At 40.7% G+C, this 72089-nt stretch overlaps 1 protein-coding gene across 1 annotated transcript; it reads right to left on the minus strand.

The window, feature by feature from the left end:
• Positions 1 to 7751: 7751 nt before the first annotated feature.
• Positions 7752 to 51726, minus strand: lancl2 (LanC lantibiotic synthetase component C-like 2 (bacterial)). The gene is made up of 9 exons (XM_071544422.1): positions 51562 to 51726; positions 42565 to 42682; positions 41996 to 42203; positions 39332 to 39479; positions 28951 to 29097; positions 20774 to 20956; positions 12229 to 12405; positions 9904 to 9976; positions 7752 to 7942 (listed from the first exon to the last, which is right to left on the minus strand). Exons 1-9 carry the CDS (start codon positions 51724 to 51726, stop codon positions 7866 to 7868), a joined length of 1296 nt encoding a protein of 431 aa, XP_071400523.1. The 3' UTR covers positions 7752 to 7865.
• Positions 51727 to 72089: the final 20363 nt, after the last annotated feature.

The raw sequence follows: 72089 nt of genomic DNA on the forward strand, positions 1-72089 counted from the left end.
CCCTTCAGCTTGTCCGGGGCCCCAAACACTTTGCAGCATCTCATGGACCGCATTGTACGCCCACACGTTGCGTACGCTGCTGCCTACTTGAATGACATCATCACCCACAGTACCAGCTGGGAGCAGCATATGCGGTGGGTGGGAGCGGTTCTTGAGTCGCTGAGATAGGCAGGGCTCACAGCCAACCCGAAGAAGTGCGCAGTTGGATCGAGGGAGGTATGGTGTCTGGGGTACCTCAAGACTCAAGTCCAAAAACAAGGTGAGACGCTTCTTGGGGCTGGCTGGCTATTATCGCCAGTTCATTCCGGGCTATTCGGAGCAGATCTGTTTCTCGACCAACCTCACCTGAAAGGTAGCGATGGGAGAAATGAGGCTTTTTGAAGCTTTGAACCAATTGAACCAAAACGCTCGAAAAACCGCACACTGGCGACATCTGCTGGTTAAATGCGTGTAAATGCAATGGGAAGACCCAAAACGACACCTATAATGATTTAACGATTTGGAAGTTACTTGCATATATTTTCATTTAAGAGTGGTCTAAAATATCCTGAAATAAACAGACCTGATGTTATGTAGACTATGGACACCTTGATATGGTTGTATTTTTTGGGCTATGACAGCAGTATCTTATATACAATATTTATGTTCTATTTGTAGACTTTATAGACATATATAAGAAGGCATTTATATGCTTATATCTTAATTTGTGTATGAAATACTGTAAACTTCATTTGTGTATGAAATAAACATTTGTGTATAAAAGTAGTGCATGGAATAGAAAATTCCAAGTGTTATCAGGATTTTTGTTATTGAAGAAAACAATTTGTAGTTGTCTGTAACCTTGGTCTCTTTCTTCCTCCATCCATTTCTCCAAATCAACTAAATCTCTCTGAATATCAGTGAAAATGACTCTTGTCTCTCTCCTACATGAAAACTCACAACATTTGGACATTTTTATTTGTTTTTATTGTAAATATTAGTGGGAAGGCACGTCAGGTGATCTGCAGGAAACCTGGAATAATTGACTGCAGACCAGCCAAATCTCGTTTGAGAGGGTAAAAAAGTCTCTTTCATGCCTAAATCATGCCTGATCAGTAAAATCAGTAATCTTAAAATCAATTCTAAAACTACACTACTTCCTGCCTCAAGGAGAAAAGTTGCAGACTGCAGCTTTACAAAAACAGCTGGGCACGATGACACTATCAAAAAATGTGATGGGGATTATTCTCTGTACAGAGAATCACTCTTTATTCATCTTTAGTGTTGCAACCTTCCAGTTAAAATTGTTTTTTTATCTTCTAAGTAGACTGTGCATGTAGGCTCTAACCCTATAAACACCAAGAAATCCAAGTTGATTTTCACATTCGCTTGTGGGGAGCACTCCAATGCTAAGATAAGATGAAACTTTTTTAATTTATTATTTTATTTTTTATCTCTGTGGTGAAATTGGTTTGTTAAAGCAGTAAAATAGAACTCATCGTAACTCCAGCACCGCCTTGCAATAAGACTACTAATAAGCTACCAAATACACTTGCTCACTCTCTCTTGTATTGCCTATGCTGCTCAGACTGCTGATCACTGCTGCTCACCACACCAACGTTTCATCATCCCCACCTCCACCCAGCATCCACCTGTAGGCTCTCGATGTGTTTCATTAGTTGTTTCAACCTGGTTGTTTAAGGTGCGTTCCATTACTCTGATAACTCAAGTGAAATTTCTGAGCTGGACCCTTCAAGGGCCGAGGGAGCGAGTCAGCAACGATGTAGACTTCACAAGCGCATCTTTCCCAGGATGCATTGTGATCGTCCGTCATTTCCGGTGCACATACAGGTGATATATATAAATGTAAGTAAACAAACAATATTTAGAGGATTTAGACATATTTATGAAATTAACTCATCTGCAATATTTTATTACTCATTGTTCTGTTTAATTGTTATTATTTATTCTTATTATTCACTATTATGCCTGCTTAAGGGCAAGTGTGTTCCATTTCAAATATTCGGCTCCCCCTCAGACTCCGCCCCCCTGCTGTGCAAGTGGCCACTCGCGTTACGTATGGTGCTACATATTACCAAGTGCCGAGGGGAAGTGAAGGAGGGCTGGTTAAATCACTAATGAAACGCAGCTTCTGATTCTTGGTAAGTTCCCTATTGTCACTCCCTGCTCATTTGCCTAGCTTAGGTGTATGCTCACAGGGAGTGACAGGATCAGAACCAAGACGCCATACTGAACTCTGTATCTATATTTGCATTCATTCTCAATAATCTGTTTACATGAGTGGTCTGACTGGACTAACTATTTCAACACTAGAACATTAAGTTGAAATGTATGAAAGCAAAAAATCATCTACAGCACAGCATTATGAGAGTGGGCAAAATAACAGTAGCAGAACATACTGAGGTATGGAAAAAAGGAAAAATTTATACAATATTAAAGGTCCCACATTCTCCACTTTCCAGTGTTTTATTTTCTGTCTTGAGGTCCATTCAAAGCTGTGTGTGTGGTGTCATGTACCAAAAACACTCTCAATCCATTTTTACACGTTCATTTTCCAGCATCTCTCTGAGCCTTACCAAGAACAGGCTGTTTCTGTCGCTGTGTCTTTAAGGCTCATTAATATTAACGACATCTCTGTTCTGATTGGCTAACCGTTTCCAGAGTGAAACGTGAGACACCGCAGCTAGGCGGCTACAGGTAGGGAAAACTCTCCGGTAATAAACAATGACAACCGCTCAACCGCTTTGAAAAAAACACTTTGTTAGTCTATTATTTCTTACAAAAATGATAATGAGCGAACCTTTGTGACGCCACAAAGTTACATTTAGAGGCTCGCTTTTTTAATATGGATTGTGTGGATTTAGTTGCTGCGTTTTGAAAAGTCTCAGCCGACAAGAAAAGGGACAAGGAATAACTAGCAACACTAAGTAATGTGGCAACACAACAACGTGACTAACAAACTAACAATTCTAATGCCCCCCGGGGCATGCTGGGAGGCTTCTCCCCGCCCCTATTCCCCGGGACGCTACAGTACCAAAGAGAGAAAATATACCAAGGGGGTTATATAGTATATCCCTTCTGACATCAAAAACATTTTCCTGACATTTATTAACACAGTTTGATATATTAATCCAGATTTCTGTTCTTCTGTTGACTCATCAGTAAGTATTAGTGCCCTGGATGACTAAAGGACTTTAAAAGAACATAGGACCAAACGCAATGGAAGCCGGTATGTGTGAAAAGGCACAAAGTGGGCGTAATTAAAGCTTATATAACATTCACACAATGGTCTGTATTGTGATTTTGTTTTACAAAGAAAGACACTTCATCCTGTTAAAGCCCCTGACTAACAGCCATTACAAAAGTGACTGCTGTTGTTTTTAGTTTATCTACAATTCAGCGATTTGATTGCAATTTCAAACAACTGACTTGATTAAGAAGTAAGATGGTACACTGGTTACTTCTCTCTAAACATCCTTTGAACTGAAGGGTTCAGTTTAGCTTAGTTTACCTAAGCTCACTGGATGCATCACCAAAAAGTGTCAGGAAAATAGTCTAAACTTAGTTATCTTTTTTTAATGAGCTAAGAATTAATAACCCATATGGAAAATTACACGTTTAGGTTTGGGATGTTTTGACTGGATTGCATTCATTTCTAATTGCTTTGTGTAGAGAGGAACATCCTGCACAGTCACCTTTGATATTTAATTATAGGCCACACCAATTTGCGTCGTACTGTTATCATGATTTGTGCTCCTGGGTGAGCGCATTAATTAAAAATTTGTCGGTAGTGCCCCTGGGTGGTCTAACAATCCAAGGTAATCAGTTTCTAGACAATAAAATTACCTGGAAAAGGACAGGACATTGGAGCAATAGTGGGAATGACAATGAATTAAACATGTGAACGGTTTCAAGTCATAACAAGATCCTGTTCGTCTGATATGACGTGCACATGGCATAAATCCCTGAGAAAATATGCATTTGCGTATGAAGAAACCAACCAAACACGAAAAGTTGTTCTATTCATTCTTTATTTCCAACAATATCAAACCTTGCATGAAATTGTCGCTTGACTTTTGTAAGCACTGGCTAGCCAAGAAGCAGCTAAAAGAATTGGTCGAGACATTTTAACACTGCTGCTCTGTCGCTGAAGCCTGGGAGTTTGGGGGAGGAAAAAAAACGACCAAAAAAAATACACATTCAATACACCGACGAGGACGAAGGTCAAAACACTTTTCCACGAATGTCCACAGAGTCCTCGCTGCTGTGGACCGGGACACAAATCACCACCGAAGAACTCCGGACCAGAAAACGAAAGACACCGTTTCATCTGACTGAGTCGAATGACCACATTGGCTTAACTCGTAACACGCACTGAGAGACAAACACACACATATTCCCAAGGCTATTATTACATGTGACATTATCCTCATGCAATGACAACCGTGACAAGATCCCCAACAAGAGAGTAAGATATTTACGCGCATTCATGTGCTGTCGGGATTATCGGAAATACGGCTTTCCCGTCGGGAAGTACCGCTTGAACGCCCCGCCCAAGTCGGCCACTGACGGGGACTGCGATCGGGGTTTCTACATGGTGCACAAAATGGCCGAGTTGTGAAGTAGCTGCCTTCACCAACAAGGCTGACAACAACGTCACTCTGTTGTTGTTGATGGTAGAAACTATTCATCTACCAAAATTTAAGTTTAATGTAACTAGTATCTAATAGTCGGGTCTCAGGCACGCAGCTGTCAGAAGTAAACCAAACAATACATATTACGCAATATGTTTTCGAATTTTTGGTTTTATTTAGGGATGGGTCATTATTTTCGAATTTTCGAACAGTCATTAAATTATAAAAAATCAAATAGTTTATGCGACTATCGTCTTGTCTTAAAAAGTATATTTTCATAGCTTGCTAGTAGTAAATAGCTATGGCTTGATTAGCCCCGAACCGGTCCTTCTCTTGTTTTAATGTTAAAACGAGAGAAGGACCGGGGGGTGATCTTCGAAGAATGGTCGAACAGTTCCCAGTGAATATCGAATAGTACTTCTGTTTGAAATGCCCATCCCTAGTTTTATTTTCCCAACCAAAAAACACATGAATGTGCCTAGGTCGGGTGTCCGACTTCACAACGTGTAGAAACGTACATCCGACGCGCACATGAATGCGACATTAGTAGGTAAGGATAGGAAGAGAAGTGAGGGTAGCTAGCTAGGTAAAATAGGAGGAAGGGAAATCGGTCAAATAAAGCAAGATTAGGAGACGGTGTGGTAGGGAAGTTATGGCAATGGGTTTTTCAAGGCTGAAACCAATATCTTTGGACTGAAGATGCCGAAAGCTGGTATTTGGTACCGATATTCAATATCTTTAAATTTGACCATGTTCATGCCAAAAATTACCAAAAATGTACAGGTTTTCCGTGTTTCGCCAAGAATTCTATTCTTGGCAGGGTGGAAAAGCCTCTGAAACAGCATCATGGGACAGTAAAACGTGTGTCAGCACACCTAGCTATGGGGATATTTTTTTTGTAATATTTTTCCCCACTTGTAACAGAGTGGGGAAAAAGTTTTGATACTTCAATTAGCCGATGCGTGCTGCTAGATGCAAGCTAACAAGCTAGCTTGACTAGTTTCAGCGGAAATGCTAACAATGCAAACAAGCCGTTTTCAGGTAGCTGAGGGACAAATGTAGAGACATTTTTCAGCACATTGAAGGTTTGCTCTCACATGAATAAAACTTATTTCAATTCATCGGGCACTTGTGACATTATGGGATCATTTCTTCTGCCTTTCCATTTCAGTTAGTGAAAAAATAGCTTGGAAATTTGCCAGCACCCCTACTTTAAAACAATGGGTACACATAGTGGCACTAGGTGGAGTGCTTCCATGTGTTGGTATGTCCATAAGGACATTTTTTGGGGACATTGTTCATAGATTTTCCGTGTTTTCCGTGTTTCGCCGAGAATTCTATTCTTGGCTGGGTGGAAAAGCCTCTGAAACAGCATCATGGGACAGTAAAACGTGTGTCAGCACACCTAGCTATGGGGATATTTTTTTTGTAATATTTTTCCCCACTTGTCACACAGTGGGGAAAAAGCTTTGGTACTTCAATTAGCCAATGCGTGCTGCTAGATGCAAGCTAACAAGTGGTTTCAACGGAAATGCTAACAATGCAAACAAGCCGTTTTCAGGTAGAGGGACAAATGTGGAATTTTTTTCAGCACATTGAAGGTTTGCTCTCATATTATGAATCAAACTTATTTCAATTTATTGGGCACTTGTGACATTATGGGATAAAATTTGCCAGCACCCCCACTTCTCGCCACTAGGTGGAGTGCTTCTACGCGTTTGGTTTGTCCTTAAGGACTTTTGGGTACAGTGTTCATAGACCTCTATTTATTTTGGATGCTCATTCAGTTTCATTCACCTGTGGCAGTTACCATACTGGTCATTACATGTTGCCATCTCTGTGGCTAAAATCATGTACAGGCCAAAGCAGGTTGCCTTGGGTCTCCTTGATTTTTGTCATCTGTGTGATGTCAACTTAGCATAGATGCTGGGAATTATTAGAAATTATGAATATACACGTGGGTTTGATACTTTAAGTTGTTATATGGGTCAGCTTCACAGACAAAACAGACCAGCTTGAAACTAGCACTAAGCTAGGTCTGAACAATTAATCAAAATTTTATCGAAATCGCAACATGGCCTACTGCAATTTTCAAATATTTGTTAAAGGCGAAATGTGTGTCAAAATACCATTTTAAATGAAATATTGTGGTGCTGCAGAGATGTCCTGGCCTACACATCATATTCTACAGACTTAAGAAAACATCTTTGTTTGGTACAGATCCCCGCAAAAATCACACCATAATCGTTTTAATACGTTTTTCAATGAAAATGAGAATAATGATGTTAAAATTATCATTCCCTCTAATATCGCAAATCATATCGCAATTGCAATATCTGTCAAAATAATCGCAATTAAATATTTTTTCAAAATGGTTCAGCCCTACACTAAGCTAGTTTTCACCTGTTTATTAACTGAGGTAATAATAGAGAAGCACTTTCCCACTGTGTGACAAATGCCTGGAGAATTGAAATAATATATTTTCTATTTAACAGCACACCAGAAAACACAGGAAGAGGAAATCACTACATTGACAGGATATGAGGCACCAAGAGCCGATTACGACGAGCATGCAGAGGCGTGGAGATACCAAAACGGCTTTAGCTCACTTCAAACACACACACACACACGCACACACTCACTCACACCCACCCTCTTTCTTGGCCTAGGTGCTACAGTATTAAAGGCTGAGGGCTTGGGGGTGTGTTCTTCTTTTTCTGCGTCAATGCCGGCTGGAAACAGTTGGGGAATCCAGAAGCGTCATAGTCTTCCCGTAATGAGCCCCACTGCAGAAGAAACAACTGTCCGTCTTCAATGATGAAAAATATCAAATCAACATCATGTTCTTGGATCCACTTTCCGCCTGATTGGTCCGTTTCTTTTATTTTCACTGGATCAACAACTTTCAGGCTGTAGTTTTGTCCCCCAAAAAAATCTTAGGTCAATTTTCCCTTTTTCTTTTGGTATACGTCTTTGTTCAATCCCAAGAACAAATCAACTGTTCGCTCCATCAAACAAACAACCGGATCATTAAAACTCAGTTCCAACCTGGCTTTCTCTTTTCAGTCTCAATCAGTCACTGCTCACTTTGGCCAAGGTTGGAAATCTATAACGCAAATACATCACTGTCCAGCATTCCGCCAACCGCCTTTCAATTTCCTTCCACCATTTCGTCCACCTTTGACTCTTCGGCATTCCTCAGTCTCCGGGGGGGGGGGGGGGGGGGGCAGGTCAAAGTTCAAAGGCGGGGAAACGGGACGCCTCGGGGTTCGCCAGCTCTGACAGGTAGTGGATGGCCCCCGCCATACCTGAGAGGAGAAACACATCCGTTACTGCTGGCTAGAAAAAGACAGAGAATAGGGATGGCAGGGTTCCTACGCAGGTCTGGAAAGTCTGGAAAAGTATTAAAAGTGAATTTGATCATTTCCAGGTCTTGAATAGTTTGGGAATTTGAAAAAAAGTCTGGAAAAGTATGGAAAATGTTGCGGTTCAGGTCCGATACAAACATAATTCTAGCTTTAATGTTGTTGTAGAGCCACTTTGAGTCCACAGTTTTTGTTGATGTGAAGAATAATGTTCAGACAGAGGGACGCTCTTATTACCCAGCCGCTGTCAGCATGCATTATATCAAATACCCACCAAAATCAAATCCGGTCAAGAACATAGGGTCTGGGAAAAATATGGAATTTTAAAATGGAAAGCGTGTAGGAACCCTGCCAATCATCTCACATATTCTGATATTTGTCGCTGTGAAGAACAATCTTCATCTATACAGTGATATGACCTAGTTAGCAAATCATATTGAACACCAGACAAAATCTTCAAAACAAATCAAGGTCTGGGAAAAAGTAGGGGATTTTGTAATTGAAAATGTGTAGGAACCCTGGGATGGGAATTTCTGATGATTTCACCAACTATCAACTGAAAGTTCTGTGCCAGATGAACCAACAATAGAGAGACACCACACACACAGACATAAATAGCTGGGTTTACATCCAAGTTTTTTTGTCGATACAGAAATGATGTGTTAAAGAGCAATGGAAATGCATTTGTGGAATAATGATGTAGCAGCCTGCTGAATGGTTCGAGTGTTCCAAAAGGAGTGTCTTAAAACTCCAATGGGGTGGGACCTGTTCCAAAAAAAAAGGCTGTAAAGTGAGTTTTGCAAGCCAGAAATCTCAGCATCTGACCAAGTAATCGCTGAGTAATTGGTATTGATCAACAAACTCCTTCAGTCCCCTTTAGATATATTCATTTTGTGCAATGCAGCAGTACAAATCTTACTTATTTCGCCTTTAAAATTCGCTTGACAGTTGAATGGAAACATACACTGCCTGTCAAACGTTTGGGGACCACCACATTTTTCTTTATTTTTTACTATTTTCCACATTTTAGAATACTAGTAAAGACATCAAAACTATGAAATAACACAAATGGAATTATGCAGTGACCAGAAAAGTGTTAAACAAATCAAAACTATCTTATATTTTAGATTCTTTTAAGTCCCTTTGCCTTGATGGAAAGGCAAAGGCTTTGGAAAGAAATTCATACATAGGATCAACTTCACTATATATATTTGTCTAAGAAACATATTTCAAGCATTTAAGCAGAAGCCTTTTGATCAAAATGGAGTTAAGATGATGAAGAATTATGGAATTCCCAGTAAGTTAAGTATGAAATAGGGGAAGTAAAGTGGTACTGTCTGGTGCTGTATGTATGAATTTCAACCGGTAGGCAGTAATACACGTTTAAGTTAAAATTGGAAATGCAAGAGTCTATGTGGGTCCGCTGAGTAACCAAAGAAATGTTAGAGAAGGTAAGAAGTACTCCGATCAGTACTTCTTACCAAACTATTTAGCTTTCATTTATCTGGAGAAACAAAACAAAAACAGGTACTTTGCATCTACATATGTCAGCTGAAAGTTTAAGTGCTGTGATTACACCAGCGAACGTTCTGCCGCTTCTGCCTGGTCGATGGCTTCTTTCTACTGAACGGAGCGCCGCCGCTGTGTTTTGTTGCCGGCGTTGTCTTTAATTCTTCCATTACAGCTAAGTGAAAGGCCACTCCAATTTAGTCCAGATGAAATTACACGCGGGCCCGCTATGTAATTGGCCTTTGATGGGGGAACGGGCGAGGAGCGTCAGACTTCATTTTCACAACAAAAATTACAGGCCTGCTATTACATCGATTGGAACAGATGGGACGGAGGGAAAATGTCAAGGCGGTTTTGCGGTCCATCTGCTGGAAAGTTGAACGAGTATTTGGTACCTTCAAACAGGGAGTAGGGTCTGTCCGGGATGCGGCAGCCGTGGGTCCCGTAGTCCAAACACCACTCGGCAAACTGGAGGAAGGTAATAACAAGAACAACAGCTTCATTTGTATAGCAGCTTTTATGTGAGATTCATCTTTATGTGCTTGATGAGCAAAGTAAAAGAAATCGTACATCAAATAATTAGATGACTAAATCAGCAACTGTATCTCCATTTATCATTTAGCAGCCCAACTTACTAACAAGCTCTGAATATGTGCTTTTATTTTTTGGGTAACACTTTACAATAAGGGCCACTAAGTTAAGGGTTAGTTAATGCTTAATAAGCATTAACTAACCCTTAATTAAGAGTTAACTAATGTGTCTGGTAATCATTTACTAATGGTGTTCATGTTAACTAAGGTATTAATTTATTATTATTTATTATTTATACATTTAATAGTCATCTTTATAAACTATCAACACCATTTGTAAATTACACATTAGTTAACTGTTAATTAAGGGTTATTAAGCCTTAACTAACCTTTATTAAACATTAACTAACCCTTATTAAGCATTAACTAACCCTTAACTTCGTGTACCCTTAGTGTAAAGTGTTACCATTTTTTGGAGTACAAAATAATGGTGTTCCCGGTGTGAGGCTAATAACACTGCCAACCTGAATACCAACTACAAGCTAATGAGATGAGCATTGGCTAACTTGCTACCGCAATATTATAGACTGAAATGAGGGAATAAAAAACATTTCACCCATCACTACATTTCAAACTTTGCCTCACTACTCAGTTTATGTTGGCACTGACCAGTACCATAGATGAAATGAGTTATGGTCATTGTTGTTCACTAACACTTTCAGTGCTTTACAGCATTAAAGCTTTGTTTTTCCTACACTACATCAACCAGAAATACCAGGTTTGAGAGAAAACTGCATGGGCAACTGTTGACTTACCTGGGAGGGTTGACCAAACATAATCAATATATGAGAGAGATGGAATAAAAAAGGCAATGTGAATGGAAAATGCCGGTGTAATTTATTTTTCATTGTTCATTCACTGCTATTGCTGTTTTTATTCCACCTTTCTCCTCTGACAGCCTGTTCACATTTTCAGTGGTTATCAGATGCACCTTTACACATGGGGCCCCAAGTAATTTAAATCAAATCCCAAACAAATTGTTATCTAAGGCCATGGATGGATTACTGAACGGGCCAACCGGGCACAGGCCCAGGGGCCCTAGAGCTCAGGGGGGCCCCTAAGCCAGAGCCTGATACATGATGATGCTGTCACTAACTTTTCATTTACTGCCCTGCAGTCAAAGGCCTTAGTCATTTATATCAACACCAAAGCCCCAAAATTCGCCCTGTAATAACCTAAACATTTGTTTTGAAGGTGTCAACATGGCTCTGTCACAGTGAGTGTTCCCCTCAGTTTATCTATAGCGCTTTAGCAGTAAAGTGCTGCATTATTGTCCAATGTTGTTTTCCACTCCTGATCTGTCAGAATAGGACCCACTGACTCATATACCATGCAGCTACTGTGTTGCAGGCAATCAAAGGCATTTTGCACTGTAAAATATGTTTTTTAGGCCTAGAATAATATGTGTTTGCAACTTGTAATTCCTTTGTAATTGTTTTCTCTCCCATAAGTGCAATAACAAAAAAAGATAATAGGCATAGCAAGATTATACATGCAATCAGGGCATTCAGTTGTTAGAAGTGACTTAAACGTATTCCAAAATTATATTCAGATAAGTGTTTTTCTAACATGCTGTCGGCTTTGACTGTGTAAATTCTGAGCTGTAAATCCTGAGTTGAGATTCAGGTGATATTGTGCGATTGCCTCTGCGTATACGTGCCTGTACTTGCAAAAATGTCCTGTTGTGGTAGTGCGGGAGGTGGTGGTGGTGGTGGTGGTGGTGGGGGGGGGGGTTTGATTGCCTCAGACATAATCCGCCTATGTCTAAGGCAATCAAAAATCATTGAATCAACAGTAATGATACTATGTAAATGATAAATTAACATTGACTAAAATGTTATTAATTCATGATTAAATAATGTAGATTTATGTAAATTATATCATTTACTATTAAGTAGTAAACTATGCAGGAAATTAATCACCAATCAGTTGACGGTTAATAAATATTTAACAATGACTCATTCCCATTTTTTAGTGATGGTAATTATAAAGTGTTATCCAGATTGATTACAAGTATGTTAAATCAAACTGCATCGTATCAGAGGTGGATGCCACTGACTGGACCAGATCCCATTTTCAGTAACAGAACAATACTCGACCCCATATATGGGTCCAGCCCCTTGTTCCTACCTTGCAGGCGCGGTACAGGTACTTCTTGTCCTGGGTGAGCTGGTAGAGGGACAGGAAGGCGTAGCCGTTGCCGGCGGTGCCGTGGCAGATGCCGTAGCCTTTCCTCAGCAGGCCGCGCTGCCAGATCACCTCGCCGCACTCCGCCGCCTCCTTCAGGTACTTCTCCTCCTTGAAGACCTGGGGAGACACGGACCGAGCGGGACCACCGATCAAACCTGGGCAACAGTAGCTCGATACATGGGAAATGTTTTATAATACAGTATCTTGCAAGTTATATGTCCTATACACCTTGTAAGGGTTAGGTACTAAAATGGTCTAAAAAGCCGGTTCAGAGGCTTTTCCACCCCGACAAGAAAAATTCATTCTGGGGAAAACACTGAATACTCATTTTTTGGAATGGAAATTGTCAAATTCGGCACAAAATATCAGCTATTTGCAGCCACAAAAAGATCAGCATCAGCCTGCGTCCCAGTATCATTCATACCCTACAACAGTGATTCTCAACCTTTTTCATATCAAGGACCCCTAATTTAGTCCACATTAGAGCCACGCACCCCCATTTAGACGGTTCTACCATTGAGATCTTGTCTCTCGGACCCAAATCTGAGAATATTTTTATTGTTGGATATGATTTTGTCCAGAATTCCATGACTATCTGTAGAGATAACAGTGGAACTATGATCAAAACAGTCATTCTTCTACATTCTCTAATTGTGTTCACTTCTTGTAAATGAAATAATGGAGAAGTTTAACAATTCATCAAGTTGCTGGGGACCCCCTGGAACCCCCTCAAGAACCCCTGGTTGTCCCCGGACCCCACGTTGAGAACCACTGCCCTACAACATACAAATACACTTTTCCCACAGGCTGGTCGCCATTTCTTATCTTTCCCAGGAGAAAGGACAAGAGGTGAGCCGACATAATACACTTGATGTTCCCATATGTCCAGACCTCATTAGCGGGTAACAAGTCTAATCCAGATTAAAGGGTTGCTGGTACATTTCATAGCAGAACTCGGGGATGACCTGTCTGACCGTATATGAAGCACCTGAGGTAAACACAGAGCTGGCAGTGTGACTGAGTCTAAGATTATGTAAGGCTGAAAAAAGGCAGTGCTCACACAAAGCCAGCAGCTTGTGTTGTTGCCATATACAGTATAAGAAAATGAAGAAGTGAGGTATAAATTGTATCCCAAATAAGTTATATTTCTCTGTAGCGCCAGATGAGACTGATGCCCTAAATCCTTTGATAAATTGCCTATCCAGCATTTAACAGTGGATGAGTAAAAAATTCCTCAGATTAAATGAAGATAAAACAGAAATTCTTATAATTGGTACAAATGCACAGAGAGAAAAGCTATCAAGCAGATTTGGAAGTATAGGCCTGAAGTAAAAAACCTGGGTGTTATTCTTGACTCTGAGTTGGATTTTAAATCACATATCAACAATGTTGATATGTGATTTAAAGATTACCTTTTTCATTTAAGAAATATTGCAAGAGTTAGACCCTACCTCTCACTGGAGGATGTCAAAAAGTTGACCCACGCATTTGTCTTCTCTCGGCTAGATTACGGCAATGCACTCTTTACTGGATTACCTAAAAAAAAAACTATTGATAGGCTGCAGCTTGTACAAAATGCAGCAGCCAGAATTTTAACAAAAACCATGAAAAGAGAACATATTACACCAGTTCTAGCCTCATTGCACTGGCTCCCTGTAACATTGAGGATTGATTTTAAAATTCTTTTACTTGTTTATAATAAGGCTGGGTATTGGCAAGGACCTCACGATACGACATGTATCACGATACATGGGCCACCGTACGATACGTATCACGATATGTATCACGATACATATCACGATACATATCACGATACATGGGTCACGATACGATTGTATCATGATACATGGGTCACGATACGTGTCACGATACGATTGTATCACGAAACATTGCGATACGATACATATTGCGATACACTGCAATACTCTGAAAATACAACTTGCTGTGTACCACCTGGGTAGTCTAATGGGTAGTCTAATGATGTACATCACATGATATTGATAACTCAGCGGACAAATTGAGTCAAAACTATTTAATTCAAAGGGATTTGAGGGAAATTTAAGGACATTTTAAATCCGTTTAAAACATGAATAATTTTTTTAATGTATCGATACGAGGGGCGGGAAAATCGCTACCGTATCATGGAAAAAAATATTGCAATACTCAGCTGTATCAATTTTTTTGCACAGCCCTAGTTTATAAGGCCCTAAATGGTTTAGCACCTTCATATCTCTGTGACTGCTTATCTGAGTATGTTCCAAACCGTTAGACCTTAGGTCGTCTAGTGCTGGCTTGCTAAATGTCCCAAAAATGAATTACAAAAGTATGGTGAAGCAGCTTTCTGTTCTTATGCACCACAGGTTTGGAACAAACTCCCATTACAAATAAGACAAGCAACTTCTGTTGATAGCTTTAAGAAACAGCTCAAAACCCATTTTTATGATCTTGCTTTTAATTAATTCCACCTTTTTATTTTAACACCATTGTTATTAATTCATACTTCTTTTATTTTTCTTATACTTGTTTTATGCTTTTTATATCTAGGATTGTTCTTTATTATTTACAATTTATTGTATTATTATACCCGTTTTATATTTCTTATACTTATTTTATGCTTTTTATATCTTAGGATTGTTTATTGATTTTTATTGTTTCTCTTGTAAAGCACTTTGAGTTGCATTTTATGATATGAAAGGTGCTATATAAATAAAGTTTATTATTATTATTATGATTAAAAACCCCTCCTCTTTCCCTCCACTAGCTCCATCTTTCATGTGACACAGAAACCAACTTCCATGCCTCCATGGTGTCTACTCTCCCAATAGTGAAGGAGAACAGAGAAACACCTTCAGGCCATTTTTAATGTGCCTTCCTTGAGTTATTTTCAGTGAATTAATCACGTCTCCTGCAAACTGTGCACCTGGCGTTTTTTTGGACATGATGCACTTGGTGGCGTTACCCTGACACCATGCACCCACATCCTCCGCTTCAGACTGGGATCCTCACCCTCTTCTTCCAAGAGCAAGCAGAGCAATCGCAAACTTGTTGTAAAACTTTGTGTTGCATAGCGACCAGAGAGATGTAACGCTCCTTAAACCCTTTGATCTCTCGCTCCCTCCATTACGAGCGATGCTCACAGCCGAGCTTCGCTTTTGTACAAGAGAAAAGTGATTATGGCCTAAAACTCTCTTTCAGTGGAGGATAAACAAGCCTATCCCTTCAAAAGACACACTGTGACATGGCCCAATCAAATGTCTCAGACATCAAAGGATTGGATAACCAATTAGGAGAAAAACACAATTCTAAGACTGTTTTTTGGCGGCAGTGGTACCAGATCAATTACTTGGAAGCTGATGACAAACAGCTTTACAGTCTGTGATGTGGGGAAACAGGATCTTGTGGTGCGACGGCAGCATGTGACTCCAGATCAGAAGGCTGCTTGTTTGAGAAACAATGAGATCATAGCTTTCCCTCTGTGTTCTGCATTCAAACTGAGGCCATGCACAAATGCCTCTTTTGTAGGTCTAGCAGTTTGTATTCACTTTGGCATTGCCTATCATGGGGTAAAACTGAAGGCAGAGGTAGCACATGGAGAGCTGTGTAGCTGATGTGTCAGGTAATCACTGTGCAAATTCATTACTGTATGAATCACCCCACTCTTAGATTCGCCTGTGTGTCTGTATGCGTGTGTGTGTGTCTAATTTAATGCCTAATTTACATGTTGTTCACCCCAAAAGAACAGCAAGATCAATGATGAATATCTTCATGGCTCTTCAGAAAAAAATATCCTAAGTTAGGGCTGGGCGATAATTCAATATTATCGTTTATCGTCTTTCAGTGGAATCATATCGTGATGATATGAAGATATTTTGATATTGTGACACATTTCTGCTGTCTAAATTGATGATGACAAGCAAATTTTACTTAAAAACTCTGATAAAATGAGGTATGGTAGGAATATTATTTGAAAATTTCTGTTTTGTTTGACATCACACCTAACATTACCATTCGGTTCAATGAGATGAACATTAATTTGATTATTTAACATGATTTTGCATACATGAACCATATCGTGATATATATTGATATCGAGAAAAATCCTTATGATTATCATGATATTGATTTCAACCATATCGCCCAGCCCTATCCTAAGTCAAGACACATGTACATGAACTTGGGAGTTTTTATATACAGTACATTTGGGCATTGAAATGCAGAGTGTTTACTGGTCAGATTGGGTGGAGTGCAAACTCCACCTGGCCGGTACATCACCACCTGATTGGGAGCAGTGAAACAAGTGCACCCAGAAAGAAAGTGAATGAGAATGTGTATCATTGGCATTTTTTTTTTAGCAAAATTGAGTTATCCACATATTCATGATGTTTGAATGTTACTTTATGCTTGTATGACATTTTTTTTTTTTTTAAATATCTTCAATAATCTTTGATGCTCAAAATTCCAGAACTGTACTCCAGCCAGATAGAAGGACACTATTTCTCTCTTACGCCTGTTACCCTTGCTAGTATCTGGGCGAGAAATCTACAAATGAGACTCATCCCCATTACTACCTCCAGGACATTGTGGCTCCATGCATCTGATTTCAGAAGTGAGGGTGGCGTGTTCAAATTACACCAGGGGTCAAAAGTGTTTAAACCTCTTAAGTAGCACAGCTGACACCTCCATTAGACAGAGCTAGGCGTCTACACGGGTTGGCAGAAGACAGCAGGCATCAGTCCTGCAGGACTCGTATGCTCCCCAATACCAATTTAGCAACAACCTTGGGGTATGGAAAGCTTAAAAAATACCTTTAATGGAATCTGAACTAGTGGAATCAGGGTGGGTGGGGGAGCCTAATATTTAGTCAAGCTAACCTTGTGAGGTGATTGCAATCTCGCACTGCAATAGCGTGATGAATCCATATTCTCTAATGGCTTGTTCATCTGTTCGCTCCAAGAAATTGAAGCATGTCCTGTATATCCTGTTTTCGCAGAGCCAAAAATTCCATTGCCGATATGTGATGAGATCAGACAATTAACTAAATGAGAAGAGAGACAATTTAAGCCTCCAACCCTTCCTGCAATGCTAACAAATTCAGAAAATTGTCTTGAAAGCTTCATGTAATGAAATAGCATAAGATGTTTGGTTGAGTAGACCAGTGATTCTATCAAGGACCCCTAATTTAGTCCACATTAGGGCCACGGACCTCCATTTGATGAGATTTTGTCTCTCTGACCCAAATCTGAGAATATTTTTATTGCTAGATATGATTTTGTCCAGAATTCCATGACTATCTGTATTGTAGGTAGAGAGATAACAGTGAAACTATGACCAAAACAGTCTTTTCTTCTACATTCTCTAATTGTGTTAACTTCTTGTAAATGAAATAATGGTGAAGTTGAACAATTCATCCATTTGCTGGGGACCCCCTGGAACCCCCTCAAGGACCCCTGGTGGTCCGCGGACCCCACGTTGAGAACCACTGGAGTAGACCATCTGTTCTGGGTATGTGGTACAAGGCATAGAACACAAAGCATAGCAGAGCATACATGGGTCGTAGGCGCAAATGGTGGCACAAATTTGTGCATTAGTGCCATCTATTAATTTACGGCCACATTCTGCTGTAATTTTCTATTTAAAAATTAATCTGGCAGCATCATAAATACTTCAGCTAGACATTTTAGAACTTAAAACTTATTGAACTTCATTAAAGATGTGAGCTTATGAGAGATATGACCTTAAACTCTCAGGCTGCAGCACTGCCAGAAAACATAAAACAGAAGGAAGCTCTCTGGAAACTTACCATCACCAGCCACTGCGGGTAAAGAGTAGCCAAGTTGTCACACTGAATAGGAATTTCCTTACTTTGAGTCAGATCCTAATTTCACATTTGGGGCCTGGGGCTATTTGGCATTACTTGGTGTTTGTTCGCAAAATCCAGACACTTCTGGGTTCAACTTGACAGAGACCACAAACGCTGTCAAACTGACCATACAGTGACTATGCAATGCTATGTTCTCCAAATGTTTTCTATTGGTTTTTCATCTTGTAAATCTGAGAAGGCAAAGGCCCAAGGTCAGGCTTGGATTAAGAAGTTAAAATGACCAAGTGGCTCGATTTATTTACCTGACGGTCGGGTTCATGTTGGAGGTGGGAATCATTCACATGATTTAAAGGGACATTAAGTAATCTATGAGTTTTATCAACCTCTATTGGTGACCACAGCTTACTGTGAGAAATAAAGTCTCAACAGAGAGGAGTAAGCTAGCTAATTAGAGCAGAGATCCAGTAGAAACATCTAGTGAAGAGGTAAAGGAGAATACAGCAGTGTTAGACTAATTGGCTTGCTAGTGAATGTTAACAATGCAACTGTAGCTTGTAACAAATAGAAGCTTCATAGAATGATAAATAGAAGCTTATGCAACAATGTGCTTAATGTATTCTTTACATATTCTTTAACCTACTTTAGATATACTGAGTGCACAAATGTTCGTATTTTTAATTGTACGAAACTGCTGAAAGTTTCTTAGGGTGTTTTCACACCTATAGTTTGTTTGCTCTGGTCCGAATCGGTTGATGAGTTTGTAAACTTGGAGTGTTTTCCCCTTGGTTCGGTTTCTTTTCACACGGAGAAAAATCCAAGCGAACCAAAATGCATCACTACAAACCACGTGAGAACGTTCACTCCGCTTATTGGTCAGATGTGTCTGGGGCGGGAGCAAGAAAGCAAATACAGGAAGAAGGTCCTGTGTTCTGGACTAGTGCACATTGCTATGCGACATGGAGCAACGGCATAGTCGGCATTTGCTCATAACTGCTGTAATTATCTGGGCAATATACCAGGCAAAACTGTACCAGCAGAATGCCAAATGCACTTCGAGGAAACGTCTTGAAAATGCTATACTGGTTATACCTGCTATACCTGCTGTACCTGCTGTACCTGCTAGACCTGCTAGACCTGGCTATACCTGCTATACCTGCTATACCTGCTATACCTGGCTACAGGAGCCGTTTAGCTCAAACTTGCAGAGTAAATTGAGTACACCTGGTAGTTGGGTCGGATCGAGGTCGGATCACGTTCCCGCCACAAACGAACCGCTCCAGAGTTCGTTCGGGACCGGACCGAGACCGCCTCCTCTAAAGGGTCTCGGTGCGGTCGTTTTGGTCCGCACCCGAGTGCGATTACTGCGTTCACACCTGCCCAAACGAATCGCACCAAGGGGGAAAACGAACCCGAGTGATTTAACCGGACTAAAAGCGCAGGTGTGAAAATGCCCTTATTTTGATGCATGGTGTCCTTCACAGGCCCCTACTGGCCAACTTTTGCAATAAATATGCGATTTGATATGTGTTGTTATAACAGTGCGACGGCGATAAGCAATGGTTTCTCCCATTGTGCTTCATAACCAAGCCCTCACAGTCTCTGTGTGGTACTAAAATGTCTCTGCATTAGAGAGAAGAATGGGAGTGCCAAAATAGCAGCACATTAGCTGCCAAGTGGCTCACTAATGGGCCGAGGAAAGAAGAAATTACCCTACAATGCATTTCTGTAGCTTCTGCGTGTGTGTAGAGCAGTGTGTGTGTGTGTGTGTGTGTGTGTGTGTGTGTGTGTGCATACACCAGGCTATGACTAATGAAAGACACCTTGTGTTTTGTCAGGAGGGGAAAACAGTCAAACATGGAGTGCATATTCACTTCCAAGCTTTGTCACATGCTCCATTTTTCAACCTGCTCACAAGTCTCTCTTATCGGCGGATGGCAAACACTTATATTGCTCTCTGTAGGGAATCAATATATTGACATTATATGAGTAACATTCATAGTTTGACGATCTCTTTTACCATTAGGGCACCCTGCCATCCCAAAGTATGAATCTGTGCTGGTGTGTGTTTGTGTACATTTGAGCTCATTCCTCACACACATACAAGACAAAAACAGATTTACCACTTTTTCAGCTCTCTTCTTGGAAATGGGAAATGTGCTGCATCCTCCAAATGCAGTGAAAAACTGCCAAGAGCCAAAACACACGTGGTCATGCACAGCCTCGCCACAAGGTGTCACTGTTGTTCATGTCTTTGTGATGGAGAGGCCGGGTTGCATAAGGTCTGGTGAGCTCAGGTCTATCAGCTGTATGCAATCATGTCACAGACAGAGGAAACGTGGGCAAAATTGCATATTTTCTGTCTCTCTCTCTGTGCTTTTGATGATGTAAAGCAGCCCAGTTTTTCACACTGCGGCACAGGGTGTCCTTCTGGAAAGTGTGGAATCCTCACTCCTTCACAGAAAAAAAAAATATATGGTGTTACATATCGCTGTGATTCCAGACTTCTCAGGGTGTCATTTCCCAGCCGGTGGATAGGGAGGTGTTAGGCTTGCAGACCTCCTGACTTAAAATCCTCTCAATTTTGCTTTCTGGGGGAAATTTTCCAGACTTTTTTTGGACGCCCTGTACCGCATAGTGCGAGTCACCCAATAACCAGCCTCTCACCTTATGAGCCATGAGGAGCATATGGATGACGCCGGGCGCTCCGTGGCACCAGTGGACCAGCCGGTCGGACTCGTTGCTCAGGGAGGACGGGTAGTTCCCCGAGCGGAACTTCTTGTGGCGGACGTAGTCGACGCTCGGGCGGACCAGCTCCGACAAGACGTCCGGGTGGACCTTCGCTCCTGGCTGGAGAGAGAGAGAGAGAGAGAGAGAGACTGCCTGTTCATATGTACGAGAATTTATAACCTCCTCCTCTCCTCTCCTTGTCTCCTCTCCTCTCCTCTCCTCTCCTCTCTCTTTTCCCGTCTCCTCTCCTCGTCTCCTCTCCTTGTCTAGTCTCCTCTCCTCCTCTCCTTTCCTCTCCTCTCCTTGTCTCCTCTCCTCTCTCCTCCTTGTCTCCTCTCCTCTCTCCTCTTTTCCTTGTCTCCTCTCCTCCTCTCCTCGTCTCCTCTCCTTGTCTCTTCTCCTCCTTTCCTCTCCTCTCCTTGTCTCCTCTCCTCTCCTTGTCTCCTCTCTTCCTCTCCTTGTCTCCTCTCTTCCTCTCCTCTCCTTGTCTCCTCTCCTCTCTCCTCCTCTCCTTGTCTCCTCTCTTCCTCTCCTCTCCCCTCCTCTCCTTGTCTGTCTCCTTTCCTCTCCTCCCCTCCTGTCCTCCTCTCCTTGTCTCAGGTCCTCTCCTCGTCTCCTCTCTCATCTCCCCTCCTCTCCTCTCTCCTCTCCTCGTCTCCTCTCTCATCTCCCCTCCTCTCCTCTCTCCTCTCCTTGTCTCCTCTCCTCTCTCCTCTCCTTGTCTCCTCTCCTCTCCTTGTCTCCCCTCCTCTCCTCTCCTCTCCTCTCCTCTCCTCTCCTCTCCTCTCCTCTCCTCCATGGTGGGACACACAAACACACAAACACACAAACCGCTCTCCAATTATAGTAGTGGGATAACATTACCTCAAGTGACACTATACTGCTTTGGCAACACAGGTTTCTTTCCCGTCATGCCAATAAAGCAGATTTGGAATTGAAACGAACTGAGAGAGAAGGTAGGAGAGTGAGAAATGAAAGGGCAGCTGACACACACACACTTCAAAAACAAAGCAGAAACTTCAACTGGCTTAAATGGACTCAACACCACAGATTGGTGGGGGAATTAATTATTCATTTCCAGCTGGAAACACAAAACACACTAAATGTTGTTGAGTGCATAGACACACAAACACTTAACTCTGCTGATTGCATATGCACAAAAGCCAGGAATGTACGGGAAGTATTAAGACACAGGTTGGTTCACATGAAATGGCTCAGGGATCAGCACCTAGCTTGTTATCTTATGATGTTTTTTTTTTTTCTAATATAAAACCGCTGTGGTGTTTCTGCACTGCACTTCCCAGAGATCACCTGTCAATCAAACAGTGTGGGCGGGACTGCGACGCCTTTTCCCTTGGCTTTTTTGTTGATGAAGCTTCTAGGTGGGACTCTTTTGTGTATATTTGGAGCGGTGATCAGCTATATGTACACACACACACACACACACACACACACACACATAAAGCATATACACACAGCGTTAGGTACAGGTGTGTGTGCCAGCTTGGAGAGGTGAATAGGCCAAATCGAATACAGGCTTTCAATTTTGTAATGACTCCCTCAACAGACCACCGCAGCTGTTGCTCCCACTGTGCAACAGTCAAACACACACACACACACACACACACTCACACACACTCACTGCAGCTCAAATATTTATCAAGCCATAAACACCTACGTTACTGAGCAGCGTGGCCGTAAGCACTTTATTAGCAAGTTAAACATACAGTAAACAACTTGTTAACAGGCTTAGATGCAAACTAATCCTACGTTTCTTATGTTTCACACAGTGCTAATTCCCAAAACATATTAGCATGAAGCCGTATCTAGCCAGGTCCGTGGGCTACATACAGTATATTGGAACTTCGTAGGTGTCTGGTATTGAGTAACCTAGCTCCTTTCAGTAATTAAAACCTCTTAAAAAGGTGAAAGCCACTGTGCATTTACAGGCAGTCTATTACGCAAGATTTTCCACTTTAATCTGACCTACAATCTTCTCAGTAAAGGGCTTGACATTAAGCTTTTTGAGGTACTTACCTTTAATACCTGAGATATGGTATCAATTTCATAGTTTGATGGTGTCAGCACTGAGTAAAATGAAGAGCTAAGTGAAGGTCAGCTGAGGTAGGCTAAGAGAGAGAGATAGATAGATAGATAGATAGATAGATAGCGTACGAGTACAATGACATGTCGTTTGGAGCAAGCCTATAGATGCCTAATTAAGGATAAAAAAAACTATAAGAAAATATAAACACTATAGTAGAGCAGTGATTCTCAACCTTTTTCATATCAAGGACCCCTAATGTGGTCCACATTAGGACCACGGACCCCCATTTGACCCAAATATGTTTATTGTTAGATATGATTTTGCCTAGAATTCTATGTCTATCTGTATTGTAGGTAGAGAGATAACAGTGACACTATGATCCAAATAGTCTACATTTCTTCTACATTCTCTAATTGTGTTAACTTCTTGTAAATGAAATAATGCTGAAGTTTAACAATTCCTCAATTTGCTGTGGACCCCCTGGAACCCCCTCAAGGACCCCTGGTGGTCCCCGGACCCCACGTTGAGAACCACTGCTATAGAGTATAAGATACAAAAATATAAAATAGACAAGAACGAAATGATACTGTATATGCACAGAATAAAAGAGTGAAATGTCCGGTACTGGGAGCAAGTGGAACATACTTGGAGAGATATTGCATAGAACAGATTGCTGTTTGTGTTTGTGTGTATGTGTAAAGGCACTCGCTACCAGAAAGATTGGAGACAGGGTGTGTCTTTGTTTTGATTTGTATTTGTCATTGATCTTTGGTGGATGACGCTCACTGGACCGGTCGGTGTCCGCTCAGTCTCACCCCAATTTGGAGCGAGGCTAATTAGCCAATTGATTCGTTTGTTCTCAGTCAATAGTTGTCTAAATTAACCACAACGCTGGGACAATTTTGTTCGTTTTAATTGCGATGCTTCACGGCTCGGCTGTAAAGGAATGCGTTTCACAGAACATTAATAATAATGTCTTAAAATCTTAAAGCGGTGGTTCTCAACGTGGGGTCCGGGGACCACCAGGGGACCTTGAGGGGGTTCCAGGGGGTCCCCAGCAAAATGATGAATTGTTAGACTTCAGCATTATTTCATTTACAAGAAGTGAACACAATTAGAGAATGTAGAAGAATGACTGTTTTGATCATAGTTTCTTATAGTTATTTCTCTACCTACAATACAGATAGTCATGGAATTCTGGACAAAATCATATCTAACGATAAAAATATTCTCAGATTTGGGTTCGAGAGACAAAATCTAATGGGGGTCCGTGGCCTTAATGTGTATTAAATTAGGGGTCCTTGATATGAAAAAGGTTGAGAATCACTGTCTTAAAGTGAGTCTTAATAGTCAATATTGGCCCGATGTATCAGTCTAACCCTAATTCAAAGCACTTTGGCTCATTCTTCTGTCCCGATTTTCCCAGCCAGGACAGAAAATACAGTCATCTTCTTAATGTGAGAAGAGAACACTGCCGTCCCAAAGATCAGCAAGACACAGTAATGGCTACAACCTAGAGATTCAGGACTCTAGTCCGTGATGGCATCGAGAGATTCAATCTGGAACTGCTCCACTGGCAAGTAAAGAGACAGCTGCCTCTGTGTGTTGGGAGCTTTTATACCCAAATCAGCTGAAAATGGACAGTTTTAAACCAGAAAATGCATCCAGTTCCATTGAAATCCTCCCTAGACACTGCCTTCATTAGTACTGATGCTGTTCCAGGCTTTTTCTTCTGATGCCATCAGAGGACAAAGAGTCTTTGGCTGTATTTTTCCTAGCACTTGGTGACACTTTGTCATATATATTAGACATCTTCACTGTGCCAGCCTGCAGGCTAAATGTTTGCTATGACGAACAACGATTCCTTCTTTCTCTGGTTCATTTAAACACAAGAGCCAGCAGATCCTGTAAAATGTAAGGAGCGCTTGTGTAGCAGAGGTTTTTCATTTCTGTCACTGGGATAAGGGGATTAGCGGCTTTATCTTTCGATTAAATCAGGGGCTCTAAAAAACTTCATGTCACGGACCCTCCAAATAGACCCACAGTAAACCACTGACACCCATGTGATGAGATTTTGCCCATATGGGAAGAATTTAGTTGTTTAGTATTTAATTGTAAAACTGTCTACACTGTACATGGGGTGATAATAGTGGTAAAACCTAGGATTACAATAGTCATTCTTATACATTCTCAAATTGGGATAATTTGAATTCAATTATAGTGAATTTAAACTACCGTATTTCCTCTAATAGTGGCTGGTAGTCAATTAAAAGCCGGGTCTCCGATAATGGCTGGGGCCGTGGTCGACACGAACAAATAAAGGCCGGCCCCAAATACAGGCCGGGGAAAAAACACAAAGGAAAACCAACGGTGGATACCGGTAAACTCCTGGTGCCTGTTATATAATGTAACTGTAGTTTGTAGTAATGTACAAGTGCCACAAGATGGCAGTATGCCACAAGACGGCTCAGCCGGCGGAAGTCTCCGGAGCGTGCCGTCGTCGATTACCGTAATTATCGGTAATGCGTTGCAGTAACAAAAAAACAGCTACCTAACGAACCCCAATAGAAGCAGATCAGAAAATAAGGAGGCTTCGTACTAAAATATGAGCAAATATACTTATCAAACAGAGGGAATTAGAAATAAAGGCCTGTCTCTAATATAAGCCTGCTTTCAATAAAGGCCTGGTACCCTCTGCAGTTGAGGTAAATAAAGGCCCGGGCCAATATTTGAGGAAATACATCCCTGGAACCTCCTCCAGGACTCCTGAAGCCCAGTTAAGGACCCCGGGGAGGTCCCTGGACCCCAGTTAGAGAACCACTGCATTAAATGGCCAACCAGGGGCTATAATGGGGTGACGCTTGATTATAGATTGAACACATGGTGGAAATGGCCTGGGACTAGTGGGTGACAGAGATGAATTTCCCAATTCACTGTGGAAAACACAATGAGGAGCAGAATTCTTCCACAGAAAAACATAAAAAGCATTTTAACAATACAAATTTCAAGATATGTAAATACATTTACGCAGAAACAGCAAAAACATATTTCTTGCTGCACTATGTATTGGCAATGAGTCAATTTAACACCAATCTCAAACCAAATAATTCAGTTCAATCATTTGAGAATTAAAGATTTAAAAGGTGCTATGTGTAGCATTTTAGCATCAATAAATCATGACCACATTAATTTTGAGACATTAGCATAATTACCTTAAACAAATGAAACCATTGCCAAGAAGCCTGGCAGCTTCTATCGGCTTCCACACTGCATTTTATATTGTGTGCCATTGAGGCAGATTTGGCGGGAAATCTGCTGGATTGCTTGTTGTTTTTCCCCCCAATGGGAGACCGTTCTGTTCTTCCAGTGAAAACAGAGCTACAGTTTCTAAAGCAAAGCTTTCAGTTTCTGGCAATGGCAGATGCTGGAAGGAGTGACAGGCTGATGGAAAAAAATCACTTCCAACGTGTTGATCCTCTTCAGTAAAGCCAAAGAGAAAACTTTTGACTGAAGAAGCTATATCCTCTTTAGCCTGGTAAGACCATCCTGATCACGTGACCTCACATTCTGTTTCACTCCACAGATCAGTCTGGATTTCTAGCCGCCCACATCGATTTCAGTGGGCAGGAGTACTTGCCTTGACAGACAAACTCCTTCAGCCAATCAGTGTAACAAAGCATGTCGGAAGAATGGCGAAAACGTCTTTTCCGCCGAGAAACTCCACTAGTGCATACTCTTGTTCTTGTTTAATTGTTGTTATTGAGTCTATTTCTGCAATAACTGCACTTATGGCTGTGTTTACTCTACTAACGTTAACGTTACCGCTCGTTGCTTCAGGAGACGCCATTACTGTTTTGCCAGCGGCGGCCTGTATTTCATGTCATCAACTATGACACAGTCCCTGATTGGCCCTGAATGCTACACATAGCACCTTTAACAGATATCTGAAGTATTCTACTTACTGTTTAGCCCATGTTTTACTATTGTTGTATGATTGCATCAGCAATGTAAGTAAATGTTCCCTTTTCATCTTCACAAGGCTTTTCCCATGTTCTCCTTATGGTCTCTTAAGGAATATTCTTGACAGCCAATGTTTGATACTTAGAAAACTAAGAGGATCTAGATATTGACTGGACATGTGACAAGTCAACAAAACAGCACCTATGGAGAGGGAGGGGGATCACTATTTAATCATTTCGAGTTTGGCATTCTCTACTAGAGTGTGTGGTGTGTGTGTGTGAAACCAGCCAACTCTTACTTAACTATTGATCAGTATGAGAAAATGTATCTGGGTTGAGTATCCCTGCAGCTGACATTGCTGTTTACATGTTGAATATTTAACAGCTCCTCATGCATTATTCCTGAGGCCAGATTAGCCCTAATCTTTCTCTAGGGTGGATGACTGGCAGGGCCTTTGGCAATGATCGCCCAGGCTGCGGTGGACTGGGTTTATGAACGGGCCGTGGCAGATAGGACTATAATAAATGGGACTTCTTGGATACACCATACACCATACATCCAATGCCTGGTCTGCCAGGCAATTTAAATTAGTCATTCCAACAATCCTGTACTACTAATCATCACTCCTTCCCTAATGCCTCTAAGCTAAATTAGGATGTAATATATAATGGATATCCACCCATCCGTCCAACTGTCCCACAATCAAACCATCAATGTATCAAATTCATTCCTCGGGACTCATCTATTCTCCAACCGATCTATCATTCATCCTCGTCTTCCTCCTCAAATCTGCGAGCGCATGTAGCAGGCAATGGATATCCATCCATCCATCCATCCATCCATCCATCCATCCATCCATCCATCTTCCACCTCCTAGTGGGTCCACCCACCCTTAACCCATCCTTTCTCCCTCCTCTCCCTCTCCAGAAAGAACATCTAGCGTCTTTGCCTGCCAATGGATATCCACTAGGGACGGGTCAAGAGTCAAGAGAGTATTCGTTCTCAGGGATCAGCACCAACTTTTAGTAATTTGGTCGTTAACATAGCAAGTTAAAACAAATTCACTTCCAGGTCCTGTAGCTGCACTTTAACTAAGTATGATGGACTTGTCTCTGCTCTTTGCCGTAACTGACCTTCTCTGGTGTTCATACCAGTTAAAAACACATGAAGAAATAGCTGAATATGAGCATCAGTCCAGACTGCAGTTTCCCCTCGCTTCATTAAGAAAGGCTTATTCTAGGCTTTCCAAGCATGAACAACTGCTATCTATCAAATGTCAACATCAGTCTCCTTATACCATAAACCCTTGTGTTTTGGGGTCATTTTCTGTAGTTGGTTCGGATTATGTTGTCACTCCTAATGGACCGCAGCACAGTATTCTTGGAAGAGGACCGAGCCGAGCATTTTCAAAAAAGTATTACAGATATTTCTACAAGCCAAGATGGACCTAGCCAAACTACCACAGACATTTGCGCAGTGTGACACATGCCAAACTAAGAACTGAGAGAATCTCTACAATCATTGGCAATATGATCACTTAAGACGTACCACCAACGAGTACTTTAGAGCAGTGATTCTCAACCTCTTTCATATCAAGGACCCCTAATTTAGTCCACATTCGCGCCACGGACCCCCATTTGATGAGATTTTGTCTCTCTGACCCAAATCTCAGAATATTTTTGTTGCTAGGTATGATTTTGTCCAGAATTCCATAACTATCTGTAGAGAGATAACAGTGAAACTATGATCAAAATAGTCATTCTTCTACATTCTCTAATTGTGTTAACTTCTTGTAAATGAAATAACGGTGAAGTTTAACAATTCATCAATTTGCTGGGGACCCCCTGGAACCCAGCAAGGACCCCTGGTGGTCCCCGGACTCCACGTTGACAACCACTGCTTTAGAGAGCAGAAAATGATTGAAGCACTGCTTTTTGTCCATAAGCTGCTTTAGCCTTTGGGAATCTGGCATACATCAAGTATTTGACCATTTGTTTAGACCACGAAATGAATAGTCAACTACAAGAAAATTGACTTATGCACTTCCCCAACATCCACCACTCACATCACACTTACAGCAACCATCCGGCCTTCCTCCCTCCCTTACCTGCATGAGCATATAATAGATGCCAGCCAGGCCGTGGGCGGCGCCAACGTACTGCTTCTTGTGCCATTCATAGAGCAGTGGGCAGCGTTCTGTCTTCTTCTGCTCTGCTGACAGGTTCTTTCCGGACTCTACAATGGCCGTCGCCACCTGAGGACAGGGGAAAGAGGGTTGCTGAAGGTGTCTGAGTGTGTGTTTGTGTGTGTAATACTTGGGATTCAGAGCCATACACGTGTGCTGGTACGCTGGCACAATTTGCAGAACCATTACTTTCCCTTACTTGGAGAAATGATTTGGGAATCGCTCTGCCTTCTACTGAGGTCATTTCTGACTAGGGCTGAACGATTTAGAAAAAATATCTAATTGCGATTATTTTGACTGATATTGCAATTGCGATATGATTTGCGATATTAGAGGGAATGACAATTTTTACATGTACCAAACACAGATGTTTTCTTAAGTCTGTAGAATATGATGTGTAGGCCAGGACATCTCTGCAGCTCGACAATATTTCATTTAAAATGGTATTTTGACACACATTTCACCTTTAACAAATATTGCGCCTCCTGCGATTTGAAAATTGCAGTAGGCCATATTGCGATTTCGATAAAATTTCCATTAATGGTTCAGCCCTATTTCTGACATTTTCACCTTTAACGTTTTGGTTTTCTCCATTGATGACTGTTGTTTGAACATTCTGCCTGATCATCCCACAACTAAACCGCCTCAATTTCCTAACACCCCAGGCAATCATGCACGCAACAACCCATAAAACACGTTGCTATATTTACACATGTAAACATTTTTTGTTATATACAGTATACAGTAACTTACTAATACCACTTCATTAATTCCTACAACACACAATTCTGTGGTTTTCTTCAAATACGGCCGATTTCCATTTTGAGACCCGGATTTCTTCCACACACTCAACAAAATGGAAAACATAGGATCCTACTGTTCTGTGTTATGTTTGTTCGGTTTCAATAATGAGACTGGTGCCAGGGTATTGAGGTGCTTCGTGGTGGAATAATAATGCAAAACTACCATATTGAAGAGGAACAAAATTAAGTACAATCTTTTTCATATCTAGATATGGGGGAATGTTAAATATTTTCAGAGCTTTTCATCTAACTGCCACATCCTCATACAGATTCATGCCAAAAAGATCTGACACATTGCATCTCACCTTGCCATGCTGTGTGTGTGTGTGTGTGTGTGTGTGTGTGTGTGTCACAGTAGCTCAGGTGATTCAGACGGAATACGAGTTATACGAGATGGCATCCGCACACTGTGGAGATCGCCATAGCTACAGTACTCCGCCTACCGCCGCCACCGTCTCGCTCCTCCGCCCACTGTACCGATAAAACGCTCAAGAATTCTGCCTTGGAAGTGCCGTCTATTTTGACAATCCCTTATAAAACTGCAGCACATATCATGCATAGTCACTGGCCACTCAACAGCATTGCATAACCCAAATCATTTCTCTCAAGTTTTTGAGACTCAACAATTCATACATCAACTGATATCTTGGTGTTTATGTACATTTCTTGTTTTATATCATGAAACTGCTATACACATTGGAGGGTGCACAGAGCTTAAGGTCTCAAACAGTCCCTTGCTGTGTAAGAAAAAAAAAAACTAGAAATATCCGCCTCACGGTTGTATGCCAATAAACTTTGTTTTATCATTGCAAGGACAGTCTTTATTTATTGAACATATATAATTCATGTGATTATTAGGTCAACCTAAAGGATTTTGGTGTCTGCAAAAGTAAGTGACAGCACTTCCACCGTTTTTGTAGAATGACCCAAGATCGTTTTCTCAGCTACAGTGGAAAGCAAAACATTATGATGTCACAGTGAAGTTGACCTTTGAACTTTTGGATATAAAATGTCATCACTTCATCATTTTATCCTATTAGACATTTGTGTGAAATTTTGTCATAATTAGCGTAATAATTCTTGAGTTATGGCCAAAAACGTCTTTTGTGAGGTCACAGTGACCTTGACCCCACCAAATTCTAATCACTTCATCCTTGAGTCCAAGTGAACGTTTGTGCCAAATTTGAAGAAATTCCCTCAAGGCGTTCCTGAGATATCGCGTTGATGAGAATGGGACGTACGCACGTACGGACGGACGGACAACCTGAAAACATAATGCAAAAAACATAAAAAGCAAAGAGTAGGCTATAGAGAGTAATACATAATAAAGATATAGGGGATAAGCATCTTCGGCTTTGCTACCAAGAATCTTACAGAGTTAAGAATGTTTGTATTGAGCGGACTGCCACAGGTATACAGTCCAATGCGAGGGTATGAGATTAAACTTTTATTATCGACTAGAAAAGCCCAAGGCCACTAGACAGCGAGGTTTAAAATTTAAAATTTCTCCAACATTGTAAATGCAATGCGCTGTATGAATTTCTTTCCCTCTCGTCCTCCAGCGAGCTATTGCTACCAACTGTTAGACAGCCTTTGCATTGCAAGCAGTGTATGATGAAAATCTGGACACAAATTTGTCTTCACAAACCACTCAGGCGCATCAAAGGTATTCCAGTCCATGTCTGAGTATCCAACATCAGTGTTGTGCCATTAACTACTTTGTTACTATGGGGATTTGAGTCGTACACATGGACACATAGAATAAACACACAGAAAGCAACACACGGAATAAACCAATTTTTACTGCAATGAGTCTCATTTTTCTACAGCCATTATACTATTCTATCAAAATTAACTTGAGAAAGATACGTTGAGGTAAACATTCTTCACGTATTAGCTTCAAGTGCAAACAGGCAGGGGTCATACTGGTCATTAAAATGTAGAGAAGTGACAGTTAAAGGCAGAGACGGTGAATATATGAATACAAACGCACGCATGGTGAAAAGGTTAACCGAGCCCCATCAACACACATCACTGACTTCCATAATGAAAAAAGTGCGGTGGGAAGGCAACAGAAAGCCAAGCGAGCCCTGAGAGTAGCAGCATAGCTGAGAAGGTCAGCCGTGGAACTCGATGGGAAAACAGCGTAGAATGGCCTAGAGCAGTGATTCTCAACCTTTTTCATATCAAGGACCCCTAACTTACCGTATTTCCTCTAATATTGGCCTGGGCCTTTATTTACCTCAACTGCAGAGGGTACCAGGCCTTTATTGGAAGCAGGCTTATATATTAGAGACAGGCCTTTATTTCTAATTCCCTCTGTTTGATAAGTATATTTGCTCATATTTTAGTACGAAACCTCCTTGTTTTCTGAACGCATTACCGATAATTACGGTAATCGACGACGGCACGCTTCGGAGACTTCCGCCGGCTGAGCCGTCTTGTGGCATACTGCCATCTTGTGGCACTTGTACGTTACTACAAACTACAGTTACATTATATAACAGGCACCAGGAGTTTACAGGTATCCACCGTTGTTTTTTCCTTTGTTTTTTCCCCCCGGCCTGTATTTGGGGCCGGCCTTTATTCGTTCGTGTCGACCACGGCCCCGGACATTATCGGAGACCCGGCTTTTAATTGACTACTGAAGAAGAAATACGGTAGTCCACATTAGGGCCACGGACGCCCATTTGATGAGATTCTGTCTCTGAGAATATTTCTATTCTTAGATACGATTTTGTTCAGAATTCCATGACTATCTGTATTATAGGTAGAGAGATAACAGAGAAACTATGATCACAACAGTCATTCTTCTACATTCTCGAATTGTGTTATCTTCTCGTACATGAGATAATAGCAAAGTTTAACAATTCGTCAATTTGCTGGGGACCCCCTGGAACCCCCCCGGTGGTCCCCGGTCCCCACGTTGAGAACCAGCGGCCTAGAACCTACAGCAAGCCAGAGATGGAGCCCGCATATTTGTGGGTGCCCTCGTTTTAAAAAGGCATCCAGTATGCTCCTGGTCATGTGACAGGCAGACGCTGGCAAGGATGGAGCGTACTGCCGTAATGGAGGGCGGGTACAAGCCAACTATCGAGCGTGACGGTTCATAGTTTAAATCGTGAATATCTGCCTGGTATTATTATGAGCTCTTCAAAAAAAAAAAACATATGTCTAATAAGATTTTTACTGTTCCCATAGCAAAAACTGACCATAACATACATTGGTACATTGGTTTTACTGGTTAGATTATAGGGTTCTGTGTTTGTTGTTTGGTTTTACTGGTCAGATTGTGGGTTTCTGTGTTGTTGGATGGTTTTACTGGTCAGATTATAGGCTTCTGTGTTGTTGTTGGCTGGCTTTAATGGTCTGATTGTGTGTGTGTGTGTGTGTTTGTATATGGGGAGTGGGGAGTGGGAGGGGGGGGGTAGAGCTGAGTCAGCAGTTTTTGTTGTCCCCATTCAAGACTGACACGGCAAGATAAAGGGAGGAAAAAAGAGAGAGAGAGTGCTCTGCAGCAGCGACCCCTCCCTCATGACGGGGCGTATTTACAGCCTGATGTTCATCTACCAGTCCCCTCTCTCCTACAGATGCATACTGATCTATACCTCCATCCTTGGCTCCCTTCTCTTTTTTCCCTACAGAAGCTAGGCCCTTGCTCAATTTACATTTTACAGGGCGGCACTCGCTTTAAAGCATTTTAACATATTCACACAGACATTTAGCCTTCCTAAGCTGCCCCTATACATTTTAGTGACATACCCCTCCTTGTTAAGAAAGGCGCCGCCCACCCACACATCACCTACCAACCCACCCACACACACACACACACACACACACACACAAGCTATCAACCGTCTCTCCCGGCGGGACAAGCAATGTAATTTAGTGGGAATTAATTTGTTTGCAGGGCAAATTAATCACCACTGCAAATAAATTGGAGCCTGTGGGCTTCGGCACCGAGAGGATGAAAGACTGAAATTGGCTGAATGTAATCTGCCAGCTCTGGCTACGACTGGCCCACCGGACCCACAGCTAACCACACTTTATTAGAAAAACTTGCAAATAACGCGTTTGCATTTGCATTTGCAGGAGGCTGCGGTTTCAAAACAAAATCCATCTAAAGAATGACAGAGATACAGATACAGAGAGAGTGACTTGGGTGTTTCATTGTCGGGGCTGTCAGTATGTGCTGACTTATGCAGTAGCTGGGGCTTGGAGAGCAGCCTACTGATACGTGACCTCGTATAGCTTTAGAGTCCATTTTAAAAGCAATTCACAGCAGGGTTAGACCGATATATCAGTGTGTCAGTGCATTGGGCTGATACTGCAGATGTGGGCCAATTAGTATCGTCCACCTCTGATATGTTATGCAGTTTGATTGATTATATATTTATTGTAGAATTGATCAATACTACACTGTTTGTCAAGGGTAGGGATGGGAATTGATAAGATTTTATTGATACCAATGCAATTATCGATTCTGCTTATCGGTCCGATTCTTTATCGATTCCCTTATTGATTCCCGATCAATTTTCTGTGTGGAAAAAAAAGTAGGCCTACACAGGTTTTCAGCATCAACGCAGCTGTTTTATTATTTCTTGAGTTTGACCACAGTGTAGAATGTCTGCCTAATAACATTTGAACATGTTAAAATAAATTACAATGCTCCTTTTCTTAAAAAAGACATAACTTGGAAAACAAATATAAAACTGACTGATAAAATAAACAATTCTTTAGAAAAATAGGCATGTATGCCTAGTAACATTTGAATAAATTACAATACTCCTTTTCAAAAGGGAATAAGCTTGAACCAAATATAAAACTGGCATATAAAATCAACAATGCAAGGCAATTGCAATGCGTATGCGCAACTGTCAGAAAAACATGCCGGCATCGATAAAAGAAATTGATAACCTCGGAGGCATATGATTCCGATGGATCGGACAATTTGGAACTCGATTCCCATCCCTAGTCAAGGGGAATTGAATTGATTCTAATGTGATATTTTGATCAGATTCCACAAAAGAATGTAGGAATACGTTTATTATTGTCATTATCTTGGGTTTCAATGGAGGGTTATAGTGTCCCATGATGGTCTCAATGCTGTTTCAGAGAGTGTTTCACCCTGAAAAGAACAGAATTCTGGGGGAAACAGTGAACACATGAAATTTCTTTAATTTTTGTAATAAAAATTGTCAAATTTAAGATAAGGAATATCAGTAAAAAAAAATTGTTATCGATGTTCAAAACGCCAGGTCAGTTGAACCCTAATCCACAACAGTCAAACAAAAAGTATTTTTGTTTACTTTAGTTTTATAGAATGGGACTGCCTCTGCATCTTAGCTGATATGTCAGGCAAATGCAGAGCACAACGGAGCACGGCAGATAGGGGCTTAACTAACAAGAGGAAAATGCAGCGTACATTCAGTTATGTAGACACGTGCGGGAAAACACACAGACACACACACACCATATTTTCATTTTCCCCCCAAATTGGAGCTGTCACACACCAGAGCTGCCTGGGTTCAACCCAAACACAGTATAAACAATCTGCTGTTCCACCCAAATCCTCCAAAACAAAAAATCCTGAGCCGAAGCGCTTTCTCCTTGGAGTTCTGAGCCTCCTGTGTCACAGAGCTGTCAGTCAGAGAAGAACAGCAGAAAACAATGTTTAATAGGCTAAACAGACACGTGCGTACTATAGGCGGGAGAGCTGAAGAGTGAAAACCCCGTGAGGGAATCTTGCCGCGGAGAAAGTCGAAGCGAGACGGAGGCCGAGAAATAAACTCCACGGCACCCTGGAGCAAAGCCACCATTTATTAAAGCCTGCAGGGTGCTGCTGTGCGGCTGCACTGATGACAGGTATTTCAGTACAGAAGATAGACTGATAAATAGCAGTGCGGTGCTTTAAAGCTCCGCATGACTTTAGTCCTCTATTGGTCATAATAACACTCCTATTCGATAAGCCTGAAGACAACACTGGCCGTATGTCAACCCACTTCTGCTTCTTTTCTTTATAAGCCCTGCTGAGAGTGCTGAGTGTGTGTGTGTGTGTGTGTGTGTGTGTGTGTGTGTATATGCGCCTTGGCCTGGCACTTTACCAAAGGGGGACAGCTGGTCCCGCAGTTTCCTGCAACACTGATTGCAGGAGTGTGTGTGCCTGTGCTTAAGTAAATAGTCAAAAAAGAGAGTCGAGGGATTATTATCTGCTGTGTGTGTGTGTGTGCCCTTTACCCTGGTGCTACCCCACTCTTGTCCCTGCTTGGTGTGTAACAGATGGTTATTACGCTAGTCTTAGAGAGAAAAATGTTGCCTGTCATTTTGAAGATGCTTTCTAAGGGGAAAGCAGCAGCAAAGCATAAATATACATGCACGTATTTGAAAATATGCAATCTCATGTGTATTTGTATGTGTATAAACATTGGGGTTAGACAGATATGTTTGCCGATACATGGGGTCGATATTAGCCTTGTTCTTAAAAATCAGTCGGTGTGGTCCATCTCTGATATGATGGAGGTTCCTCCCTGACCACAGCTAGTCAATATGTTTTATTATTATTATTATTTTATGTCTCACCAGAGAAATCATTCCAGTGTGGCGTGGGCGAAGTTTACTCTTTACTGTCTCGCCCTGCCTTAAGGAGTTGCTAAGCACCTAAAAAAATATTCCATCAGTATGGCGTTCACTGCAGAGTTTTAGTGTCCCATGATGCTCTAAATGCTGTTTCAGAGGCTTCTCCACCCTCCACCCACCACAAGAATAGAATTCTGGGGAGAACACTGAATACTTGGAATAATATTTTGACTTTTTTGTTGTTTTGTTGTGTGTGGCATATCGCCAACAGCGTTGAACGTACAATGTACCTCATGGTGCTTTGTGGACCTCCAGAAAAAATGAATACAGTGATGCTGAGGGTGACCGTCAGAATTCATAGTATTCCCATGTCACATGCATTTCCTACCAATATGGTGCTTTACCATATACACATATACATACACACATATATATAGTTTACCCCTATTTTGATGGAACATAGCTAATGAAAGTTCTGGAACCATAAGACCCTTTTTTCGCAGCCCAAATGCAAAGCTCAGCTGTGAGAATTGCTAGTAACGGAGAAAGCAAGAACTGAAGGAGCGTTGCATCATTACCTCCACCAAGGAGGTTATGTTTTCAGTGCCGTTTGTTTGTTTGTTTGTTTGTTTGTCTGTTTGTCTGTTAGCAGGATTACGGAAAAACTACTGGCCCGATTTTCATGAAACTTTGTGGAAGGGTGTAGCATGGGCCAAGGAAGAACCCATTAAATTTTGGAGCGGATCCAGATCAGACTCAGGAACAAGCAATAATAGCACGAACCTTGGCGGAGGTCTGCGCTCCCCAAGTGCCCTTCTAGTTCTCACTACTAATGCAGCACAAAGTTTGACGACTTGCAAACTAATTAGCGATAGCTGGCCAACCTGAAGTAACAAGGGGGATAATGTTGTTGGACCACAGAAAGTTAGCTATTGCTGTGCTTGTTCTTGAAGAAGGGGAGGAGGAGTCCATTCTGAAGTAGAGGATGTGGGTACATGACAGGTTTAGCATCTTGTCCAAGAGTCTAGAGCCCAAAACGTATATAATACCTAGAACTGAGACATTTGAATACCTTTTGGACTAAAGTTCAATGTCCAGCCACATTGGGCATTAAGTCTATGCGGCATAAGATACAACAGATAGCTGTTAGAGGCAAGATCCAAACAGAGTCAGCTGATTTATGATCGAACTGCCTCCAATAATAGCCTGTCTGTAAGCAGCCATTACTAGAAATTTTATGATCTCTGTAAATGGACTTAATGCATCGCTCATGCAGCACTTGGTGTTTCATTTTCTCCATTTGCCTATAAACCTTGATGCATAGTAAATACGTTCTGTTCTATTGTACCTGTAAGCAGCCTATCTAATCCAATTGGTCTATATGCACATCATCATTATCAGTATCTCTGCTCTCTTCAGGTGCCAGGCCTGGAAGGAATTATCCCCCTCCAGGGCTCGTGTGCATGCTATAGCAAACTGTAGCCTAATTTGAATGGTGCAAATCGAGGCCATTCTCAATTTTAATGCGAGGATTACTAGGACCTGTAAGAAGATCGGTTTCCCGTTCTTCATCTCTACCCAGGGTGCATGCATTTGTCTCTGTTGGTGCATTATATGTGTGTGTTTGCACGCTCGCACGATTAGGACAAACCTCTAGTCCATTGCTTTGGTCTCAATCAGGGGACCGGTTGTTACTTTGCTGTATTTACACAACGGTTCGGGTTGCGTTTCGCACAGCAAAATTTCAAGTGAACCATAATATATCAAGAAAAGCCACGTGGAACCAATGATTTCATGCACTGGTCAGAAATTACCCTTTCTTCTAGGGTAAACCAACATGGAACATCAGCTAAGTCTGTGGATCATCACATTTGCAGTCATTCTTTGGTTCATATTAGGGCTGGGCGATATATCAATATTATATCGATATCGTGATATGAGACTAGATATCGTCTTAGATTTTGGATATCGTAATATCGTGATATGGCATAAGTGTCTTTTCCTGGTTTTAAAGGCTGCATTACAATAAAGTGATGTAATTTTCTGAACTTACCAGACTGTTCTAAAACAGGGAAGGAAACCCTGTCTTTGCATTTTATTTTGATCACAGTCTTGTTTTAATGAAAGTGCTTGTGACATCTCATATGTGGCTTTGACTTACAAGTGAACATTTAGCCTACTTCGTAGAAAATACCGAGATATATATCGTGTATCGCCATTCAGCCTAAAAATACCGAGATATGATTTTTGGTCCATATCACCCAGCCCTAGTTCATATACTAGTCTTTGGCATGTGAGCAGAATGCTGAATCTGTAGACAACATCTTGAAAACAATGCATTTGCTTCACTTGATTGGAAAAAGAGAAGGCGCTGCCTCCAAAGGCAGGCTTTAATGAGCGTACTGAAGAGCGTACTGAAGAGGTTCAGCCATCGTTGGTGAGTCCAGCTTTCTCTGGACAGAGTGCTCACTCACTGCTGTTGAGGAGACACTTTTGCACTTGACTCTTAAGTTTCAATTCATCCCTTCCTGTGCGGTGAGAAGATTTACTGCCAATTACCAAACCCATCATTAAAATGATAATAATTTGGGAAAATAGGGCGAGTCTATGTGCTCTCGATTAGTGGGGAGAGGACACTCTCTGTTGCAGCACCACTTTATGAGTTAGAAGGATGAGATGGGTGTATTTTTACATAAAAATCTTGCCTAGTGCAGCTGTAACCCATAACTCCTGGCGTGTTTATCTACTTAAATGCACAGTCCTTCCTGTGTTTGGGTAGGATCGTTGGTTCTCCCTCTCAACAGGAACTAGGTCTCATATGCCCAAACCCAACGAAGGGGAAAACACTCCAGGGTACGCAGTAACTGCTCTAAATCAACTAGGTGTGAAAAAGCCTGCTGTGTGCGCGTGCGTGTGCGAGTCACCTTGCCGATGGTGCTCTCGTCCACGGTGTCGGCTCCCATCTCCTTGTTGACGTACAGCAGGGCGTAGAGGTAGCCGGCCCGGCCGTACAGCAGCTCGTCCGGCATCTCCGAGTCTGGACTCAGCACCGCCCGCTGGAGCTGGAGGAGCCTGGGACACAGTGTAGAGTCCGCTGTTAACGTCGACTTTGTGCGGTGCGTATATACCAAGGAGGATCAAGATTTGAAGCAGTGGTTCGCAATCAAAAACAGACTTCGTAGACTAAATTGGTTCCAACATCTTTTAGGAAATATGGAGCAGGGAAGGAAAAAGGACACATGTTTCGGACCTTGGCCTTCTTCAGTGTGTCATGATGTTCTTTTGCATGGCTCAGACATTTTAAAGGCAGCAGGTGTGATTGAACCAATTAGGTGATTATGGAAAAAGAATTGTTTTATATACACAAGTTTTCGCTCTCTAGCATTTAACCGATACTCTTTGGATCAAAGCTGCTGAGAGCAAAATGAAATTTGTGTCAACATGTTAAGGTAACTAACTGAATGTCAACATGCATTTTCCTCTGTTGGACTATCATCTAAGACAGTGGTTCTCAACGTGGGGTCCGAGGACCACCAGGGGTCCTTGAGGGCATTCCAGGGGGTCCCCAGCAAATTGATGAATTGTTAAACTTCATTATTTTGTCATTTTAGAATGACTATTTTGATCATAGTTTCACTGTTATCTCTCTACCTACAGTACAGACAGTCATGGAATTCTGGACAAAATCATATCTGACAATAAAAATATTCTCAAGATTTGGGTCCAAGAGAAAAAATCTCATCAAATGGGGGTCCGTGGCCCTAATGTGGACTAAATTAGGGGTCCTTGATATGAAAAAGGTTGAGAACCACTTATCTAAGAAACCAAGAGCTAAGAACCCAAGAACCAAGACTATCATCTAAGAAACCAAGAACCTTTCAAAACTACATTAAAATACAGTTCAATTAAACTGAACATAGAGGGATACCCTATGGATATGGAGGGACTGGATTGATAAAGGCATCCTCAACATTAGTGACATTTAAGAGAGGGAAGGTCTTAAATCATTCGCTACCCTATGCCAACAATTTAATTTAGCCAAGGGCTGATTTTGGAGATATTTACAACTAAGACATCTTCTCAGGAGTGTTTTTGGGTCATCTCAGAATTCCCTTCAAGGTATTGATCTGCTCCACAAAGTTCTCATCATTTTTGGCAAAGGTCATGATAGGTCTAGATAGATTTCTTCTGCTCTATATCTTTAGAGAAGAAGGAATGGGATTGTACCTGTGGGATTTCCAAGAGGGTAACACTAGGCTTGTACAATTTAAAATTTGTTTTTACTGGACCCCATCAAGATTATTTAGATTAGGTCTTAAAGATACTGCACTATGCTGGAGATGTCAAGAAGGGGAAGGTAGCTTGGTTTATGTACTATGGCCATGTCCAAAAATTCAGGATCCATGGCCATATTATAGCTATTATGAGCACAGGAAAAGAACTTTGCCCAAGCTTGTATATTCTTGGAGACCCTCACACATTGCAACGTTTTTCATAGCAAGAGAGTGACTGGATAAAAACTGCAATTATGTTTGGCAAACTGGTAATTATGAGGGGGTGGAGAGAGGCAGGGGGGGGCCTTCCATCTAAGAATGGTTTACTGAAATTAGAGAGTAGCGGCATTTGAAAAGATTTCATATAATATCTTGGGAAGGGTAATTATTTGAGTAAATATATTAAATTCTAGAATTTATATTGTACCTGAAGAGGTAATTAAGGCGTAATAGCCAATGACAATGTCTGATCAATCATGTGTGAAGATATGCTTGTGTATACATGCATACACTAATATCTGTATCCATGTACAGTGTGCTTGTTGGTGTGTCTATGCCTGTGCACATACATAAACACATAAGGTGTGTGTGTGTGTGTGTGTGTGTGTATGCATGGTTATACATGTAATCAGTTGGACTAATTATTTGGGATGGATATTGTATTTGGCATACTCTATATATCAATCAATATTCCTGATGTGTACTGGATGAAGATATTGTATGTTTGCATGTATGTGGGTGTGCGGTTTCTTTTTTATTGTTTTTTCTCCCTTTGTAAATGTTGAATAAATGTTTTTTTATATGCATTTACTTTTTATTTATTATATTATGCATCATGACGTTTCTTCTAGTATTACTCTATTAAAAACCAAAATATAATTTTAAAAAAAAGTTCAACTGAATACACACTGTATTAGAGCTGAACGATTTTGAAAAAATATCTAATTGCAATTATTTTGACTGATATTGCAATTGCAATATGATTTGTGATATTAGAGGGAATGATCATTTTTACATCATTATTCACATTTTCATTGAAAAACGTATTAAAATGATTATGGTGTGATTTTTGCGGGGATCTGTACCAAACAAAGATGTTTTCTTAAGTCTGTAGAATATGATGTGTAGGCCAGGACATCTCTGCAGCACCACAATATTTCATTTAAAATGGTATTTTGACACACATTTTGCCTTTAACAAATATTACGCCTCCTGAGATTTGAAAATTGCAGTAGGCCATATTGCGATTTCGATAAAATTTCGATTAATTGTTCAGCCCTACCCCCCACTCCAACCCCACCCCCAGCCACCTACTTGGTCAGGCACTCCTTGCTGTCGGCGGGGTTGTTCAGCCTGTGGTAGACCACGGCGGCCACAGCCAGCGGCCCGGCGTCGCCGCACAGGAAGGTCACTTTGCGGCCGTTCAGGTTCCTCAGGGTCCTCTTCACGTAGTCCAGCGCTCTCTGCAGGTGGGACGCCTCTTGGGACAGCCGGTGCAGCTGCAGGTACAACAGGGAAATGCCTGTAGAGAGAGTGGAGAGAGAGGGTAAGATATATGTTGAGGCAGGTAGGTAGGTAGGTAGAGGCATTTCAGGTTGTCTGCAAGTTTAAAAAGGTAAATCCAAGACTTTTGAGATCTTTTAATGCCAATTAGAATGAAATAAAAGACAAATGTTACCACTGAAATGAACAAAAAAAACTGTTCTATCAGAGTGGGCTGATTTTTCACAGAACAGCACACCAAGAAGGCTGTATTTAGCCGTTTTCTACGACTTTCGAAGCAAATTCAAGACATTTTAAGAACTTTTCCGACCACTGATCTACTTAGCATAATGAAAAACTATATTTCAGTCAAACTGTCCGACAGACGGTAAAAGGCAGACCTGTCCAGCCGGTGTAAGTGGAGAAGTCATGGGGGTCGGCGGTCTTCAGGCCCTCCTCCATCTGCTGGAGGAGATCTTTGATCTTATTCTGGACCTTCTTCTGGAATGCAGCGCTCACCTGTGGAGGAAAAGATCGCAAATTTATTAACCCCAGCCACAGCATTACAATAGAATATTCATTAAAAGAAAAATCTGCCCTTGTATACTGTTACACTGTTTGATATCATGAATTTGTGATGTTTAGTGCATTCCAGGAGTTATTTTGTGATGAAGTGTTGTAATTTATTTTTTTGGTGTACCCACTTTCCCTCAACCTGCCTTGTCTACTTCAGTTAGTGATTTCCTACTCGTCCCAGAATGTCTTTCAACAACGTACAGTATTGCATCATGCAGTGTGCATTGCATTCTGGTCTGTTGAGGCTGCTGTAGGTGGAGAAACTGGCATGTATCTCTTCTACAATGGATTTCTCCGTGTACGATAAACATCAGTAGTGCAAAATGTTGAGTCTAGAAAGAAGTTCTTGCTCTTTGGTTCTGAGGGACTGCCACCAAAACCTGACATTAACCATTGATAAAAAAAATCCTACAGGAATAGGAAAAATACACCACCAAATAGGGCTTTTTTTCTCGATATCAGTATATATGACGATATGGTTCATGTATGCAAAATCACGTTAAATAATCAAATGAATGTTAATCTCATTGAACCGAACGGTGATGTTAGGTGTGATGTCAAACAAAACAGAAACATTCAAATAATATTCCTACCATACCTCATTTTATGAGAGTTTTTAAGTAAAATTTTCTTGTCATCATCAATTCAGACAGCAGAAATGTGTGTCACGATATCAAAATATCTTCATATCATCACGATATGATTCCACTGAAAGACGATAAACGATAATATTGAATTATCGCCCAGCCCTACACCACCAAATAACAAAAAATACACAAATATAAGATGAGAAGCAGCTATGGCATTTAGTATAGAGGCAGAAGAAGACAACAGTTACAAGCAGCACACCAGATTTTGCTTAAAACAGAGAATTGCCCGACACTAACACACACACACACACACACACACACACACACACACACACACACACCTTTACCCTTTTCTGTACACATCACACCATCCCCGGAGCCCTATTCTTACAGAGAGAAGCTGGCAGAAAAGAAACCAAACCTGGCAACCTCAGGGAAAATATAAGTAATGCTGCAGCTGCTGATTTGGGCTGTGCAGGTCTACTGCAAAGACTGCTGCTTCCTCTGCTCTTTTGCTCTACTGGTTTGAGACGGCAAGGCAGACTGGGTCAACACGGCTAGAGATCTCAGAGTGACTCTCTGTTCTCTGGATTCATGGCATTCAAATGACATGACAGAAATACAATCCAGTTACAGATCACACCTACAGTTTGTTTCTTTGGTATGAGCCATAGTGGAAAGGTTTACTTAGATGCACTTTTGTATTTGGTTCTTTAGGTACAAACTGCCCAATTACAAGCGACCCAAGGCTTGTACACAAAAGTCACATGGACTCACAAATAGCTTGTTTATTGGACAGACTTTTGGTAACTTGTCATCCCGCCAGGATAGAGATGTTAGTGGTGGTGAGTGGGAGTCAAAACAACTCTGATTCCAGTCCCTGTAACTTTAGCTCGGCATGATGGACTCGTCTGTGCTCTTTTCTGCAGTTTCCTTTCTCTGGCGCTCATAGCAGTTGAGAACACATGAAAGAAATAGCCGAATATGACCATCTGTCCAGACTGCGGCTTGCTCTCGCTTCACTTTCCAGACATGAGGAACTGCTGGCTATCAGATGTGTCAGCATACATCTCGTTATACCCAAAAAACCTTGCATTTTGACATACTCTGTTTGGACTGCTTGTTAGCAACGCGAGGCTAGCAATGGGAGCTCGCTGTTTCAACCGACAGCTGACTAGGGAGCCAATATTGTCTGTGGGTCCAAGTATTAGGCTATAGGTACAATGTGTATGAGACAAATTATATATAGGCCCTGGGGCTGGGCAATATATCGATATTATATCGATATCGTGATATGAGACTAGATATCGTCTTGGATTTTGGATATCGTAATATCGTGATATGGCATAAGTGTCTTTTCCTGGTTTTAAAGGCTGCATTACAGTAAAGTGATGTCATTTTCTGAACTTACCAGACTGTTCTACTTGTTCTATTATTTGCCTTTACCCACTTAGTCATTATATCCACATTACTGATGATTATTTATCAAAAATCTCATTGTGTAAATATTTTGTGAAAGCACCAATAGTCATCCCTACAATACTGTCGCAATATCGATATCGAGGTATTTGGTCAAAAATATTGTGATATTTGATTTTGTCCATAACGCCCAGCCCTAACAGGAAAAATCACCGAACCTATCCTTTAACTGATGCTATGATACAATGAAATTGCAGCAAATTTCACTTTACCCAGAAACATGAGCTGTCAAAGAGAGGGGAAAAAGAGCTTGGGCAGTGCCATTGTAAGCCCTGAAACCTTGGACTTGGGTCTTTCAGAGTCTCAGAGATTTTGGTGTTCAGGGGCAGCAGTAGCCTTGTGGTCAGAGCAACACACCAGAGCCTCCATAGTGACACTCCACAGAAGCAGCAAATGAAGAAACACTGGTAAGACTGATTCCCAGACAGAGATACCAGACTGTTAATATCACCTGTACAGATGTTACACTATCTACAGCTGGCACTATGCTGTTACCGACGACTTGATCCAATGGGCAAAAAAAACCTGTTGTATTCTAAATGGGTTGAGCATTAAGTCAATGAGCTGCAGATCTGCATCCATCTTTCTTATTCCAGGAAGTCATCAAGAGTTGCCACTCTGACTGTACCATGACTGTCAAGCCTAATAATTACTCAGATATAGGCCAGTAGGTTACAACCCAAGCCCTTCATCATTGTGATTCATTTCATGGAACGCACTGTGTTAATTAGGCTATTTTCACAAGGCCCAAGGTCCTATTTACCCTTTACAGATTTGTCCAATAGGGTCGGCCGCCACTAGGCTTCAAAGCCGTATTTGATCATGGCTGTGGAGTTAATTTATCCTCTAGAGGCTCCCTTCACATTCAGCCTATACAGAGTGCACTGTATGACCAGTAGGCCTAGAAAGCTTCCTGACTCAACGCACCAAGAGAGATTTCATCGGCAACTCTCGCCAGCCTCCTCCTCAAACAAACACAGTTGGGAGTCTGGGACTGCACAAGGCGGGTGTGGAGTTATTTGTTGGGCTCAGGGCCAATTTCCTCCTACCCACCAACCTGATAAATTAAGCGGAGCAGCTTGGAGAATAGGCTGAGATTCGTCAGCGCCGGCCAATCTCCGCCGCTGCTGAGACCCAGTCGTGTGGAGAGAGTTTTTCTCCAGCCGATATCAGACTGCATCTTCTGCGCCATTTTCCTCAATGTATGATAATCAGAGATGTAGTGGAGGGTAAACCCACCGAAATCAGTTTACCCACCCGTTTACACTGACATCAATTTCATAGTATAAAACTGTATAAAACTGACTTAAGTCATATGATAGGGTATTTTAAGGAAACAATTAATGCTAATTTTTATTTATATTGGTAGCTGCCTTCTCATAGGTCATAGTTTACCCTCCTATTTCTTTACCATTACATCACTGGTGATAAGAAGATCTGGCCATTTTGCATCGTTTTCCCTCAGAAAACACTGTCAGCATTAAAAATGCATGTTCTACAGTCTAGTGAGACGACACTCCTCTCCAAATCAAACATTCAGTACTGCCGTGAGAGCCAAGGTAATTATAGAAAAACTAAAACTACAACTAAGATGAAAACTAGGTTAAAAAATATTGTTAACTGAAATAAAAAAAGAAATGACACTTTATGACAAAACGAACACAGAACTAAAACTAGGCCTATCTTGTCTACTTATAAAACTAACTAACAATATGTAACACATGAAATGTATTTAGTTTTTGTATTTTTGTTTAGGGTGTGTAAAAAAAAAAAAAGAAGAATTTTATGGGGAGAATTTTTGCCTGTTTTTACATAACGTTAATTGAAAAATGCATGTAAATTTTTTAAAAGAATTTAGGATGTATTGTTTGTGTTACGCAATACCTGTTGTAAACATATACAAAATACCTGTTCTGAACTTCTGTTATTAGCCTATACTTAAAAAAAAAAATACTACCCCTACCAAAAATACCAAAATTAGAATTGATATTAAATAAAAACTAAACGTGTTAAAAAAAAATAAATGTAAAACTAAAACTATCAAGCCAATTGAAAACTATCTAAAAGCAAACTGAAATTGAAATGGAACATTGAAAGCTATATAAAAACAAAAACTAATGAAAAATCCAAAACTATAATGAGATGATGAGAGCTTAAAAAACTTTTTAAAACATTTTAAAAAACGTTTAAAAACCCACTTGTATAGGCTGGTGTTTTTATAAGTTTGTTGCTTTGCAATTCCTGTTGGTTTTATTTGTCTTTTAATTTTGTTTTGTTGTTTATATTGCTTTTATTGTTGAGTGTTTCTTTCCGTTTATAAATTGTATTTTTACTTGCTGTTCTCATTCTGTGTACCATTATCCATTTTTATTACCAACTGTGAAGCACTTTGTGACTGCTGTTTTGAAAAGTGCTATAGAAATAAAGTAAACTAAACTAAAAAAAAAAATCCTTTCTGGGTCCAGTCCGCTCCAAACAGAACAGACAGTCCTAAAGGCTAAAACACAAAGGCCCTGACCCGAGTCCGCCCTCTGTCCTTAAACAGGGAGGATTATGACCGAATCAGTCTGTACTCTCTGCTCTGAGTCACTGCTGCAGCCACCCAGGGATGGAGGGAGAGATGGAGGGAGGGAAGAGAAAGGGTGGAACACAGAACAAGGCTGAGGCAAAGTCAAAGAGAGGATTGTTCAACAGAGATAAACAAAAAGTCACCGTCAAGCATAACAATGGAATATTCCGAAAGGCCGAGAAGGAGAATGGGAATGCTCAAGTATAACGGTTGAAAAGTGATACGATTTTTAGCCGTTATTATGCAACTAGAGATAAATAATTGAATCCAGAGGGGATGTTTGGGGTCAAGAAATCTATTAAATTTAAAAATTCATTAAGAGGAATGATGTCTATGGGTGTAACAGCAAGTTGGAGTTCCTTCTAGTTTTACACATGCACTTCTGAAAAAGCTAAACCTGGACCTTGATCCGTTCTAATTACAGACTCATTTCTAAACTCCTCTTTTTATTCAAGTGAGAGACAGAGTTGGAAAAAGTTGTTTGTAAAAACCTAAGGAAAAATCCAACCTAAAACACTTTAACAATAGCTGCAGTTACCGGAGCCAGATTTTTTCATTCTGAATGACACATTCTGATTGAAAATTAGCTCAAAAATTATTCCAACCAAAGAAAGTGATCGGAATGAGCCTTTACATGACAAAATTTTATCCACTGACCAGATTATGAAAGGTTTATTCCACCCCTCTCCAATGGAATGAAATTGAATTTGGAGTGGGCCGGTTTATTATGATTGAGGTGGTTATAAGAGTCATTTTTATTCTGATTAGGCTGTTATTCTGATTACTAGTCATATAAAAGGTTCCATGTAAACGCAGCTACTGTTACAAATCAGATACTGGTGATGTCTCTTTTGTTGTTTGGTGGTGTATAGCAGTGGTTCTCAACGTGGGGTCCGGGGACCACCATGGGTCCTTGAGGGGTTCCAGGGGGCCCCCAGCAAATTGATGAATTGTTCAACTTTAGCATTATTTAATTTACAAAAAGTTAACACAATTAGAAATGTAGAAGAATGACTGTTTTGATCATAGTTTCTCTGTTATCTCTCTACCTATAATACAGATAGTCATGGAATCCTGGACAAAATCATATCTAACAATAAAAATATTCTCAGATTTGGGTCCGAGAGACAAAATCTCATCAAATGGGGTCTGTGGCCTTAATGTGGACTAAATTAGGGTCCTTGATATGAAAAAGATTGAGAATAACTGGTGTATAGGGCAGCAACGAATATTTGATAATTCATCATTTGTCATCAGAAATTATAATTACGTCCTGTGTCCCGCCAGGTAAGGAGGCATGTCTCTTCGTTACCTTGGTGTAGGATCATGGCTGAGCAAAATATCGGGCGTGGCGGTAAAGAAAGTGGTGTATTTTTCTTATTCCCGCAGTCAACTAGTCAAACGTAGATGACCTGACGTCACATCCAGATATTTCCAGCTCAGCTACAATGGAGTTTTTTGGTGTCAGTCCCTCAGAATCAAAGAGCGAGGGCTTCTTTCTAGAGCTGCCATTTTGCACCAAGAGACGTTCAACAATCATACAGGGAGAAATCCATCATAGAAGAGGAGAGAGACCAATTTCTCCACCCACAGTAGCCTCAAGAGACCAGAATGTAATGCAGCCACAAGACGTGTTGCATTTTGAGTAAGGGGCAATCACTTTTTCTTGACTGGAAAAAACGCCGTCTCTTGCGCTTCATTCTCTCCACTTAGACGTACTGAATGCAACAAGTTCATGACCCATCTCTGGGTTTTGTTGAAGAGCCTTAGGGAAAAACTGTTTTTCAGCAAATGCAAATTAGCAACAAATCAATCATAGCAGAATTCAGTGGCCCCATTGGAAAATTTGTAGAGCAAACGAGAAAATAAGTGTAGCAACTTTTGTGTCAATCTGACTTTTGGAATCTGACTGTGTAGGAGTTTCACAGGTTTCAAATTTGGACCTTTAATTATTTATTTTTTTAACCTTTATTTATTCAGGGGGAGTTTCACTGAGAGCAATGCTCTCTTTTTCCAGGAACGCCCTGATCACATTCACACACACATTCACACCTGGAAGCTGACCAGTACAACCACAGTCTGATCTGCTGGCCACTGAGCAGCTCCACTGGAGCGGTTGGGGTTAAGGGCCTTGCTTAAGGGCACCTCAGTGGTGGTAATGAGGGACGGGCAAGCTGCTTTTCACTTTCCCCACCCAGATTTATCCTGCCGGTCCGGGGGGATTGAACCGACGACCTTCCGGTCACAAGTTCGCTTCTCTAACCTTTAGGCCACCACTGCCCACAAAAACAAAATTATAGTGCCCCCGTCAGGCTGACTGGGGTCATATTTATTGGCAAACTTTAGCACAACATTATCTATCATTCTGCCAAATTTCGTGGCTCTGGCATGTACCATCTCACGGTAATTTGAGAAATGATAGAAGAAGAAGAAGCAGAAGAATAAAAAACCAGCACAAAAACGATAGTTTCAGCCTTACAGACATGAACCTGTAATACACCAGCACAAAACAGAAGGGTTTCAGCCTTATGGGCTTGAAATGGTTTAAAATTCACTAGTAACTGAAGGACTAATGATTCTGGCTGGCAGTGGTGGAAGAAGTACTCTGATCCTTTACTTAAGTAAAAGTACCAACACACCAATGTAAAAATACTCCATTACAAGTAAAAGCCATGCATGAAAAATCCTACTTAAGTAAAACTACATAAGTATTAGCAGCAAAATGTAGTTAAAGTATTAAAGTAAAAGTAGTGGTTTGGTCCCTCTGACTGATATTCTATTATATATGACATCATTAGATTATTAATACTGAAGCATCAGTGTGTAAGCAGCATGTTACTATTGTAGCTGCTGGAGGTGGAGCTAGTTTGAACTACTTTATATACAGTTAGCTAGTTTAGTCCAGTGGTACCCAACCTAGGGGTCGGGCCCCTCCAAAGGGTCACCAGATAAATCTGAGGGCTTGTGAGATGATTAATGGGAGAGGAAAGAAGAAAAAACAAAGTTCTGATACACAAATCTGTTTTCAGTTTTTGGACTTTTTCTCTAATCTTTGATTTTTGCTGAAATATTGAATCATTTGAACATTTATTGAAATGAAACCATGTGAGGTTTAGAGGGAAAAATCACTATTTGGTGGAGCTGTTAACAACTCATAGACATCTGAAATGTGACCCGACTACACACTGCTTTTTGTAAGACGTCAAAAGCCAAAAAGGTTGGAAACCACTGGTTTCATCTTTAACAATGTGTTGTATTTTAAAAGCTTGTTATATTATCCATTGTGTCAAATCTCCATCTGAAAAGTAACTATAGCTGTCAAATAAATGTAGTGGAGTAGAAGTATAAAGTAACATCAAATGGAAATACTCAAGTAAAGTACAAGTATCTCAAAATTGTATTTAAGTACAGTACTTGAGTAAATGTACTTAGTTACTTAATTCCACCACTGCTGGCTGGGCCTATGTACCATCAAACCAGTAATTCATTCCTAGCAAAACATCCTAAAAACACTCCCTCCAGTGCACTGCACAAGTATCTGGCTGTAACCCCCCTCCCCTCCCTCAACATCTACCGTTCAGGTCTCCTTGAGTAAGGCACTGTACCTCCAACTGCTCCAGTGTAACTGCTCATGGACAGCAGCGGAGCTGGGGAGTGTCCCACCAAACTCCATCGACAAATCTGGCATTAATGTTTCCTTGTTTATCGGCAAATGTATATACCTCGTAAAAATGACATAACACCTTGGCGAATCGGTAGGGTCTACTGGTAAATTCGGCATACACCTGTTACTCCAAAGAGCAGTTTTTTATATTTTATTTCAGCTTTTAGCATTACTTCGCGGTGTATTTTGGTGGAAGAATATTAGGGGAATTGCATACGAACCAATTCTTAAAGTGAAAATTTTACTGAAATAAACTTTACTTGGTGGTTTATATATCTGCCGAATATACCAATGGCTACCGCTGCTCCAGAGAAGGTCTTATGTCACGTTTTAGGGGGTGTGTACGTGCACCAATAAGCATGCAAACATTAAATTGGCACATTTTTAAATGGAGTTCGGCGTGACGTACTTTCAAAACAGAACGGAGCGAATCGAGGCTAAGCTAGCTCTAACTTGTAGCACGTTAGCCACGTTTGAAGACTTGCAAGTGACCCGCCCCTACAAAGTCAACATTGCTCACCTTTCCATCTGCATCGAACGGCTCGTCGTAATCCACGTCTGTTCCGGAGTTGGAGGTGAGGACCCCTTGGTCCCAGTCGGGATACGGGTTGGGAAAAGACCTCTCCTCCATCTCTGCTTCCGTAGCCGAGACCAACTTCAGTCGTTTTGATACGTTATCTCCCATTGCTACGGCGGCTCGGCAGGGCTATTTCTGCACGCGCGCTGTTTAGGCCATTAAGGTAGAAACAAGAAAGCGCGTTTCAGTCATTGACGTCCATCAGCTTATCATTCCACAAAACCTAATAAGTCCTAGGCTATATGTGTCATGAAAATTGTACTGGAAGCAAATGTGTAAACAAAACGCTAAAAACCAAACATAACACAACGGTTACAACCTGAAAAGTGAAACCAGTATTATTCTGTCTATCTCTGGCTGACTTCATACATTTTCAGTTAGGCTACATAGCCTATTACATTGATAAATGCAGGTTGTTTAAGACCCTCCAATCTTTGCTGCTTTCAAACATGAAATGATGTAATTTTCAAGTAAAACTGCCAAAAAACAAACAAACAAAAATAGTGAAACTGCCCTGAAATCGTGCAACATCATGAATGTGTTTGAATACGTTTTGCCCCTGTAGGCTATGTAGATTGTTTGCTTTATTTTTTGTTTCTGTTTTCATTTTACTTCATTTGACTGTGTTTATGCTCAGGTGTTATAAATGTACAGCATATTGCCTGTATTTTGTAATTCACTTTTCTGGTTCAAATTTTGAAAAAAAGACTGTGATGTCCAATTGACAGCAAATGTAAGAAGAAAAGTTTGCCCGACTGAAACTTTAATAAGAATCATTGAGCACAGAGCATTATACAGTATGTTTGACGCATGAAGTTGGAACACCTGACGAAAAACTTTAGCAAATGAATGTCACCTTGAGTGGGCTAAGCTTATATATAAGCTAGGCCCACTGGGTCAGTTCATAGAAATAAAATAAAAGAGATGAAAATCTATTTTTTTTCCATGAGAAACGGTTGGATATTAAACACATCGCTTTATGGCCAATATTGAAAGTGTTACGGTAAAGTATGCACAATTAAAATACAGATCAATCAAAAATGTCCGAATGGAGATGTAAAACAATTGTTGCTACACTGTGAGATGGATCATTATTAGGAGCCGAATAGGACCAGCGGCTACAATAACTAAAAGCATGCAGGTACTGACAGGTGGACACTTACCAATAGGCTATGTGATCACCGGTAGATGTGTGAATAAAGGCTGAGTGTGTGTGTGTGTGTGTGTGTGTGTGTGTGTGGATCGTCGTTGCAGCAGCCTCAGCCTCCCGTGCCTCTCTCAGCATCCCATTGTCCAGCCCTTTTCTGTCTCCCGGTGAATGGAAAGTGGAAGCCGCAGACCCAGGCAGGCGGGTACGGGCAGCCCCGTGTCAACGCATCATCATCATCACGGCGTCTCTCTCTCTCTCTCTCTCTCTCTCTCTCTCTCTCTCTCTCTCTATTCTCTCCCTCTGCGTCCTCTTTCCACGCACATTCAGAGTCTGTGCCGCCGCCGCCGCCGCTGCTGCATGCTCGGCAATTCAGAAAAAAAAAAAAAAAAAAAAAAAAAAAAAAAAAATCCTCTCCCTCCGCTCCGGCTTGACAGACAGAGACTCTGTGGAACATGCGGGCTGCACCCCCCCTACACACACACACACACACACACTCCCCAGCCCCAACCCCCACTCCTCCCAGTACCCCACTAGTAAGCTGCCCCACCAGTACCCACCAGTACAGTACCCAGCAGTCCAGCTGACTCTTTCACCAAATGTGAATGGTGACAGATGGTGTTGGTGTGCTGCATGTGCTGCAAGGATTAGGCAACACAGCAAACAAATCCATAACCACTACCACCCCCCAACACACACACATTACCACCATCACTTTCTCCTCTTCTCATCCCTCTCTCCTCTTTCTCCCTTTCCTTCGCTTTCTCCCCCTTGCGTTGATTTGATCCCTAGTGTTTTTGTTCAGATTGTTCTTCTACTTCTTCTTCTCATCCACTACTCAGGCAATTTTATTAATTACATTTATTTAATTTATCAAATTTGATATTTCATGTATTTTGTTTATGCTCAGGTGACAAAAATGACACCAATTGGCCACATGGTGGCACTATAACAAGCAACTTTCCGTTTTGGCCAATAACTACTGAGCCGTAGGTGCAGAATTAATTTTTTGCCCCTCAGATTCCTTGGCTCGAGACGAATCCAAGTTTTCATTTCAGCCTTGATAGTTTTCCAACATTTCAAAGTTTATGCAGAAACTATTTTTCGCTACTTCCCCGACAAAGTTCATCCAATCTCAAACAAAAGTTTGCACACAGCATATGAACTTCCTAATTACAGCTATTACCCAGAGATTTGGAAAGCTAAACCGCTTGGCTGTGGTGCACAAATACGTGCAAACAGAAAGTGAGGCATAATTCCTTAACGCTTGATGCTAGACCAACCAAATTTCACATACATGTTTGTGATGGGCCCAGAAGTGTGTCAGACCACATTTAGTTGTGCTCCATAGCGCCACTATCAGGCCCCCTTTGCATTATTTTTTTTATTTGTTCTACAAAGTTGCCTCGTTCTCCGCCAAATTTTACAAATAGCATATTTCAACTCCATCATCTTTATTATCACAGAATTTTGATCCTTGTAACCATATGGCCTTGACGCACAAAAAAAGTTGCACGCAAACCGATCGTGCAGATTATATAGAAAAACTTGTTTTAAGTACTGGTGAATGACTGCCGGACCCTCATTCAATCCCAGCTGATGAATGGCTTGTAGACATGGCCAAGTGGCCACCCATCCAATGGCCAGACATACTGTATGTATCTGATTGAAAAGCCTAGCATATACAAAAGACAGCCTCCGAGCATCCAAATCTCTCGATGCTGTAAATTACGTAGTATGTGGGTATGTGCAACAGATTAGACATTACATCTCTGGTGAGTTTTGTGTGTTAAGAGCAGAGGTCTTACCCAGCCAGTGTCACAGTGTGAAGGCAAAGCCCTGATGCATGGGTGTATGTACTGAAAAAGGCAACATCCTGGCAACAAATTGTACATATGGCCAGGTAAGTGTCAACCAGGGGGTTTACTATGAAGCTAGCTAACTGAGTTAGATGGATTGCTACTTCAACAGCACCCAGCTGCAGACCGGAGAAGCCCCTGACTAGGCTAGGCAAAGTTAGGGATAGAGGTTAGGGTGAGTGTGCTCTGCCAAGCCAGGGGCTTCTCCAGGGCTGCAGCTGACCCTACTGTAACTGCTGATTTCGGCGGTTGCTTTTATTCTTTCCAGTCTAGGGTGCAACTGCGACTAGCAAGTAGCAACTGCGAGGCATGATGTTAAAATATATGGCCACTTACTAAACTAAAGTCTTTGCTATCGCTTCTGGGAACTCAGATTACTAACTAACTAACGTGAACTGAATGGCTACCGGTAGCCTTTCTGCCCCTGAGATGCGCGTGCATACTTATGTGACGTTGCTTGGAAACTCATATGTCAGGCATCATTTCACTTGCAGTTGCGGGACTTTCACCAAAATGTTGTATATCTGAGATGTAGAACTTTTCCAAAATGATGAATCAAGCTTATATCTCACTGTCAAACCATTTGCCCCTTTGGCTTAGACCCACTAATGGCCACTTGCACCTATGTTTTTTTGATTGCAAACTAAGACATATAAAATAGATATACATTGGACATTGTTTTTAATATTAACATTAACCCTGACCCTGTAATTCACAAGGAATGACAGCAAAAGAGTACAAGGTTTGCATCAAAGGAAAAATCAAACCAGCTATTTTGAAATCTGGGTACTAGAAACAAATGGCCAAAACTCTTCCGGAACCGTGATGACATCGAGATTATCACAAACCAGCTCTATGGTTGCTATCCTGGAAGTTCTTGGTTGATACGTACTGGAACCAACCAAAACTTCATCTATCGTCTGGGTTGCTAACATTAGATATAGATAGCAAAGGGTAGAATTACTGTTGACAAGCCATGTTTTGTACCTAATTGCGACCATTATAATGCAAAAAAACGATTGCTTGTTTTATAGATTTCCATCAGACATCAAGGAGAGGAAGAAATGAATTCATCAAGTGCGTCAAGTGTATGATTGAGTTCTACTTGATCTCTGCGATGTTCAAGATATCCAAAACTTGCCTATTTGTGGTTAAATTGCCCTCAAATTCTGTAAGTGGGAACATATCCCTATATCCTGTGACATCTTGAGAAGTTGGAACGGTACATCGCATAGTTACCTCTGCCAAGGAGGTTATGTTTTCGGTGCCGTTTGTCTGTTAGCAGGATTACGGAAAAACTACTGGCCCGATTTTCATGAAACTTCGTAGAAGGGTGTAGCATGGGCAAAGGAAGAACCCATTACATTTTGGAGCGGATCCAGATCGGACTCACTAATAAGCAATAATAGCACAAACCTTGGCGGAGGTCTGCGCTCTCCGAGTGCCCTTCTAGTTTTTTGTTTGTTTGTCTGTTTGTTTGTCTGTTAGCAGGATTACGGAAAAACTACTGGCCCCATTTTCATGAAACTTTGTGGAAGGGTGTAGCATGGGCCAAGGAAAAACCCATTAAATTTTGGAGCGGATCCGGATCCAACTCACGAACAAGCAATAATAGCATGAACCTTGGCGGAGGTCTGCGCTCTCCGAGTGCCCTTCTAGTTTACTTATATTTTGTAATTTATGCTGTTTATACTGCATGCGATGTTGAGGTTGACCTTTGACGCTGCAATGCATCCACAGGACATGTTGTGTTTGAGTAAGGGGTGTGGCCACAATTATAGACATGCCCCAATGTTCATGAACTAGCTGGCTAGCTAGCTATATTACGTACATACGTCCACCTTTGATTGAAGGCAACATATTCCCTCATAGCCCATATTCCCTCATTTCCCCAAGACATTCTGGGAAACGTAGGAAATCACTAACTGATGTAGAAGTAGATGAGGCAGGTTGAAGAAAAGTGGATGTACCAAAATTACAACACTTCATCGCAAAATAATTCCCGCAATGCATTGAACATCACAGACTGACGATATACTGTAACAATGCAAGAGTATCTGAGGGTGGATTTTACCTTTAAAGAGTAACTAAACCCCACCCAAATCTTTAGTGAAGAGGGTTAGTGACACCTAATGGTGAAAAGTAGGGTACTGCACTGGCCGTCTGCTATTGGCTGGTGTTTGTGCCAGGTGATGTCACCTTCCATAGAGTACAACAGGTGGTGACATCACCTGGCACAAAGACCAGCCAATAACAGATGAGCAGTGCAGTACCCTACTGTTCACCATTAGGTGTCAGGCTTCACCAAAGATTTGGGTTTGGAGTTTAGTTACTCTTTAATGTGAACACACAGGGAGGGTTTAACTGGGTTATTATTAATATTATTTATTAAAGATCACATGATTCTTACATTTTACAGATTTTTAATTTTTATATGAGAAAAGACTTCTTATCAAATTAAATTTTCTAAGAGCACAACATCAAGGCTTCTATTATTCACTCTTTCCATTCAATCTGCAAGCTCATTTCAGAGAGGTCGACCTCTAAACTAATTAACAGAATTGAGATCAGAGCACTAATGACATTTAATTAAACCATTTCTCATCTAGACCTGCCCTTATCGTCAGACCGGCTCTCTGGGGGGTTGCGGTAATCCAGAGTCTTAATATGCCACCCCATTTCTAAAGAAGCCCGACCTGGGATGTTGCCTTCTAGTGCAGCTTTCAGTCTCTTATCTAGTCTCTTGTTCCTGTCACATCACTCTCCATCAGAGGAAATGGACGGATTTTAAATGGCTCTGCTGAACAGTGTGGGACTTATATCCATTAGAGTTAGACCGATATACCATGGTGGGGGGGGTCACCCTACCTTCAAGAGCTGCTAACCCTAAAAGAACGTCTTTAGTCAGTGGAGAGTTTTAGTGTCCCATGATGGTCTAAATGCTGTTTCAGAGGCTTTTCCACCCTGACAAGAATAGAATTCATGTTTTGGTATGAAAATGGTCAAATTTAAAAATCTTAAATACGTTTCATTCCAAAAAATACCGTTATCGGCCTTCAAAAGGTCCATATCGGTTGAACTCTAACGCTAATTATCTCATTAACACATGGCAGAAACCCCTGAAGTTTCACAGCGTAGAAATGTAGGCTAACCTATTGCATTTAGCCCAAGGAGCTTGAGGAGGAGATTGTTCGGAGCATGTCACGTCTTCGAAAGATGTGCTGGTTGAGCAATTAACACGGTACACTTGCTTCATACAGCATTCGCCCCTTGGCATCCTATATACACAAGAACTGGTGTGGAAGCATAAGTCCAACCCTGAGTATCTGAGATAGACACACTTGAGCTCACAGTGCTATGCTTGCTCATTTTGTTCCGCATGGTACAGTATTTCCTCCCCGTTGAGATACTACTCACTGGGGAGATTTTTGATTAAATCACGATGTCGTAATCCCTTGGAGACGGGCTCTTAACACATGTAAATGCTGTAGTAATTCCATGTCTCTGTGGGGCATCCCAGCAGTTGCAGCAGGGTCTTACAAGGTTCATGGGAACATCTCTAGACGCGTAACCATCCCATACTGTTCATACTCCCATTATAGCATTTCTGTCTCAAGCACATTTGTAGTTTTATTCACTCTGCACTTTTAGAAACATATTTGGTAACACTTTACAATAAGGGTCACTAAGTTAAGTTAACTGTTAATTAAGGGTTAGTTAATGCTTATTAAGCATTAACTGTTAATGCTTATTAAGCATTAACTAACCCTTAATTAACAGTTAACTGTGTAATTTACTAATGGTGTTCATGTTAACTAAGGTATTAATTTATACATTTAATAGTTTATAAAGATGACTATTAAATAATGTAAACTATTAAATAATGTATAAATGAATACCTTAGTTAACATGAACACCATTAGTAAATGATTACCAGACACATTAGTTAACTGCTAATTAAGGGTTAGTTAATGCTTAATAAGCATTAACAGTTAATGCTTAATAAGCATTAACTAACCCTTAATTAACAGTTAACTGTGTAATTTACTAATGGTGTTCATGTTAACTAAGGTATTAATTTATACATTTAATAGTTTATAAAGATGACTATTAAATAATGTAAACTATTAAATAATGTATAAATGAATACCTTAGTTAACATGAACACCATTAGTAAATGATTACCAGACACATTAGTTAACTGTTAATTAAGGGTTAGTTAATGCTTATTAAGCATGAACTAACCCTTAATTAATGTACCCTTATTGTAAAGTGTTACTGCATATTTTGTGGTTGGCTTTGGTCACAAGCGCAAGCACCCCTTCCCCTTTAAAAAAAAATGGAGCACTTCTCCTTTAATAAAGTTTGGATTGAACTCACATATTGTAAATATAGTGGAAAATATATTTTCACAAAGAAGAAACCTTCAGATCAGGGATTCAGTTTAGCAATGTCTTACTGTACTTCACAATGACCAACAATTCTCCTCACTCTCTCATACATACTAGGTTATTACATTAGGCAATTACCATGCCCATGTGATAAGACAAGATGAAACTTTACTGATCCCTGTGGGGGGTGTTGTTGCAACAGCAAAAAGTCCTAGGGTTCAGCAGAGAAAAAGACAAGTATGAATATAAGCAGGCAAATAAAATCCAACAAGCCATAATAAAAACAGTAAAAAAAAAAAAAACTATGATGAATTGGAGTTGTGATGTAATCGCTCTGGCTGAACAGAGCACAGAGATGTACATGAACAGAAAAAAATCATACAGTAAAGCTGAAAATGAAGCACAAGTACAAATTTAAAAGATATAATTTCTTGATAACTATAGTGCTACAGCATTCAATTTCCTGTGGTGTTTACATTCACAATCCCCTGACATAGCTGAAGATTGCTTGCTAGCTAGGCCATCGTTAGCTCGATTGCTAACGTTAGCCTAGAAGGCTGCAATGCGTGTAAACAGTTACAGTAACAGTTCTGAAAATAAAAGTCCGTCTTCCCATTTCAGTTTTTATTTTTGGTAGTACATAATGATTTTTATCTTTTATTCTTATGTTAACTTGATGTTTACCATGTACTAATAACAGTTTGTCCTTAATACTAACTTGGCTTTTTAAACTTTGACATTTTTGAAATTTGTGCAATATCTCACATGCTCTAGGGCCATCCCATTATAATATGTAGTTCACTCACTCCTTTTTCAAACCGACACCTTAAGACCATTCTTGCAGCCTCTCTGAGCTGCATTGCCCCACACTGCACAGCAATAATTAATGTGACTGTAGATTAGACTATGAGATATTACCTTAAGAATGTCTTTAGATAAAAACTTTGCAATTCATCCAACCATTCCTGCCATTTTCATCACTTAGAGAGATCTGTAATATGAGCCGTCCATGAGAGATTGTTTTGTATTTTAACTCCCGATGAATTGACTTCTGTAACCTCTTTAATTAGAACACTGCCATATGTTAAATACCATGCCTTCAATTTCTTCCTCTTTCCTGTAGTACATATAATCATATTTCATATCATACGGAGAGAGGAAGGAGGAGAAAGAAGGAAGAGGCAGATAGGTGGAGGGGGTAAGCAGATGGTTGGTCCGGTGCCCTGAAGCCTTCGGGCAGTTGGTAAACTGGAGGGGGGCCTCAGTGACCGACAGCTAACCTTGGTACGGGTTAGCTAACCAGAGTCAACACATTGGCCTGAGAGTGAGCAGAAAGAATCACCCAGTTATGTACAAGTAGGAAAAAACTGTAAGGAGCTGTTGATGTAACCTGAGACTGTTAGTTATTCCTTGAGTTATTTTATGATTGAAACTAAAAAATGCATGACCTTGAGAAGCCATGCAATTGACTTTAACTGCAGCTAAAGTGCAAAAATGCCATTTCACATTTGCAAAAAAAGCTAAAAAAGCATTTTTTTTTTCTTTTTGTTGAGGAATCAGACTATGCATTGGGTACAGATGGTGTGATATGTGATTTCTGTCAGTCCCCATTAAGTTTCCCAAGAGCATCGTGTACAGTGGATTATCAAAATGGTAAAATTCAGAACTGTTAATTTTGCAAAAATTCTCATTGCAAAATCTAATTTTTCTGAAAATATCAGACTGTGTATTGGGTACAGATGATGTGATATGTGATCTTTTTCAGTCCCCATTAAGTTTTCCAACAGCATCGTGTACAGTGGATTATCAAAATGGTAAAATTCCAGAACTGTTAATTTTGCAAAAATTCTCATTGCAAAATTTTCTGAAGGGTTTACCTATTGCCATATGTGAGGCATTTGAAGTGTCAGCAAGCAGAGTTTTTATTTTTCAATTATTTTGGTGCAAAGCCGCTAAAAAAGAACCCACACAGATTTCTTTTAATACATTATCTAGTAACCTATGACATTAAAAGGTTTTATGACATTTTGGGTATTAATTACATTATCGACAAAATATTACATAATCCTGAAGTTATTACATTATAATTTACTATATTCCTCTCTACCCTCTGAGGGAAATTGCAGGGATCCATTCCCATCTCTGCTCTTCCTACAACAAAACACGTTTGCTTCCCATTTCCATAACAATAGGATCGGCTCCTGCAGGGGCGATAGTAAGAAATGCCGACTCAGCTCTTTCTCTTTCTGTGCGTGTGAAGTGGGATGATGCCTCACCTTACTAATCTGAAGGATTTTTCATATGTCTGTGCTGCATGTGATATGGGTGAGCAATTGCGGCCGTAACACCGCGGGAAATGCTCATTTAGCTGTTGTGTTTTCGGATCCAGCGGAATATTGCGGTGCGGATCAGACAGATGTGGCAGTAATTTGAAAAACGAAAGCCAATGCAGAAATATGGCAGAGCCTCAAATTGTTCATTACCTTGCTTCATTGGAGACTAATTCGTCAGCCTCTCTCGCCAAGTACGACACACACACTGGTCATACACTCTGAGCCAACAGACACACACACACACACACATACACACACACCATATAAAACTGCAGTGCACGAACAGGCATATTCTTACTTTCCGTGTGTGTGTGTGGTATATATATATATACAGAGAACCCCATATAAATCCATGAAAATTGGCCACACAGCAGTGGGGGAGGCAGGCCCCGAAAGGTTAAAGCAGCAGGCTAGTGACCAGAGAGTCATCAATTTTGAATCCTCAGACCGACTAGAAAAATCCGGATGCGGGAAGTGAAGAAGGAACTCTCTCTCCTCCCTCAACAACTACTGTCGAAGTGCTTGAACAACTCACTGAACCCCCGACTGCTCCAGTGGAGCTGCGTTGGCAGACAGTAGAAGACTGTGGTTGTACTGGGCAGCTCTATATAGTATATAGAGCTGTATATAACTGAGTATGAAGCAGGGCAGTGCTAATAAAGAGCTGGGGACACACTACATGACTTTTAGGCTGATTGGAGCCAACTCTCTTCCAGGGAGCTATTGGCTGCTCAAACAGTCACTAGAAGTCGCCAGATGTCATACGCCAATTTTTTCCCCCCCCACAATATTTTTATTTAAATTTTCAACACCATGAAATACAGCCTTTTACATTCATATAATATAAAATACAACATAAAATTGCTGCATTAACACAAAACAAAACAAAACAAAAAAACAACAAGAATGCGCCTCCTGTTTTAACAAATGGTAATCTAAACAAAATGGAGTATATTAATTGCAATAGATACAAAATATAACAAGTATTTAAAATTCTACAAGCTCAGAAACTCCATTGTCCACAAAAATTAGTCATTCACTTTATCATCTGTTAAATCTAAGTCCTTAACATAATTGATGAAGAGCATCCATATATTCTCAAATATACGCTGTTTAGTCTTTAATATGTAAGTTATCCTTTCTAATGGAAGGCTTGATAACATCCATCTTATCCACTGATTAGTGCTTGGTCTGTGAACCGTTTCCCATAGTCATACGCTAATTTGCATGTCAATATATTCGCTACAGTCCCTTTGGATTAGACGAGCAAGTAGCACAAATCAGCATCAGCCGTACGGATTTGTTGTGAAATGCTCCGTGAGACAACACATTAACATTGTTGCCAGTGGTTGGAAAAAGAGACCAGGAGGGTCTGAAAAGTCAATAAAACTAGCGGCACCAAGTTGGCATCAGTGATTCTAGTCTGATTTCTAACTGGTCTATTTCAAGATCAGACCAAGTCAATGCTAGTTGTAGCAACGAAATGTCATTCAGTTCTTCCATATGACATGAATGCCGCATTTAAGGAATAGTTAATCCAAAAATGAAAATTCTGTCATTATCTACTCACCCTTATGCCAATTGAAACACAGGTGAAGTTTGTTAGTCCATATAACACACAGGGAGGTTGCCAGCATAACTCCGTAGCAGCCTTCTCCAAAACAACTGAAATCAATGGGGACCAATTCTTTAGAGTTCCAAAAAGAGCAAAAAAATGACCATAAAATGACTCCATACAGCTCGTGCAGCATAATCCAAGTCTTCTGAAGTGCAACCAGTGCAAACAATCACACTGTGAGTGTAAAAGACCGATATTTACACCATTATTTAGTGCAAATCTTCACTACTGTTTTCGAGGGAGCGTATCTATGTTCCCAGGGTCCTATGTTTAACCCTAACCCTAACTCTAACTAACAATATTAAGCGAATACAGAGCTGGGGAACATCTTTTTCAGGTTCCCATTATGTGCTATATAGAGCTGGGGAACATAGGACCCTGGTAACATAGGACCCTGGGAACATAGGACCCTGGGAGAGCACATATGTAGAACTGGGGAACATAGGACCCAGGGAACATAGGACCCTTTGTCATGTTCCCATTATGTGCCATATAAATCTGGGGAACATAGGACCCTGGGAACATAGGAATGACGCATCGTTCTCGTAGTTGGCTTCCTATTCGTTCTCATCACTCAAGTCACCATCCGACGCATCCTCGATTGGCCACACTTCTGGGATAAAGATAGTTTACCCTCCGTCCTGTCGTTCTTTTGTTTTGGAATTGCGCTTCGGCGGTTAGATATTATGTAAAATGCATCACGGAGGACACAAAAACAGGCAAGAACGCATACTGAGAAAGAGCCGTGACTTTGACCCCGTGGGCAGGACTTCCTCATGAATGCGAATTTCTACAGTCTACATCCACACATTCCAACTGCAATGCATGCTGTGTACCTTCACACCTTGGATTAGCATGCGTTTATCCTTATCCAGATAAAATATTCAGATACAGTATCACATTTGACCACCAGTTGTAAATGGGGTCTTAGTTTACTGACATCACTTTACAGGACTCCTGATAGTGAAGTCTTGAAAATCAAACCTCTTGCTACCACTTGCTATGAAACTGAGAAACTGCCTGGTGCAGCTTTGATAAAGGGCCAATACCAGCCTGATGTACCTCTCTAACCCATATCCTCCAATCCCTCTGGAGGATATGGGAGCCCCGGCCTCTCTCTGCCTCCTGACCAACACTTGCCCCCCCCCCGCCCCCTCCCCCCTCTCTCGACTTACCACAGATTGACACTTCAGCTTCCATCCAGCGACTTAGACTGCCCAGACATCGCCAGGAGGATTTTGCTCAGTGGCCTTTCCGTCTGATTCGTGTCCCGGGGGGGGGGGGGGGGGCTTTGTTTCAAAGAAATGAGCGCATCCAGCCACTGTCCTCGCTCACAGTTCACTGTAAACGACCTCTGACCATGTTTGAGTTATGAGGGTTATAAAAGCTCCAATTAGGGTGAAATATGGCCGACTGTGGGCTGGCATTTACTGTCCTCATGGAGACATGCCTATTGCCCCTTCATGGCATGATTCATCACTGTGAGCGTCACATACAAGTAAGCAAGCATGCACCAACCCGCTTTGAACACAGTGTAGCATTCACATGTATGTCGATAAATGTGTACAGATGTGTCCAAGCCCCATAAGAGCATTACAGTATTTATCGTGTCTGTACTATAGTCCATATAGATGCAGTGCTGACTGGCAAATGGCTCCATGTGGCTTAGTCAGTCTGGTAAGCTTATGTTTTGAATGGGTGAAATGGGTGGGATACAGACTGTGAGTATTAAGCGTGTGTGTGTGTGTGTGTGTGTGACAACAGATTGTGTCATGATATAATTCCTCTTGTGCCTTGGTGCTCTGTAGAGTCAAAACGTTCAGTAGAAATTACAGTTAGACCGGAATATCGATTTGCCAACATAATGGGCACGATGTTGGACTTTCAATAAAAACTGGATATCAACCAATTAATGTTGCCCATTGCCAATATGATGGAGGCGAGGATATGACTTCACTTAACAGCTTCAGTGGTGTCAATCTTTAAAACCTGCAATGAAAACCTGCCTCACCCTGCTGTAACCCACCTAATAGACTTTTATTAGTCTGGTTTTCAGTGTCCCATGATGGTCTAAATGCTGTTTCAGAGGCTTTTCCACCCTGACAAGAATACAATTCTGGTGCAAACACTGAATACATGCAATCTTTCTGAATATGGACAAATTGATATGTACAGAATATCGACAGCTTCAGTCATAAATATTGGTATTGATAGCAAGCTTCAAAAACCCATATAGATCAAAACCCTAGGAGAGATATATTCATTATTCATTCATTATTCATTATTAATATATTCATCATTAAGTATGGAAATCCTATTGTACAATACAAATAAATGAGTTCAGTCATAAAACGCTAGATAACGGTTCAGCCTCAACCAAAATCAAAAGTTATTTGTATTTGTTGTATTTACACAACCCCATAACATCACATTATGCACAATACATATAGATAACCATTCTGGATTAAGTGACAGCTACAAATGTGTTAAATGAGGGGGATACAAGCTGGGCCTGGTAACCATGGAAACTATAATGTGACATATCAAAAAAAAAATTAATAGCATTAAAATATGATTATAGTACAATGTTAAAACTAGAAGAATCTTTAATTTTTTTTTTTAATCTATATGCTTAGACACTATCTGTCCATATGTGCAGCCTCATCTGTTATATGTTGCATATATCTTTTATATTATTCTTTATACATTTTCATTTATTTTCATTTTGCATATATCATTTTCCTCAGCATATCATACATATTTTCTTTCTTGTTTTTTTCTTTTACTTTTCTTAACAACCTAACATCCTCATAATGCTGTAACTCATAATTTCACACCTTTCATAGTTCATTGTTGATATGTTCTTGAAACGTTGGAATTGTTGGTTGTGTTATGTTTAATACCCCCCCCCCATTTGCTATAATATATTTTTCTCCTAGGGGATCATTACATTTCATCATTTCTATATTATCTTATTTATATGTATAGGTATATAGGTATATATATGTATAGGTATATATATGTATTTATAGGTATTATATGTGAACACATGTAGATGAATATGTGTATATATGTAGGTCCATACAGGATATGTGCCAATGTATGTAGGTTATGTGTATGTATGCATGTATGTACTGTATATGATATGTGTGTGTGAACAATTATGTGTTGCATTATTATGAATTATTGTATGCTTAAATGTTTTTAATGTGGACTCTTGGAAGATTAGCCAATGGGCTGAAAGAGATCCAAATCAAATAAAATCAAAATCATCACAGGGTTTGGCAGGAAAAGCATCTAAGTAGTAGAGTATAAACGTATAACTATAAAACATAATTTCCCTTGTGAACAATATATGTCTATATGTCCATTCATTTGTATATTAACGCATGTGTACGGGCCCCTCCGCCTTCCCAGCAAGCACTGCAGCCGCTCCCATCCCTCCGATTGCAGAGAGGAGACGGTGGAGATTATCACCCTGGTAACTGCTCTGTCGCCGTGGCGACGCGATGCGGCACTTGTGAGGGAATGCACTGCAGCCTTTTAGCCTTTTGCGAGGGGGGATAACCCGGCCGTACACACACACACACACACACACACACACACACAGCATTAATCAGAGAATCAGTGGAGAAAGTAGGTCGCCTGCTAAGCTAAGCGATAAGACAAGGACCTCTGCCCCCCCCCCCCTGCCGGGTCCCCAGGCTTGGTCATTTAATAAAAACAACACTCACACACAGTCAGGGAGCTTTGTAGCGGGATGAAAGGAGCATAAGGCAGGGGTTCTCAATGTGGGGGTGTGGGGATCTCCAGGGGTCACTGAGGGGCATCCAGGGGGTCCGCAGCAAGGGGAAAGTGAGTTTTGAAAGCCAAATCTGCATAATAGTGGTAAAGTAAGTAAGTGAATATATTTGATAAGCGGAATAGTTTTTACAATGCACGTTTACACACACAGCACATTTACAAATTTGTCTTATATTCTTCTCATTTGTTATAAATTGCATACATACTGATATATTTTTCTTTTTCACTTCATTTCATTTTATACTTCGCATGCTAATTTGGGTATTTTTCATATCATAGCCTACATATTTTAAATATGTTGTATTTTACTTGATTTTAGCCTATGCATTCTATGTACTCTATTGTTTAACTTTATTTTTATTATTATTATTCAGTGGGTTTTATTTTCCATCTTATGTTATGCATTCCTCATTTTTATCTAATTTTTACTATTATGATCAAGTGGGTTTTATTCTCCATCTTATTTTACATTAATTATGGCATTCTATCCCTGTTTTTATGCTCATTCTATGGCTAATTTCATGTGTATTCTATTCTCATCTTTATCATATTTTTACTATTATTATCAAGATTTATGTGAAGCACTTGGTGCATGTAATTTCTTTGCTGTAAAGCACTTTGAGCTGCATTTCTTGTATGAAAGGTGCTATACAAATAAAGTTTATTATTATTATTATTATATCTTTCCCTCCTTATTTCTGCCTCAGTAACTGCTACTACTACTATTTATTTTTATTATTTTGCACCCCCTCTTATTAACGCTGCAATCCACACAGTACTGTTGCGTTTCATTGAATACCTCCCCATTTGCTCTGCTCTTATTTACATTCTGTTTTTTTCCCTGCTGTATCCTATTATTACTCACTGCTGCATCGGCCCTCTCTTCCCCACGCTGGATCGTTGGAAGTTCCGTCTTATCTTAAACGAAGCGGCGTAAAGATTTACAAAGCCGCATTCACACTGCGGTGCGTTCTGCTCTGTTCCCCCGACAGCGGTGTGAAATGAAGCCGTTTTCCGTGCTGAAATGAGAATTCAAGGCAGAGAGACGGAGACGTTCCAATTTACGGAAACGTGTCGGCCTCGACGGCTTCACTTTCAGCGGCGCGCTCCGCTCTGATCTCTCCTCTAATCGCAAACAACACGGGTGCCTGCCGCATAATCACACTCGTTCACATTCGTATTAGGAGAGGACACCACACACACACACACAGAGAGAGAGAGAGAGAGAGAGAGAGAGAGAGAGAGAGCTCATCTGATGTGTGCTTTAATGAGCTCCATATCCCAGACATCAGAGCAGGGTTAACCGTGTGTGTGTATGTGCATGCAAGTCCTTCTATACAGTGGATATGTGTATACATGTGTGTTTGAATGGGTGTTCAATGTGTGTGTGTGGTGTGTGAGCATCAGTAAGATAGGGCAGTGATTTTCAAGGACCCCTAGTTTAGTCCACATTAGGGCCACGGACCCCCATTTGATGAGATTTTGCCTCTCTGACCCAAATCTGAGAATATTTTTATTGTCAGATTTGATTTTGTCCAGAATTCCATGACTATCTGTATTGTAGGCAGAGAGATAACAGAGAAACTATGATCAAAATAGTCATTCTTGTATATTCTCTAATTGTGTTCACTTCTTTTAAATGAAATAGTGAAGTTTAACAATTCATCAATTTGCTGGGGACCCCCTGGAACCCCACCAAGGACCCCTGGTGGTCCCCGGACCCCACGTTGAAAACCACGGAGATAGGGTATGTGGAAATTGTCATGCATATATTGATTAGCCAAATAGAATCTAAGCTGTGTCTCTGCTGACTATCATATTAACCCAGTATTTTACCCCATCCTTCTCTATTGTATCTCTGTATTTTCTGTCCTCATTCAGCTCTCTCTCTCAGTTCTCTCCAAGGCCTTGGACAGCCGGCATCCAGCCCAGTTCCTGTAAACAACTGGATGCTTGAGAACATTTCTGGCTGATGAAAAATCACAATCACAATTCCGATGGTGTCTAGTTTCAGTAATTCAATGTGCTGTATTTCTGGTTTAAACAGAATGTTGGGGTCACTCTGCCACTTTGAAAGTTGCGAAGCTGCAGGTTTCATATGACGAGGTTGTTCAAAAATCTGTGATAGTATTATTGGTTGGAATTTTTATGGATGCCTACTAACCCTAACGTGCAAAGTAACCACTAAAGATACACAAGTAAAAGAAATTAGATTTGGTAACACTTTACAATAAGGGTCACTAAGTTAAGGGTTAGTTAATACTTAATAAGGGTTAGTTAATGATTAATAAGCATTAACTAACCCTTAATTAACAGTTAACTAATGTGTAATTTACTAGTGGTGTTCATGGGTTAGGGTTAGGTATTAATTTAATCTAAGGTATTAATTTATACATTATTTAATAGTTTATAAAGATGACTATTAAATAATGTATAAATGAATACCTTAGTTAACATGAACACCATTAGTAAATGATTACCAGACACATTAGTTAACTGTTAATTAAGGGTTAGTTAATGCTTATTAAGCATTAACTAACCCTTAACTCAGTGACCCTTATTGTAAAGTGTTACCTTAGATTTTGATATAAACAAAAAAACAAGAAAATGTTGATAAATGTTGCAATTTTTTGTTAAATAGGTCTATGTACGGTAAAGGGGCTATGTGTAATTTCTGGTCCAGTGCTGGCCTCTATCATTCAGCGTTGTCATGGCAACAACATTCTGCCCTCCGTAGAGCGAGACCATCATCAGCATGGTGGGGAGGTCGGACTGCTTCACAATCAACAATGAATGTTCTATCATGTTTTACCCAGTTAGCGCATTTTTTTTTTTATTCGATGGAAGCTACATTACCACGATTCCTGTTGTCTGTGGATTTTAGGAACATATCAAAGGTAAGGAGTTGTTTTTTATGTGTGAAGCAAGGTTATTATAGTTTTGCATTTTTCATTAGTTTTTATTTTTATTTCGTTTTGACTATTTGTTTTCAATTTCAGTTTAGTTTAAATTCGTTTTTAAAGCGGGTTTGCTAGTTTAGTTTAGTTTTTATTTTTTGAAAATGCTTAGTTTTAGTTTACTTTTCATTAGTTTCAGTGTTAGTTTTATTTTAGTTAGTTTTGTAAACACACAATACAGTTTCAGTTAGTTATCGTTTTTTTGTAAAGCCTCGTTTTTATTTTTATTTCAGTTAATGAAAATGTTTTTCACACCTAGTTTTCGTTATTTCGTTAGATTTCGTTGACAATAATAACCTTGGTGTGAAGTAACTCCACTTCCCCGACGCATAAATGTGCCGGTCCGTTAAAATCTGAGCTGTTTGGAGGATGCCGAATTTACCAGAACACCCTACCAATTAGTAATAAAGTCTCATATAATGTATATTATGTGTTTTTTTGGCTGATAATTGGCAAAAAGGCAAAAGAAAAAAGGCAAAAACAAATTACCAGATTTTTGAACAGACTTTGGTGTGGTAGGAGGGCATTCAGCCTTGGCCCGCTCCTCTTTTTGAATGCAGAAATCTCTGCAGTACTTTGATTCACTCACTACCATTAGGGAACCTCTGCTAATATTTACTAGTCATATACTTTAGTAAAGCAGAAATTGTACTCATTTAACCTTTAACTGATAGAAGCCTCTTTGTGTCTGGTAGTTGTTTCATTTGCCAGTCAGAGGCTAATGAGAGTCCTTGACTGGACACTAAGGCTAATCTTTTAGACCTTCCTGACCACAACCTCATTTTGGCAAATTATGCAGTTTCCCCTCAGCTCCAGGTTTTTATTTTCATCCCCCTCCTGGCACCCTCCACTGCATCTCATCATTCATTTGAGATGAAGAGAAAGTTCCGGTTTGCTAACTTTTTGGCTCCATTCAGCGATGGACTGGAGGGTAAACCCAGCTAAACTCAGATCAACCAACTTTTTCTTAGCGAAATACTTCACTCATCTTTTTAAGGTGACCTAAATCTTTATGGCATACGTTCATAGTATCCATCATAGTAATAAGTAAACGTGATGTACGTTACGCTGTATGAAGATAGGGTCTTTTAAGGAAAAATGTTTTATAAATGAATGCTTCTATAAAAATATAGTTATGATGATCTACGTCAGTGATTCTCAACCTTTTTCATATCAAGGACCCCTAATTTAGTCCACATTAGAGCCACGGAGCCTCAATTGATGAGATTTTGTCTCTCTGTCCCATCCAAGAGAATATTTTTATTGTCAGATATGATTTTGTCCAGAATCCCATGACTATCTGTATTGTAGATAACAGTGAAACTATGATCAAAAGTCTTCTACTAGTCAGTCTTCTACATTCTCTAATTGTGTTCACTTCTTGTAAATGAAATAATGGTGAAGTTAACAATTCATCAGTTTGCTGGGGACCCCATGGAACCCCGTCAAGGACCCCTGGTGGTCTTTGGACCCCACGTTGAGAACCACTGATCTACATCACTGACCATACTTATGATGGTCAATGACTGGGGGTTTACCCTCATTATTATTTACTGCTACAGCAATGGTTCCATTGTATAATTTCCATTGTATACTTTGAAATGTTACTTTGGTACTTACTTTTGTGCCAGAATATTTATACTGTGTAAAAGTTCATAGTAATCAATTCCACTCCACACTGTATTGTTTGAGTTTTAAACACTCCTGGCTGTGAGCTGGGATTTCACAGCCAGCTACTAAACTGCATAAAAAGAAGGCCAGGGCTGCAGCCAGACCGAAAAATCCAAAACCCTCAGTGGGCCATGTGGGGGAGCTTTCCAGGAAAAATCTTGGCCATTTGAAACCAAGAACAAATTGCAACCGAATTGGAACATGAACATGAACAGAGGATTCCTTTAGAAGGTGTTTTAGTAACTTAATGCACCAATTTATTGCTCCAACTGCTCTCAGCTGCTCTGTTACAAGCCTGAACAGTGAAACCGTCGGCTACATGCTGTACTTCACTGTGATGAAATTCAACCCGCAGTAGGCCTGTATGATAAAACCCCTATTACCATTACAGAAAAGCACAAAGCACAACATACCAGGTATCTTGGATGTCCTGGGCTTGAATCCAGCGTGGGACCCTTGGTGCATGTCACCCTACTCTCTCTCCTCTACAAGGCCTGGCAGTGGCCAGCGGAGAATCAAATATATATTTCGAGGCCATGATTTATTATATTGAGGGCACAAGATAGTGTTTAGCATGCATAAAATAGACCTTGTGCCCTCGTTTTGATTCATTTGAGTGTAAAAGATACATATCGCTCCCTCGTTTTGGAATACCCTCATTTTCATTACACTCAATTTCATATTTCATGTT

The sequence above is a fragment of the Centroberyx affinis genome, unplaced genomic scaffold (assembly GCF_046629955.1).
Source record: "Centroberyx affinis isolate AG114_WGS23_722 - 3 ecotype Tasmania unplaced genomic scaffold, CSIRO-AGI_Caff_v1 ptg004571l_1, whole genome shotgun sequence".
Lineage (NCBI taxonomy): Eukaryota > Metazoa > Chordata > Actinopteri > Beryciformes > Berycidae > Centroberyx > Centroberyx affinis.

Coding starts and splice junctions, on each gene's coding strand:
- lancl2 (XM_071544422.1), bottom strand. CDS start 51,726: ATGGGAGATAACGTATCAAAACGACTGAAGTTGGTCTCGGCTACGGAA. Junction 29,098..39,331: donor ACGAGAGCACCATCGGCAAG/GTGACTCGCACA, acceptor CCCTGTCCTCAG/GTGGCGACGGCCATTGTAGA. Junction 7,943..9,903: donor ACCCTACTCCCTGTTTGAAG/GTACCAAATACT, acceptor TTCTCCTCTCAG/GTATGGCGGGGGCCATCCAC.